We start from the raw sequence: 72,089 nt of genomic DNA, 5'->3' as shown, positions 1-72,089 counted from the left end.
GAAGAGTGGGCCATGGGCCAGGGAAGAAGTGATTAATTTGGGGGGCGGATCTGGATCTGGAGTATCCCATACAATATCTCCCTAAGTTCTCAGTGAATTTCAATGAAGTTTTGTGGAATTCTGGGCCATGAGCCAAAAAAGAATTGATTAAATTTGAGGGCGGGTCTGGAGCCTGTCTCCACAGATCTAGATCCAGATCCTTTTTAATGGCATTGGCAGAGGTATGCACTCTGTGAGTGCTTTCTTGTTTTATTTATTTATTTATATTTTTTATTTTTTTTATTTATTTATTTATTTTTTTTTTTGTGGATTAACTCTGTCTTAGGCTCCGGAGTTTGAATGATGAGTGAATGAGTGTCTGGCCCTTTTTGCTGAGCTTGCAGATTATTAACTGGAACCCATTGGACCACAGGAAACCAGTCACTTCAACTGGTTGCTCCCAGGGATGGTTTGTTGAGGTTCTGTTGAAGGATTTTTCTTGTTATGATAATGTGATGCATGAGGTGAGTGGGTGTGTTGTGGTTTGGGGGGATGCATTGCAGTGTAGGCATAGTGGATTGTTTGTGGATTGTACTTTGTGTTGGTACTGAAACAGGGAAGGGTGATGACTGTACTCCAGGCTGGCTGTACTCTAGCTTTGTTTAGATTTTTGTCCTTTTGCAGCTATTTCACAGATCTCAGTGACAGAAAAAGATGGTTATACTGAGCATGGTCTAGATTTTTGTCCTTTTGCAGCTGTTTCACAGATCTCAGTGACAGAAAAATATAATACTGTGGCATTATATCTTTTCAGTAGCATTTTCATCGTGACAGGCATATTCTTGTGGTATTGTATTCTTACAAGTAAACATTCATGATTCAGAGATGGCAGTTTTAGGCCAGGTTGATGAAAGAATTGTATAGGTGTACTTCTGTCCCTCTCAAAAGGTAGTGTCTCAAGGGGGAATGGCAGGGAAGGATGATGACCACATTGTAGTCTGGCAGTACTCTTGTCTCTTGGGGTAGAGTAGCATCTGAGGGGTGAATGTGTGGTGATGGTTCATGAAGGGTACCGTCTGCCTAGAGATATTGAATGGCTTTTGTGGCTACGTACAATGTGAAGTATATCATCTAAAAAGTAAAGAAAAAAGATGGTTGTTGACCAGTCATTGGTGTGATGGAGTCATGAATTGTACTGTGAAATGGAAATGAAATCGTATGCTTTTCACAACACAGTTGTCTGGATGGAGGTTGTGTTAGGGGGGAAATACTTAACTTTGTACTGAATGCAGGGAATTAGTGTTATATATATATATATATATATATATATATATATATATATATATATATATATATATATAAAATTAAACCTGTGTAAGTAGTTCTCATTTGGTCTTTTAGTGCGTTTTTTGAATGTGAGATATGATTATGGGGCAGTGGTCAAGTGATGGGTTATGTATGAGATTCTAAAGTTCATCCATTATGACTGGACTGGGATTTTCATCCCTTTGCACCTTGCTTTCCATAGCTCAGTGGCAGAATTATGCAGTTCTGTGGCTCTTTTTCTCGTCTATAAGACTAGCACCATATTCTAGTTGTAACCTTTGGTTTCAGCTCAGTATTCGAAATGGAGAAAGAACAATTTCACATTCAAGTGAACGGAGTGTAGGTGGTCAGAATGTCTAGTAAAGAGGTACATAAAATGAGGGTGGGGAGGAGGCAACCACATTAATTCTGTGGAGGTGTTTTTTAGGTATGGTTGTGGTTTAGGATGTTTGCATGTTCAGGTGATGCTGTAGAGAAACCCAGTTTGGTCCTGCATACTTGACTTTTCAGTAAACTTGTTTCAGAGATTCATTCTGCTGTCCATAAGTATGCTCTTTTCATCTTAACTTGGCCCAGATCTATGTCCTTTTGTAGCTTCTTCCATGTACAGTAGCTCAGTGTCGAAAAAGGTAATGCTACACCTCTGCATCCTGTCCCTAACACTTGTTTTAGACTAGCACCAGGTACTACTGTTATCTGCTGTTAAAACTCAACATCCAAGATGGAGAGATGGTAATTTAAGGTCAAGCTGGGGTAAAAGAGTAAAGTGACATGTTTTGAAAACTTCAAGTTTATGAGATGCCTTTGCACTGATAGGGCTTGTGGGTTGAGAAAAGGTCTTGTATGTGTCGAAAGTTATTCCGGGGATATGGGGTTTCTTTTGACTGAATGATGAATAGGGGAGACTAGGGCTTGTTGGAGATTTGTGCCAGGCATGAAAGAGTGATAGTTTATGTATAGGATAAGGCTGTTGGTCTGCTTTGTGTAAACAGTGTTCTAGCATTCGTGGTTACTGTCGGAGGTTTGCTGCTCTTTGTTGAGTTTGTGTTGTGAATTCATTGTTACGTCATTGACATAGGACAGTACCGTTATTAAAGAAGGGGGGAGCAGGTAGCTGAAGGAGGAAAAGGTTTAAAAGTGAAAGTGAGTGGACTCCGCAGCAACTGGGCATTATGATTCACTAGAGTATCACTGGTGTGGAAGTGGAACACCTTCACTCACATCCATCATCCACTCTGAATTTCAGGGTTATTGGGGCACCTCAATATGTATGCCCAGGTTGAAAGAATATTTTACAATTTTGTTTGAGACCTAAAGGCACCTTTTCCACACTGTTACAAATTTTGTATTCCGCTTGTAATGCCACCAAAACGTATCCTTACTCATGTACAGTTAACACTAGTTGTGTTTCTGGGAAGTACTTCTAGGTAAAAATTCCTTGAAATGACGGTTGGGTTCCCACAGGGATGATTTTCTCCTCGGTTATTTAATAATTCTACAGTATTTAGGAATGTGGATAATTGTCAAATAAAAATTACACCAAAAAAAAAAAAAATTTGTACCTAAATTTAAAGCATTTTGTGTGTCATGTATTTTTATGTACCTTTATGTGTATTGGTATGTCAGTTAAGTGTTAGGTTTCATTGTAATGCTTCCTTCTTCCCCCTCCTCCTTCTACCCTATCCTTCCTTGCCGTACCCTGTTGTACCCTGCCCTGCCATCATCTACCCTATCCTTCCATCCCCAACCCCCCCTCCCCCCTGTCATCCTCCACTGGACCCGTCTCTAATGTCCCTTACCCTACCCTACCCTTCCCTGCCATCCTCTGTCCTACCCAGTCATGCCATACCCTACCCTACCCTACCTTACCTTGATCTGCTATCCCCTGCCCTGTTCTTTCCCTTATACTACCTTGACCTGTCCTCCTTTAATGGCCTATCCAGGCTTGCCCTCCCTTCTCCTGATTGCCCTTCCATCGCCAACCATGCTATACCCTGGACCAGCTTCCCTTTAGTGTATTCTGCCATCCCATATCCGATCCACTCCAGCCATCCCTTACTTTTACTTCTCCCAGCTCTTCCTTGCCATCTACCCTGCCCCTTCCCTACACTAACCCTCCTCTCTCTACCCCACACTGCCCTACCCTATCTTGCATCACCCAACCTTAGCGTTTCTCTCCCACTACACTATCCTGCCTCTTTCTACCTACCCTACCTCTTCCTACCCTACCCTGTTATTCAAAATTCAACTCTCCACTCTCAGTCGTGCCTCTCCTACTTTACTCTGCTCTGGTTCTCGCTACCCTGCCCTTCCTCTCTCTATCCTGACCTCCCATTACGTCCTCTACCCTGCCACTCCCTACTCTGCTTCTTATTATCCTGCCCAGTATCTTGGTACACGGCTTTTTGGTACCCTGCCCTCCTGTATGTCACTACCCAACCTTCCCTGCCTCTCCCTACAGTGCTGTGTCACTTTTTATCCTGCTTCTCCTTCCACTACCCTGTCTTTGCCTACTATACCCTGCCTCTCCCTTCACTGCTACTCCGTCCACCGGTTTTTGCCTGCTATAACCTGTGCTGTCTCTCTCTCTCTCTCTCTACACGGCTCCTCAGTTCACCATCTAGGTCTATGATTAGCTCTTGATGCCTCTAAAGCTTCTGTTGCAAGCCTCTGTGCTGAGTCGGGTCAACCCTCTTTTCCGACGTGCTGCCCTTTCTCTTTTATACTTCATCAATCCCCTCACCAAAGGCTTATCATTCCTTTAGCAAAGTTAACTTCCTGTCCATGCCAACAATGCCTTTTTAATTTGTAATCAGTATCTGCTGTCTAATTCATCCTTTATAGATTTTAATGTCTTTCCTCTACGTTCTCATACCCCCCCCCCCTCCCGGGTCTTACCTCCCACTACTATTTGTACCTCTGTTATTCCATACTCCAAATCCTCTGCCACACCCCTTGTCCTTCATTCCTGTTTTCTCGAATATCTATCTTCTCCTTCATCTACCCATGTTTACACTGATGGGTCTAAAACACCAAATGGCACAGGATTGGCTGTACTGTACTTATTTCCCTCTCAGTCTTATTACTCTACTTTACCATCTGTTGCCAGTATACTCGCAACAGAACTCTTTGTGATATATTTTGCCTTACGGTGTATACTTTATTCTTGATCAGTACTTTTTGTCCTTTTTACTGAATCCCTTTGTGCACTTTCCCTTTCATCATCTTTCTCCTGTTTACACCCCCTTATTCGTGAGATTCAGTAATGGCATACTGCTTTATTTATTATTTATTAAAAAAAAAAAAAACATACATTTTTGCTGGGTCCTTAGTCATGTACTGTAGGTATACCAGTACCTGGAAATGAACAGGTTTATTATTTAACCCGTTCTGCAGTCTCCTTGAGGAATTTTCGTTATCGAGCCATGCTGGCCTCCCTATTATCACTTCTTTTATAACTTCAAGATGGCAGCCGTTCTGGTCTGACATTTCAGCTAACAAACTCCGCTCAGTAAAACAGTCCATTTTCGCTTGGCATAATCCGTGTCACCGAATAAGGTGACTGGAAACCGCACTAGCCCATCTACGTATTGGTCATACCTAGCCCACTCCCTCTTACTGTCCAACGAACCTTCTCCTCCTTGCTGTACCTATGATGTTCCCCTTTCTGTTTCACATAACCATTAGACTGTCCAAGTTATGCTACTGCTCATGCCACTGCTTCTCCCTTTCTAGTACGGCTTCATCCACGTCTCTGACTAAGAGATATTCTCGGGGAGTGCCACTACTTTTCTGTTGATCATATCTCATTTCCAAAACAGTCCATATCCTGCACATAATCTAAAATTCCCCATTAGTTTCTAATTATCCTCTGTCATGTCCTCCTCCTTACTATAATCCGGCACTTGTATTTCATTCACTCAGTCACTCTTTTACACAAGCCTGTTTCAGCTCACCCTACTCTGTCTTTGCATATCCTCCTCTTCTCTGCCTCTTATTACCCAGTGTTTCCTCATACTACAATACCCTGCCTTTCTCTAACCTACCTTCCCTCTCTTTACTCTGCCCAGTATCCTCTCACTCTACCCTGCCTCTCCCGACGCCATCCTCTCATCCTACGCTGTCTCTGCTTAACTTGCCTAACTGCTCACTACCCTACTTTACCAGTCCACCTTGCCTTACTCTGCCCTGCATCCTTCTACACTGCCCTTCCTCTCGCTACCCTTCCTTGTCTCTAGCTACTCCTTCCTTCCCCTCTCTACCCTCCTCTTCGTTTCCCTATCAAACCCTACCTCTCCCCACCCTACCTTGTCTCTGCTTACCCAACCCTGTCTTGCCACCTTACCTTGCCCTGCCTCTCCTTCCCATACCTTGTTTCTCCCTACCTCACCTTGTCCTACCATGTCCAGCCTTTCCTTCCCCTGCCACTCCCTACGCTACCCTTCCATTCCTTAAACTAACCTAACATACTCTGCCCTGCCATACCCTACCCTGCTTAGCATCACCTCACCTTCCTGTCATCTCCTCTCCCACCCTGCCCTGCCTCTTGGTACCTTACCATGCCATCCTCCTCATTCTTTCTTGTCATCCCCTACCTTGCTGTGCCTCCTCTCCCTACTTTGCCATGACATGCACTTCCATGCATCTGCCTACTGTTCTCATTCCTTCCTTTCTCTCCCAGCACCTCCTTGCCTCTGTGTGCTTTTGCTTGCATCTTCCTGCCCTTCCCCACCTCACCCCTGTGTTCTGCCTCCATCTGCCCTTGTTTTCATATTCCTGCCCGATCATTGCATTCTCTGCTTTGTCTGTCCCTCTCTGCATCTCCTTGTGCTTCACTTACTCCCAAATCACTTTGCTTCTTTACCATACCCATCCCTCACTCTCTTATCCCTTCCCTTCCTTACTCCTCCTCCCCCGTCCCTAGCCATCTCTCCCCTACCTACCTATCTCTTTTATCCAGCCCCTCCTTAATCCTCTTTCTTCCCCCCACCTCACCTGCCATTCTCCATTCCCCCTTTCTTACCTTGCCTATACTCCCCACCCCTTCATTCCTCTCTCCCATTGCTCCAGCTGCATCCTTGTTGTCTACCTTGCCCCATGCCTCTGCTCGGCATTCCTCCTTTACATCTCTGATTCTCATTCCCCCTGTCCTGCCTCCCCTTCACCATTACCATATCAACCTTCACCACCTCCGTCACTGTTCTACCTGCCTCACCCCTTCTTTACCACCACAGCAACCTGACTCCTACTCCACCACTTCCATACCTACCTCCCCCTCCACCATCACCACCAAACTACCCAGCCTGCTCCCCCCCCCCCACCCCAGCGGCACTAATCACACCACCCTACTTCTCCCCTACTACAGTCACCATGCTATAGATTCTCTGTGAATGCAATAATTTGTATGACCTAAGTTGCATATCAAGATTGATAGGAACTTATAAATGTAGCTCATGAAGATGCTCAAGTTGAAAAATGTGAATAAACAAAATCGGTGAAACAGATAGAACCATATTACAATACCGGTAGCAGTACGTTAACAGTTATTTAGAATGTTTCACAGATTTTGTTTATTCACGCTTTTCAACTTGGGCATCTTTATATGACTGATCGTAAATAAATGTTAATAAAAGTATTTTATAACAGGTTGTATTTATGAGCCTTCCTTAGGACACCCCTGACACACTTAGTTCCAACTTACAGAGTGGAATGCACCAGGCTAGGTCTTGAGAAGCAGGGCAAAAATCCATATTTATAAAGATTTTTAAGGCCCATATTTATAAAGATTCTTAAGAATATTTATAAATATGACAAAGTCATATTTATAAAGTTACCATAATTAGACTTAAGAATGTTTATGAATATGACTTAAGTCATATTTATAAATTCTTAAGAACCTTTATAAATATGGGCCTTAAAAATCTTTGTAAATATGGATTTTTGCCTTATTTCTCAAGACCTAGCCTGGTGCATTCCACCCTGTAAGTTGGAACTAAGTGTGTCAGGGGTGTCCTAAGGAAGGCTCATAAATACAACCCAGTCATACAATACTTTTATTGACATTTATTTACCAGTCATATAAAGATGCCCAAGTTGAAGTGTGAATAAACAAAGTGTGTGAAACATTCTAAAGAAGTTTGTCAACGTACTGGTACTCGTACCGGTATTGTATGATACGGCTGTATTTGTTTCACAGATTTTGTTCATTCACATTTTTCAACTTGAGCATCATGAGTTACATTTTTATAAGTTCCTATCAATCTCGCTATGCAACTTAGGTCATAAAAATTATTGCATTTAGACTATCTACATAAATACATCGTGTAAGAACCTAATGCCAAAATCCAGCACAGAGCCAGATCACCATTTACGTCGGGTAAAAAAGTTGGTTATTAATATAATTTGGGACATTAATATTACCCTGATTTTATTATTAAGGACACCATGATAACCTTTTTAAAGGGTGTAGGTGGGGGAGGAGGTGCACAGGTGGGAGGAGGGGGTACACAGGTGGAGGGGAGGGGTGTATTGGTGGGGGGAAGTGGACACATAGGTTGGTGGGATGGGGCATATAATTGGGGAGGAGGGGGTCTGTAAGTGGAGGGGAGGGAGCATATAGGTGGTGGAGGGGGCATACAAGTGGCGGGAAGGGGGCACATGGCTGGGGGGAGGGGGTACATGGCTGGTGGGATGGGGCATATGGCTGGGTGGAGAGTGTATAGATGGGGGGAGGGGGTGTATAGCTGGGGGGAGGGGGATGTAGGGTGCAGAGCTGGTGGGAGGGGGCATATGGCTGGGGGGAGGGGGTGTATGGCTAGGGGGCTGGGGTGTATGGCAGGGTGAAGGGAGTGTATAGATGGGGGGTGGGGATGTATAGCTCAGGGGAGGGGGTGAAGGGGTGTATAGATGGAGGGGTGTATAGGAGGAGAAGCAGGGGGTGAGGGAGGAGGAGGAGGAAGGCGTTGAAGAAAATGAGGAAGAGGAGGAGGAAGGCGTAGAAGAAAATGAGGAAGAGGAGGAGGAAGGCGTAGAAGAAAATGAGGAAGAGGAGGACGAGAAAGGGCAGGGAGGATGAGGAGACGAAGAACAGGAAGGAGGAGGAGGAGAAGAAGAGCAGGGAGGAGGAAAGGAAGAACAGGGAGGAGGAGAGGTAGAGCAGGGAGGAGAGGTAGAGCAGGGAGGAGGAGAGGTAGAGCAGGGAGGAGGAGAGGAACAGCAGGGAGGAGGAGGAGAGGAACAGCAGGGAGGAGGAGGAGAGGAACAGCAGGGAGGAGGAGGAGAGGGAAAGCATGGAGGAGAAGAGGAGAGGAACAGCAGGGAGGAGGGGGAGAGGAAAAGCAAGGAGGAGAGGAAGAGCACTGAGAAGAAGGGAGGAGGAGGAAAGGAAAAGCATGGAGGAGGAGAGGAAGGGCAGGGAGGAAGAGAGAAAGAGCAGGGAGGAGAAGAGGAAGAGCAGGGAGGAGAAGAGGAAGAGCAGGGAGGAGGAGGAGGAGGAGAGGAAGATTAGGGAGGCAGAGGAGGGTATGAGCGGGGAGGAGGAGAAGGGAGAGCAAAGAGGTTGGACGAAGGACAGAGATATAAATGATGGAGACAAATGAGGCAGGGGGAGGTAGGAATGAGGAAGGGGGAGAGAGGTAGGAATGAGGAAGGGGGAGAGAGGTAAGAATGAGGAAGGGGGAGGGAAGGAGGAATGAGGAAGGGGAAGGGAGGTTGGAATGAGGAAGAAGGGAGGTAGGAATGAGGAAGGAGAAGGAAGGTAGGAATGAGGATGGGGGGGAGGTTGGAATGAGGAAGGGGGAGGGAGGTAGGAATGAGGAAGGAGAAGGGAGGTAGGAATGAGGAAGGGGGAGGGAGGTAGGAATGAGGAAGGAGAAGGGAGGTAGGAATGAGGAAGGAGAAGGGAGGTAGGAAGGAGAAGGGAGGTAGGAAGGAGAAGGGAGGTAGGAATGAGGAAGGGGAAGGGAGGTAGGAATGAGGAAGAAGGGAGGTAGGAATGAGCAAGGAGAAGGGAGGGAGGAATGAGCAAGGAGAAGGGAGGGAGGAAGGAGAAGGGAGGGAGGAATGAGGAAGGAGAAGGGAGGGAAGAATGAGGAAGGAGAAGGGAGGGAGGAAGGAGGAAGGGGGAGGGAGGGAGGAAGGAGAAGGAGGGAGGAAGGAGAAGGAGGGAGGAATGAGGAAGGGGGAGGGAGAGAGGAATGAGGAAGGAGAAGGGAGGGAGGAATGAGGAAGGAGAAGGGAGGGAGGAATGAGGAAGGAGAAGGGAGGGAGGAATGAGGAAGGAGAAGGGAGGGAGGAATGAGGAAGGGGGAGGGAGGGAGGAATGAGGAAGGGGAGAGAGGTAGGAATGAGGAAGGGGGAGGGAGGGAGGAATGAGGAGGGGGAGGGAGGGAGGAATGAGGAGGGGGAGGGAGGGAGGAATGAGGAAGGGGAGGTAGGAATGAGGAAGGGAGAGGGAGGTAGGAATGAGGAAGGGGAGGGAGGTAGGAATGAGGAAGGGGAGGGAGGTAGGAATGAGGAAGGGGAGGGAGGTAGGAATGAGGAAGGGGAGGGAGGTAGGAATGAGGAAGAGGAGGGAGGTATGGATGAGGCAGGGGAGGGAGGTATGGATGAGGCAGGGGAGGGAGGTAGGAATGTGCAGGAGGGATGGAGGTAGGAATGTAGAGGGAGGGAGGGAGGTAGGAATGAGGAGGGGGAAGGAGGTAGGAATGAGGAAGGGGGAGGGAGGCAGGAATGTGCAGGAAGGAGGGAGGTAGAAATGAGGATGAGGCAGGGAAGGGAAGTAGTAATAAGGCAGGGGAAGGAAGTAGGAATGAGGATGGGGAAGGAGGTAGGAATAAGATGGGGGAGGGAGGTAGGAATGAAGCAGGGGAGGGAAGTTGGAATAAGGCAGGGGAAGGAAGTAGGAATAAGGATGGGGAAGGAGGTAGGAATAAGGAAGGGGAGGGAGGTAGGAATGAGGAAGGGGTGGGAGGTAGGAATGAGGCAGGGGAGGGAGGTAGGAATGAGGCAGGGGAGGGAGGTAGGAATGAGGAAGGGGAGGGAGGTAGGAATGAGGAAGGGGAGGGAGGTAGGAATGAGGAAGGGGAGGGAGGTAGGGAGGGAGGTAGGAATGAGGAAGGAGAGGGAGGTAGGAATGAGGAAGGAGAGGGAGGTAGGAATGAGGAGGGGGGAGAGAGGTAGGAATGAGGAGGGGGGAGAAAGGTAGGAATAAGGAGGGGAGGAAGAGGAAAGAGAAATAGGGAGGGAAACAATAGGAATGAAGAGTGAGTATGGAGAGGGCAGGCTGACAGAGGGAAGAGGAAAAAGGAAGGAGGGAGGATGGAGGGGGAAGAGGCAGGGGAAGGGGAAGGGGAGGGGAGAGAGAGGGGAAGGGGAGGGGGGAGGAAGGGGGAGAAAGAATGAAGAAGGACGAGGAAAGAGCAGGAAGAAGGAGACAGGGAAGGAGGAGGATGTAGGAGAATGGGGGTTGGAAAGCTAGGGAGGTAGTACGGTGGAAGGATGAGGAGGTATGACGAGCAAATGGAGGGGGGATGCAGGTTAAACGCAGATAAGGAGGGGTGGTGGGGGCATAAGCGAATAAGTTTATTCACAAAGTACTGTAGTAATTCAGAAAGTATCTCACACATTCTTTATATTTTAAAATAATATATGCTTTATCCAGTAACTTTACACAAAAGAATCTCAAACATTTCTGTCGTTACATTTTTTAAATAAAAATCTTCATTAACTTCACATCAATGATTATGGCTGGTTATTAGTTCATAAATAATTTATTATATATAACATACAAAATCATTCAGAAATATTTGATTTTAAGAAAATGCTCCACATCTGTATAATTCAGAAACTCTTACTTAATGTTCTGAGGGTTTTCTCTGTGAAAATCTGAATACTGGGCTTTGAAAGACACTGCTTACTGTGTCATTATTTATCATGATGTCCTCCACTCATGCAAATGAATATTTAAAAAAACTGATATTTTTAACAAATCTTATTAGCATGATGCACCTAGATAATGTACAGTAAATATATTATGCTATCATGGAAGGTGTGAACCATGAGCTGATTTAGATCAGTGTGGTACCCATACCCTCCCCCACCTACAAACTCACACAGTTATATCCTTTTCCATCACCCTGGTTCCTACCATTCTCCCCAAATGACCACACCACATAAGCACTCTCAACCATATAAACATTTTTTTTTTTTTTTTTTTTTTTAAATGCAAGAAAGGATCCAAATGCAATGAGCCTGCAAAACAGTTCTCTCCAAGAAAAAAACAAAAACTATAAAAAGAGATCCAAATTCAAGATCCGCTCATTTCGAGATGCCTGGACACACTGCGTTTGAAAGACTGGAGATCATAGGAAGTAGGAAATACAGACAGAGGGAAACAATTCCAGAGCTGACCTGTTGCATAAATGAAGGACTGGGAGTAACGGTTAACTCTTGCATTACAGAGTTGGACAGAAAAGGGACGAGAGTTTGCTGCTAGATGGGTGCTACGCACCCGTCGTAGAGGTGGAGGGATGCAAGCAGACAGTTCAAAGGAATAGTGACCATTGAAGTAGCGATAGGAAGAAGATAAAGGTAACAGTGTGGCAAAGAGACAGAGGTTGAAGGGAGCCAGTAAGAAGAGGAGAGTTAATGAGACAAAAAGCCTTTGACTCCAGCCTATTAAGAAGAGTTGTATGTGGGGAGCCTCCCCACATATGAGAGTTGTACTATACACAGGGGCGAATAAAACCTGTGTATAAAGTCAACAACTGTGCAGGGGTAAAGAAGGTACGGAGTCTGCTTAGCACACCTAATCTCTTGGAAGCAGGTTTTACAAGAGATGCAATATGATCCTTCCAAGATAAATCCCGAATGAATGAAACCCCAAGCATGTTCAAGGATGATGCAGGATTGAATTGGATTTTATTAAACATTAGTGGGTACTCATGTGGATGATTTTGTCGGGTTGATAGGTGTAAAAACTGAGCCTCTGATGCATTAAAAACAACAAGATTATTTTTACCCCAGACAGAGAAATTAGCCAAGTCAGACATCAGGTGTGCATAGCCCCATCCCTTGTCTGTTGAAGTAACTGCTGAGAAGGACGTTGTGGGAACCAAATGGAAAGGTGAAGGGTGGAATCATCAGCGTACGAGTGGATAGGGTTAGAAGTACAGCAAGATCATTGATGAATAAAAGGAAGAGAGTTGGTGATAGGATAGAGCCCTGAGGAACACCACTGTTGATAGATTTAGGAGAAGAACGAAGGCCGTCTACAACAGCGGCTATTGAACGACCAGAAAGGAAGCTACAGATGAAGGCACTGGTCTTCTTTAACAAATCACAGTATATCTCATCCTAGGTATTTAACACACTCAGCACGCTTTCCTCGAAGGGTTAATCAAGTTATACAGGGTGGGGGTGAAGCAGGAAAGCAGGGGAGGCATGAGTTAGGAAGGTTTGAAGGGATAAGAGCGGTAGCAGGGAGGAGCTGAGAATAACATGGAATGGAAGTGTCTGGTAGGAAAGGGGTACGACAGGCATGCAGGAAGGAAGAGAGGGAGCAAAGGAATGGAGGCAGGCACCTGAGACGGGAGGGGTAGGGCAAGAAGGAAGGAGGGAGAAAAGCAGCTAGACAGGAAAGGGGTGAGGCAATCAGAAAAGGTGAGGAGGAGGAAGTGGGACCGGCAAGGAGAGAGCGAGTGTGGCAGGAAGGCATGCAGGGACGGGATGGGGTCAGGCAAGGAAGGGAAGATGCTAAGGACAAAAGGTCAAGATGATACTAACAACACCAATAACAACAAAACAATAACAATCATCATTATTACCCCTACCTCCCACCTAACAATGGCAATAAGAGTCTAGAATGTAGGGAAACACAAATCATGAAAGAGGGCACTAATCAACAATATCCCCAGCAAAATGGCCAAGACAATCATTCAGTCACCATTCATGCCCCTGAAATCAATCACCATTCATGCCCCGGGAATCAATCACCATTCATGTCCCTGGTATCCTGACTACAACTACCTAACAGCTGTACATTTCTTTTGTCACAGATGTGCTTTGTATTACCAAGGAGATAGTAAATCCAATGCCTATCGTTAAAAGAAAAACTGGACGGAGGTTCAAACCCTTTTCACATGCTCTCTCATACACAATTCATCTCAAGATCTCTAACCCCAATCAGTTTCCAAGAATCACCTCCTGTAACTTGCTTTATTGTACAAGGAGTGACCACATACATTCACTTTCTTGGCATACCATGTCTCTTCCCATCTTCAATCCATGCCGTGTTTTATATGGGTCATCACAGTCATACAATTTTATATGTAAGTCGAGCATTTAAAATTATTATTAATAACCACTCACTCGATGTAGTTATGCTTTGGGTGTCTGCCCTTTCCTCTCTTCCTTCCTTCCTCTTCTGTCTTTCTTTCCTTTATTCTTTCCTCTTCCTTCTGCCTATGGGTGACTACACTGAATGACAAGCCAAATGGTTTCCTGTACACCAGGAAACCATTTACTATGCTGGGTGGTAACCATATACCCAATTATGATGCCTGGTGGTTTAGTGAGTAATTAAGGCGCTCCAATCAGATTGAGTTCGTGCAGGTCTATATCTAAGGGGTGTTTTGGGTTTACTGCTCACGTAACGCCACTCAGGGATGAGTTAGGTTGGTCACTCTCATCTAAATGTCAGGACCAACTTGCCTAGCCCTAAGCTCCTACGCTCCTCATGGGGCAAAGTAGGATTGGATGATGGAATGAATGATGAAAATTCTTTCAATGTATGAGCAGTATTATCAATATGGCATCAATTAAGATACAACATAGTACAATTCCTGTTCAACAAATATTTAATATGTTCATGGTGGCAGCCCAAAGATTTTTGATAGGATCAGGGCAAGATGAATTGTTTGACAACAGCAAGGTGTCAGTTCCGTTTTGTTTGAAACTGTATGAAAACTGAATGACTATAGCAGCACTTCAAATCACCTCCGAGGAATGTTTGACTTTGCATGGTATTGTATGACATTTTTTGAAACTATGATTTTGTGTGGAACTGTACGACCACAGTGAGACAGTATAAAATGTGGCATCAGTAATTTATACCCTATTCACCACCCTATTCATTCTCCACACAACCATACCACTCAAGAGCACACACCCTTCAATCTTACTGCCTACATACTTCCTTACTTGATACCTTTCACAAATCACACTATTTCTTATCCTATCCATTCTACAAACTCCATACACACACACACACACTCCTCTCTTCCTTCTTTAAGTTCTCATGCCAAACTTTACCTTGATGACAACAAGAACAAGAACAACAACACATAATAATAATAATAATAATAATAATAATAATTATTATTATTATTATAATAATCACCACAATCATCATCATATGGACCTCCTTTCCCACCCTAAGGCAAGGTGAGAAGTAGCAACATCCAGACTGCCCAAGTTTGCTCAATCCAATGGGCCACACTTCCATTCACTCATCATTCAAGCCCCAGGAATCCTGGCTCTATCTGATACGCTAAAAACTTCCACCACGTTCTGTAATTTAACACAGAATTTTTCCCAGTTAATGATGAGTTGAGCAAAGTTTTGAAACACATACAAAAATGTGAACAATGAACGCCATGTCCACTGAAACCATCCGGGTAATAATAATAAAAACTGTAATAATAATAATAATAAAATAATAATCATCAGAATGAAGGGAGGGGGTAGGTGACTTGAAAGGGCACCCAGAGAAGATTTATAAAGGGGGTATTTAAACCTCAGAACACTAAGTAGTTCACAATATCCCTCATTGTCGTACAGTCAACCAAAAACGTATCACACACCTGAGGATCGACGGCTGTGAAAATGCGCGAGTTTTCTATATGCACATGAATCTATTAACATAATAACTCAAAAAATATACCATCCAATATGTGACAAATTATGTGATTCCCAGCTGTAATTACCCAGGACAATATCTGCATTTATAATTACAGGTAACTGTAATAATTACCCAGGACAATACTGTATCTGCATTTTACAATGCTTTGTCCATGTTTCAGAATGCAACATGCGGTAAGATGGCAGATACTTTTTTGGTTGACTGTACTTACTAATGTACAGTATCAACATGTAACAGAAGAGTGCTGATGTCCTTGGTTTGGTAGATTAGGTGTTTACGCCATAACTTCCTTTGACTTTCACGTCTTCTTCTATACTGACTTCAGTCTGCAATTCCAAGCTCGCCACCTGCATCTGATGTTTAGCCTGTTGGGAAGGGCAGGAAGTGGTGGAAACTTACTAGCACAGTTGCTTGAACTTATATGAAAATTATAAAATACCAAACAAGTTTCCATTTCCAGTATCAAAATCACAACATTACCAAATTTTGTTCCACCTACTCTAGATGTACGGTACTCAGGGATTACATGTCTGGCAAAACATACAGCCACATTCAAGGTGGTACAGGAAGCATTGTAGTGCTTTGTAGGCTTTCACAGTATCCCAAATCAATTCATTATGCACCAAACTATAAACAAAAACCAACCTTCAACAAAGAAACCCCTTTAGTCAAACCCGTTTAGTCTGATGACCTAACACACAAACTCCTTTAGTCTGATGACCTAACACACAAACCCCTTACTGATGACAACACACAAACCCCTTTAGTCTGATGACCTAACACACAAACCCCTTTAGTCCGACGACAACACACAAACACCTTACTGATGACAACACAAAAACACCTTTAGTCTGGTGACATAACACACAAACTCCTTTAGTCTGATGACAAGAAACAAATCCCTTTAGTCTGGTGACATAATTTACACTTCAATCTTGCTATTACCAGAGTATTTTATCCAACTTAGGGCAAACCTATAATAGCAAAGATGCTTATGGAGACTGTATCTAACTTCTCCAGCTTTGAAAGTCACCTGTAAGCTGAATAAAACTGTCTGGTAGCAGCCAGAATGAAGTACAAAATACATCACCCAACTGAAAGTTTAAGTCTACAAAATGGTAGCGGCAGTCCAGTGTGCTCCCTTCAAGTTGGAAGAGTCATTCTACTACTCTTCCAGGTGCCAGCTAAGACTAGTACAGTATTTTAAGTGGCATGGAAGACTTTATGGCACCTTTAACTTTGTGAATTTTTCTGAATATTAAACCTTGTATGTCAATTGTATTATTTTAATATTAACATGTTGGAGGTGGGGGATGCCTTCATCTTCATGTGGCGGCACTAGGTAGCTCTAGTGCCTGGTTATATATACATCCCTCAATTCCCTCCTTATTGCCCCAAAAGGGTTAAGGTGGACTGAAGAAAAAGGTAATTTTCATCAGCAGTTCACTGTGGTCATATTCAAATAATCTAAGGGTTGCAACTAAGTTCCTACTACTACAGTGACCCCTAACATTACTCGGGTTCCAGTTGCAATATTCACCATTTCACGGAGAGATAAACCCTACCCTGATTCCTGTTACACGGGAAAGAATCTGGTTTATGCAGGAAAATCCCAGAAATTGGCCCTCCCAAAACATGGTCTGTCAGGTTCCAACAGTCAAAGCCACACACGGTGACGTGTCAACATGACCACCAAGCATGGCTGCCATGCAGGTGCACTCTGAATCCTCTTCCCTCTCCCTCTACAAAGAGAAGGAGAGGCCCCTCAGCCTTGGATACACCCCTCCCCAACACGCAAGCAATGCTCCATCCCCCTGTCATGGGAACTGTTCACCACTAATTTACCACTCTATACATTCTAATTAACCAGTTTTTTGCCCGATGATGTTCCTACAGGTTCTATGTTTACCACAACAAATATTAGGTATGATGGGTGGGGGAAGGAGGGTAAAAATGTTCAAGGCCAAAAGAGGAACTCTGGACAATTTTTGGATTTCACCATAACAATTAGTCTTGTAACATGTTTCTATGGTACCATTTGCGGGATTCAGTTTCTGCAGAAAAATTCAGTGATAAATTAGCCGCATGACTGGGGAAGTCACTGTACTACTGTGTCTGACCACCTCTCTTCCTGCTTCTTACATTCCTTCCCGTAACTTTTTTTTTTTTTACTCTTCTTTCCACTTCATCTGCTTCTACACTGAATGGTAAGCCTACTGTTTTCCTGCAACACAGAGGACTATTTACAATGCTGGGTAGTAATCATATAACCAGATAAATGAGCGATGTGCAGCCTGCTATGATGCCCCTGCTAACTGGGTGATGTGCAGCCTGCTATGATGCCCCTGCTAACTGGGTGATGTGCAGCCTGCTATGATGCCCCTGCTAACTGGGTGATGTGCAGCTTGCTATGATGCCCCTGCTAACTGGGTGATGTGCAGCCTGCTATGATGCCCCTGCTAACTGGGTGATGTGCAGCTTGCTATGATGCCCCTGCTAACTGGGTGATGTGCAGCCTGCTATGATGCCCCTGCTAACTGGGTGATGTGCAGCCTGCTATGATGCCCCTGCTAACTGGGTGATGTGCAGCCTGCTATGATGCCCCTGCTAACTGGGTGATGTGCAGCCTGCTATGATGCCCCTGCTAACTGGATGGAGAGACGCAAATGCGGTGTCCATCTGGAAACTAAACTTCCATACTTTTTCCCACAGCTCACAGTTGCAGGACGCTGTCAACCGCAAGGGAACATCAGTTTATTGTGTGGGACAACCTTGCAAGGGCAGCTGCTTGCCTACAGTTGATGGGTCTGCTCGGCCAGACAGACCAAAGTTCATCAACAACAACAACTACCACTACTATCAACTTTAAATTAAAACCGCACAAGAAGATATTAGGTGTAACATACAGACTAAATCACTAAAGAAGAGATATCATGAAATCTCCAAAGCCACTTAGAATATGACCCTAAGCCTTCACCCCACCAATCCTGCCTCATATCCACTCATAAACCTTTTGTCCTGCATAGTCAAGCTGACGTAGATATGCTATGCCATTCTGTGTTCTGGGTGTGACTGAGATGAGATTTTGTGGGGTTTGCAAGAAGGCCACTGTATCCCACTCGCTGGAGTTTCTTGCATTAAGTAGCTGCAGCTGTCTTTTGTGGATGCAATGACCAGCCAGTCATTAAGGTACACAAGCAGTTCTATCCCTCACTGGCTGTCTGTTGTAGACAATTATTGTCATTTTCGTGAAGATTCTATAAGTAAAGTTGAGGCCAAATAGCATTACAGCGAACTGGTATTTGTCACTCCCTACTGTGGACTCCATGTACTTCTGGAGCCTGGGTGTGGACTGACACATGCTAAGAAGCATCCTTCAGGTCCACTGTTAGCCAATCCTGTGTGTGGTACATGGACATTTAGGTAGTCATGTCAAATTTTGATTAACTGGTGGATTAGCAAGGGGGGTGGGGGCAGGATCAGGCACTTCCTGGTAGTGGAGGACATCCAGGGATCACTCACTGAATGACTTGTGCTTCCAGGTCTTGATGCAATCCTGGAGGAGTGGTGCTGGTGGCTGTGAATTAAGGGATGATTAACAGGGTGGGGTGCTATACCTCCTCCACATCATGCCACATTTTAGCAGTATGAACACCGTCTTGTGTCTGTAATGGTGATGCCATCCCAGAAGCCATTCCAGTTGCTTGTCACTTAGAGGCTAACTTTCCTTCTTTGTAGCTGGGGTAGATTTTGCAACATCTGGCACACCACAAGGACACGGCCACATTTCAACTTAATCCTTCAGCTGTGAAGAGATTCTATTTGGCTGGATATAATAGTTTGCTGGTGGATATAACACTCTGAAATGCAAGGATCACAAAGATGGCTTTTAACCTTTTAGCGCCACAGGGATTCTCTCAGCTGAATAAAATTATCAATGGCTAGCTAAAATACAAGAGCTAAGTCAGGTGTGGCAGATAAAAGGTCAGAAGTAGGCTATTACTGTACACTATATTGCTCAAGATGAAGACAACACTGAAATACTGGTGGACTGTTTTCACATGTGAAGTTGGGTATGATGATGACGATTCTCTCATTTTTGTTTTACATTCACTTTTTTGCCAGCTGTTCTTCACAGTCAGAGTTGTAGAAACTAACGAGCTATAATGATGCCAAGAAATGACTGGCTTAATATAAATGAACCTAAAATTCCATTATTATCCTTGCACCAAACTGTAGATTATCCTTTTCTATACTAGCTTTTCCACTGAAACTTATTACACATGTGTATGAGTTGCTAGCATTCTTCTCCTTTTGCCCTCTTTTTCTCTTCAGTTCTCTTCTTCCTGAGTTATTCACTTTTCCCTCTCCTTTCTTCTTTTCTCCCTCCCTTCAGGTTTATTCTATTCTCTATCCCTCTAAAATACATAGCCAAACAAATTAGGCAGACATATTATTACAGTACCTGCATTCTGACGGCTGAAGGGTTTTTGGGACGTGCTGCGTGTTCCAAGAAGGCATGTGTTGACTTGTACATGTGGGAGGTTCTGATAGTAACAAATCTGGTGACTCTGATAAGGTTTCTGCACACCATAATGGAGCTTGCTTGTTGAAAGTGCAGCAATCCTTACACTGCAATCCTTTGCTTTTAACCTGAAACCGTAAAAGCACTGTTAGTCTGTAGGTAGTAATGACTTCCCTTATTTCTAAGTTTCACTAGCCTCACATTTTCCCTAATCTGTAAACCCCACTACAATTTTCCAATTTCTAAATGTTATTAACCTCATATTTTCCCCTATCTTCAAAGTCCTCTATACTTTTCTAATTCCGAAATGTTATTAGCTATCCTCTTAATAATCCCTGATCTATGCAGTACCCACTTTTGCCTGGGTTTAAGAATATCAAGACAATAGAGGTACTGTATGTGGTGCTTCACCCACCCCTGAAAACTAGCTAATAATAATAATAATAATAAAAAATAATGACCAGCATGATTAAGTGATTTTGGATAGGGGAATCTGGGGGACACTTAACCCGGCCAAAAACCCTGGTCATATAGTTACCACCCAGCACAGTAAATGGTTTCCTGGGTACAGGAAACCATTTGGCTTGTCACTCAGTGTAAAGACCATTAGGCACCCCTGCACTGAGTGAGTGGATGATGGGCGCCCCACCACCAGGATTCTGGGGGCTTCAGTGGTGAGCGAATGGAAGCATGGCCCATTGAACTGGGCAAATTTGGGTTGTCTGGACATTGCTAATCCCCACCCGGGTGGGAAAGGAGGTCTGGATGATGATGGTAAATAATGAGCAACCTGAAACTGGAAAACTATGCAGTACCATAACAATCAATAATAAAGTACTGTAGTACTGTACATTCCCTGAAAATCACATGCAACACACGGCTGAAGAGAAATATGTTACACAAGCATTGTATGGAGGTAAAACAGTAACTGCCAATTCCATTATGCCTCTTTTGAACTATAGGAACATGAGACTATGCAACCAGTCCTGAACATTAAACCCCTAAAGACCGATACCGCACGATCATGCTTTTGAGTAATTTGACACGCCAGCCTATCCCGCACTATCAATAAAGACACACAAAAAACTGGGGGAGGGTAACTCCGCCCCTTTGGAGACGTATATGGGATCAGACCAACGAGAACTAGAGTGTCTGGGGTGGTATGGCATGACTGGCCCCATAAGGTGGAGGAGAAGGAACCCTCCCACCACCACCGTCACTTCACCTTCCTCAGCCCCATTGCATCATCTCCACATTGTCCCCTCCCAACCAACCATACCCCAATATACCCCCTACAGCGGTGTGTGTGCACAGCAACCCTTCTCCCCTCTCCTTCCTCCCCTTCCCTCCATCCTCCCCTCCTCCTGTCCACCCATACACACTCCACTTGCACTTTTTGCCTGACTTGTTTTGTTGCTATGGGCGTATACCACACTGACATTTCATGCCTAGGGAACACTTCACATTGACATTAGTTATGTATATAATTATTTACCGTAAATAATGCATTTTCTGTACATATTCTGTTTTCGCCCATGGGGGATTGGTAACTTTTTTGCATCTTTGATGGACGATTGTGCGATAACTATTTGGTCAATCTGGCTGAAACATACAATTTCAGGTGTGTAAATTCAGTCTCTTGAAATGTGGAAGAAAATTTTTTTCCCTGGTGAAAATCGAAAAATCGACCCTGTTTTGCAGCTGGAGGGACAGATCTGCTGAGTGAATTGCGTACTTTAGGGGTGCAAGAGCAACCTATGTCCCTGGCAGCATTATTAACCCCTTCGTACACGGTGACGTGTTAGGCGTCACTAGGGTCTTTCCTCGTAAGTACGCAGTGACACCTTTAGCATCGCAAAACCATAAAACATTTGCAAAAAAAAAAAAAAAAAAAAAAAAAAGGTCAATTTGCATCATTTTTGGAGGTGTCATAGCTTGCCCAGCTCTCATCAGAAGTAATGAGTTGGCAACTGTGGGTCCCAATACTTGCGAGAGCAGACAGGTTTTTCAGTATCTAATGAGCTGTGAGTGGGGATGGTTGTGCGTGGTTTTGTCCCTTTACATCTCTATTACCCCCGTCCTGACCGTGCTACATATTTCACTATACCAATAGTGCTTATGTATAGTTTTTGGGCATTACTGTGATTAGATTTGGTGTTTGCAATAGGAAATTAGGTGTCTGTGAAGCGTTCCTGGTTGTTATCAGCCATTGGCCCAAGGAAGATTGTGCTGCGTTTTCTAATCAACTACACTGCCTCTACCCTGCACCAAATGTGAGTACTCAACTATAAAAATAATGCCAGTAAATCATGTGAATATAGTGTGCATATCTAGTGTACAAGGAATTGATGAAATATGTGCAGGAGCTTAGAGGGAGGCGGGAAACCGCCCTACAGTCACGACACTGCGTGGGTACACTGTAGTTTTTTGCATTTTTCTCAAAAACTATGAGGCGTAGAACCATTCTGATTTCAAAAGAAAGCCCATGAAATTCTGTATAAGATGATGAATTAAAAACATAACACTGCCAAGAAAAGTTTCTCACTAGAGCTCCCCGAACAAAAACCCTGTTGTCTGTCGGAAATAGGTTTTACTTTTTCGCTTATTACTCAAAAACCGTACCTCGTATCAAAATGCCATTGATCCCATTTGAAAGCTAATAAATTTCTCTTTCCAATGATGTATAACATGTAGAGATAGATCAGTAAACATTCGAGTCATGATGTTGGGAAGTGAAATGAATGTTCCCGAATGTTTATTCACACCGCCCTAAAGTACATATAGTTTTTTTTTCTTATCGTGTAGAACAAACATCGACAAATAGGAATATGTGGGTTTTGTGGCAATTTTTTTTTTTTAATAACAGAACAGAGATAGGAAAAACAAATGAATAAAAAAAAAAAAAAAATCCATGCACCAGATTACTGGTGTCCTCTGTTCGTAAAATATTTGTGACAGATAGAGTTGAACAGTAGCAGGTTGAAGTTTGGAGGGAAACAACTCTGGGGAAGCGAGTTCCAGAGAGATGCAGTTCGGGGAATGAAAGAATTCTAATAGGCAGAAGTTCTACAGTATGGCTGAGTGACATTCCAGTCATGAGAGCTGCCAGTTGCCCATGTAGCACGACGGAAGGCAACAAGAGGTGGCACAATGGATGCAACATCGTCTGAGCATTTGCTATAGAAATATAGTAATCCCTCCACTATCCGATGTAACAGAGCCAAAGGCATGTCCGGAAAGTGGTCCCGTCTGGAAAGTGGGCCCCTGGCTCCTCGACTGGTACATAAGGACCCTAACCCAGCCTAACTTTGAAAGCCACCTAAATAACTCCCTACCAGACTTGCATAGCACCTATTTATACCTATTTAAGACCCTATTCACACCAATAATGGACATAATGCACGAAATAAATGAAAAGGAACCAAAGACTGAGAAATTAGAATTGACTGTACCACAGCCAGGGTACTTACAGCACATCTGTGGCTGCCTTCTCTAAAGGCCCTGGCAGTGGTGAAAACGCTCTTGAAGCATGTACAGTAATCTAGTGTTGTGCTGCACTTACAGTAATTCTTTGCACTGTGAGTTATAATTGTTTAACACTGCACATTGTTAACTGCACCAAGCCAGTTTCAACCGCCAGTTTGCACTCCACAGTTAATCCTTTGCATTCTAAATTCTAATTTCTTAACACTGCACAACACTGTAAATTCCTATGTGGTCTAGTGGCGAGGTATTGCAGTTTATTCACTGGTTATTCACAAAAAATGAGCACGTGTGGCTTCCACTGCGATACGCATCTGCTCACGATTGAAGTTAGGCAGTAACTGTTTGTGCTTTGGTGGTGACGGGGAAACAGAGTTGCCAGATCACAACGGCCACATTACCAAACTCCTCAATTTTCATTGCCAAATTTAACTTTTCATTACCTAATTCGTAAAGCTAGCATTTATTCTTCACTATTATTTACAAGTATAAATAATTGTAATCACTCTCCTTATAATTAACAGCATGTTGATTATTTTCATGCTATGTTGGCTAGCAGATTAATTAGAGAAGGGAAACAATCCACCATCTCCATCCTGTGTATCCTCATACATGTGAAAAATCCGTTTGGTAATGCATTATTCTGATTCATTATGAAACGAATTTTTTATTACCAAACTGGCCCACATTTGATAATGAAAAATACCAAATGGCAACCCTGACAGGGGAGAGGGGTGGAAGGAGGAAGGAAGGAGTGAAGGGTCCGTGGTGTAACAGCTGTTCAGTGCCGTGCGGCAATTTTAAATTACGGATGGGAAAAAAATTCGGATTTTTTTTTTTTTTTTTTTTTTTTTGGCCATTTTTTGGGTTCCGAAGGTCCAGGCCCATAATGTCTGGTAAGTGGGGTGTCCGGAAAGTGGGCGTCCAGAAAGTGGGTATCCAGAAAGTACAGGGATTACTGTATCAGTAAAATAACACAAGGGAGTCAACATTCCTTCTTACTTGTAGGGGAGGTAGTTTATTAGTAACAGCAGAGTTATTAATAATTCTAACAGCTTTGTTCTGAATTTTGTCTAGTTATTTTAATGCAACCTCTCCACATCCATTCCACAAGGGTGAGCAGTATTAAAGCTGAGAGTGCACATGACTCTTATAAAATATAACTAACTGCTCGTCAGTGAAGAAGTAACGGACTCTGTACAATAATCCAAGTTTCTTTGAGACGGTTTTAGCAAGTGGTCTGACATGAGAGGTCCAGCTGAGGGCATTGTTAAGCTAGACACCGAGAATTTCAATACTTTTGGAAACGGGAATATTTGTAGCATTGAAAGTAATATACGATTCTGGCAATACCTGTCTATCAAATTGTATATATATTTAGTTTTACTAGCATTAAATGAGACAAGGTTATTTTGTCCCCATTCACTGATCGTGTTTAAGTCTTGATTTAAAGAGATGGCTGTAGTGAGTTGAGAGTTAGAGATATCAGACTTTGTAAATGGATGTCTGAGTGTGAATGAACATTGAAGTGTTGAGTCATCTGCATATGAATGGATGGCACTGTGCGTGACAGATAAGAGATCATTAATATGAACGAGGAACAGGGTTGGTGCCAGAACTGATCCCTGCGGCACGCCGGTGTTGAGTGGAAAGTGGAATATATATCACCTACTTTTAGTCTTATTTTTCTGTTGCTGAGATATGCGGAAATCAAAGGAACAAAAGTTTAGTCCATTGCAAGGGAGTTTGGACAACAGGGAACGATGCCACACACTGTCGAAAGCTTTAGAAATATCCAGGGCTACTGCGTGAGTTTCTCCATGTAGGTCAACTGACTGATGGATGGTATGAGTCAGCAGACTGAATATGTCAATGGTGGATCTTTCTTGGCAAAAACCATATTGTCTACGGAGGGTGGTGAAAATAAGCCGAGAATATACTTTTTTGGGAGCGCACAATGGGTGGCAGGGAGAAAGGCGATGTGTTGTAGAACACAAAACTTAGTGAAACTAAGGGTTATATAAAAAAAAAAAAAAAAAAAAATTGTAGCTTGTAGGCCACAATACATTTTAATCCATGAGATCTACCACCATGCCAGCTTATAATTACCACAACCAGCTAATACTACAGATATGACAACAGGAATATATATCATACAATATCAAAGTATCCTAAACACCACAACCAGCAAATACTACAAATATGACAACTGGAATATACATCATACAATATCAAAGTATTCTAAACTGCAGACAAACTGCACAAGAAATAGTAACTAACATGATTTAAATCATGATACAGAAACATGTGGTTACTGAGATATAAAATCCAAAATATTTAAAAGGGCATCACTTATTAAAGTACTTCTGTCAATATTTTTTCTTAAGTGGTGACCAAAACTAAGACCTTTTTCCTATGCTTGTGCCTGGGCAGTCTTCTGGTATGTAGGAAAAAAAAAAAAAAAAGGGGGGGGGGAATTCCATTTCACTTACTTCAGAGTATCAAGGTCCAAGACAAGGTTAATAAGAGCAGGAAACCTACTATGCCCCTGGGAGCATTTTACACGAGTCAAACCATTATAGTTACATGCAAACCTTGTTTTATGAATGGGATGAGTTGCAGAAAAATATATTAGATAACAACTGATCGTAAACTGAACATTAAGACATTCGTTCAAGGGAGATAAGTTTCTAGAATAATCAATCACTCGACATAACAGGTTTCCAACTCACCTACACCGGTAATTATTTCATTTAACTGGACCTCACTTGCTGCTTATTCCACCATACTACTGTTCAATTAAAGATAATGACACACCTTAGAGTGACTAAGTTCAAAGGCCATCTTGGAACTGGCTTGCATGCTGGTGACTGCCAAGGCTTCGTAAGTGATCACAGCAACTGTATTTGGAAAAATATTGACTGAACATTAAAAAAAAAAAAAAAAAAAAAAAAAAAAATGCTGCTAAAATCTCTCTATAGGATCGTAGCAGTCGTTAGAAATGAAAATAGCCACATAAATATATATAAATATATATATATATATATATATATATATATATATATATATATATATATATATTTTTAATGAGCTAAAATCTAAGACTATATAAACAAATGATCATTTAATGGTCAATCATAAATAACAAGGTTTGCCTCCACCTCCAAGACTCAAACTGTAGTGCAATAACAGCAACCTGCTCAAACTCTATCAACTGACCAACAAGTGTGGTATGGCTTCAAAAGTGTGCCGGTGTAGCGTTATGATCTGTCCCCCTGTCCGCCCCCTACGGCGCATGCGTGAGGGTTGCCAGAGGCTGCCACAAATATTCCATTTGTCCTCTGATCTCTGTAGGGGTAACATGATCGGAGCCTCTCGCCCTTTGTTTACAAACGGCAAATGGTCATTCCGGCTTCTCTTATCATTCGTCTCAAAGCTTTCTCGGGTAGTTTCCGCCCTTAAATTAAATTAAGTTAGGCGGAAAGCAGTAAAAATTCGAATTTCTAAGGTATGAATAAGTTAGGTTGGATAAACATAGATATAATTAATCATCTGGGGACGAGTTATCTAATCTGTCAGGCGTGAGGATTGCCTTAGCTTTGTATCTTTACAGGAATGAGTTACGCTCGTACCGTCCCGTGTATTAAACCATTTTTATCATACATATCCTTGAAATTATAAATAGTTTTGGCACACACTACCTCATTCTGTTGTGCATTCCTCTGATCAATTGTCCTATTAGGGAAACTGAATTTCCTTGCATCTTTATCACCTCTCTTTTTATGGTGTACAGTATTTTGCAATGTCCTCTTGCTGATGTTTCACACATATGATATATATTCATTTATGTCTATTTTCTGTTCCCCTGATTTGCATTTATATAGCATAATCATGTCTCCTCCTCTCCTGCAGCGTTGGTAAATTCAATCTTTCCAGTCTTTCTCAGTAACTTAAATCCCTTAAGCTTGGTACCTATCTTGAAGTGGCCCGTTGTACTTTTTCAATCTTATCTGTGTTTTTTGAGATGAGGATTCCGGACTACTGTGATGCATACTTCAGAGTTGGTCTGATGAATATCTTCCTCAGCATATCTTCATTTATATATGTGAATTGCTATTCTCATATTAGCAAGCAATGTATACCTGTTTCGTACCTTCTCACTGATGTGATCATCAGGAGATAGTCTGTTACTGATAATTACTCCTGGGTCCTTCCTTTCTGGTATGTGTAGGGTTGATCTTCCTAACTTATAATACCAATCTGGTCTTTTCTCACTTTTACCAAATTTTATTACATGACACTTGTCCACAGTAAATTCCATTTGCCATTTATTGCTCCATTCATGAAGCTTGTTCAATTCCTCTTGCAGCTCTTTGCAAGAATCTGTTAGTAATTTTCTTTTGAATTTTTGCATCATCTGCAAACATATTTAGATAGCTTCCTCTCTGCCTTATATATTCACTTTAATACCCACCCAACCCCTTTTAAGTGCCATAGAGTCAATAAGTGGCTTGTTTTTTTTTGTTTTTTTATGCGAGGAAGAAGGAACCAAAGGCCATGAGCCCGCAGTAACAGTTCCCTCCAAGAGAAAAACAAAATACAATATAGAGCCAAATTCAAGATCCGATCCTTTTCCTTTTTTTTTTTCCAATTATCCAATCCAATCCCTTTAGTTTTGAGAAATCTCACATAAGAGTGTTAGACTAGTCCAGTATAGTTCAAGTTCAGTCAATGTGAAATAAAAATTAGCCTCAAAATTTCATTTATGGAAAAGTACTTTTAACTCCAAACACTATGAAAACAGTATGCACTCCAGTAGGGTATGCTTAGTGAAGTTTCCTGTTCACACTGTTACAGCACTTCAACTGATTCAATGGATAATGATAAAGTAAAAACCCATACCAGTTATGTTACTGAGATCACATCAGATACTAGTTGTTATGGGAAATAAAAAAAAAAAATCCTAAGTTAGGTTATGCAGCACATTGGGTACATTACTACACATCACTGATTGGCATATTTTAATACCAATCGTTTATTTAAATCTGCACACATGTGCAGTAACATAAATCCTGTCGTGTCCAGTAGCACAGGATATATTTAGATACTGTACTATCAGTGGAAATGCATTGAACACAGTAATAAAAAAAAAAAAAAAAGTTAGCACCAAGCCAATGAAAATATGGCACTGAGGTGGAAGGGGGTTGGGTGGTTATTAAAGTGAAAATATAAGGCTGAGAGATAAGACACATGAAGTACAAGAGGAGGTGAATAATAAGCGCCAGTACCAAGCTAAAACAATGACTACATGGCACTATAATGGAAGAGGGTTTGGTGGGTATTAAAGTGAAAATGTAAGGCAGAGAGGTAAGACAGATATAGTACAGGAGCAGAGTGGGAAGAGGGGAAGGATAGAGATTAAAGTGCCCCTTTTGCCACAAGCAGGGATACTGAGGAAGTATTCTGTCCCCCCTCCCCAGAGGGGTACTATCAATGGAAACTAAGCCAGCTCCCAGTCACGGTTATCTCACGAATCCTTTCCCCTCGGGGAGGGGGGGATAGAATACTTCCTCAGTATCCCTGCTTGTCGTAAAAGCCCACTAAAAATCCTTCCCCTTTTCCCCCTCTGCTTCTTGTACTTTATCTGTTCCACCTCTCTGCCATATATTTTCAATACCCACCCAAGTTAGTGCCATATAACTTAGTCATTGAATGGAATGGATTATTAAAAAAGAAAAGAAAAGAAAGGAAAGCGAGCACCAAGCCACTCAATGACTATATGGCACTACAATAGGAGTTGAGTGGGTATTAAAGTGGAAATATAAGGCAGAGAGGTGGGACAGATAACGTACAAGAAGCAGAGGGGGAAAAGGGGAAGGATTTTTAGTGGGGTTTTACGACAAGCAGGGATACTGAGGAAGTATTCTATCCCCCCCTCCCCAGGGGGAAACTTAGTCATTGAGTGGCTTGGTGCTCGCTTTCCTTTTTTTTTTTTTTTTTTTTAATTATTCCATTCCATTTCATTCCATTCCATTCATGAGTCCTTTACTCATCCCTCTTAACCACCTGTGAGGTCTACAAATACCTGTACACTAGTCAAATTTAACACAATGAGAACTACTCAGCTACAGACCAGTATCACTGACCAGTGTTGTAAGATACTAGAAAAGCTGATACGAGAAGTTTGGGTAAAACATCTAGAACATGGTATGATAAAAGAGAGGCAGTTCGGTTTTAGGAAGGGAAAATCATGTGTTACTAATCTTCTAAGCAATTATGACAAAGTTAGAGAAACATTACAGAAAAGAGAAGGATGGGTAGACAGTATCTCTTTAGATTTTAAGAAAGCATTTGACAGAGTACCGCACCAAAGACTTTTATGGAAGCTGTACTATTAAGGAGGTATCCAAGGCAATCTCCACTGTTGGATGCAGGATTTTCTCAGAAAAAGGGAAATGAGAACAATATTAAGGGGAAATTACTCATCATGGAGGGAAGTGACCAGCGGAGTTTTTAGTATATTATGTTTTTAGTATATATAAATGACAGACAGTAATATTGGAAATGGAAGCTATCTAAATATGTTTGCAGATGATGCAAAAATTCAAAAGAAAATTACTAACAGATTCTTGCAAAGAGCTGCAAGAGGAATTGAACAAGCTTCATGAATGGAGCAATAAATGGCAAATGGAATTTACTGTGGACAAGTGTCATGTAATAAAATTTGGTAAAAGTGAGAAAAGACCAGATTGGTATTATAAGTTAGGAAGATCAACCCTACACATACCAGAAAGGGAGGACCCAGGAGTAATTATCAGTAGCAGACTATCTCCTGATGATCACATCAGTGAGAAGGTACGAAACAGGTATACATTGCTTGCTAATATGAGAATAGCATTCACATATATAAATGAAGATATGCTGAGGAAGATAATATCATTCATCAGACCAACACTGGAGTATGCATCAGTAGTCTGGAATCCTCATCTCAAAAAACACAGATAAGATTGAAAAAGTCCAACGTACCACTACAAGATGGGTACCAAGCTTAAGGGATTTAAGTTACTGAGAAAGACTGGAAAGATTGAATTTACCAACGCTGCAGGAGAGGAGGAGGAGACATGATTATGCTATATAAATGCATATCTAGGGAACAGAAAATAGACATAAATGAATATATATCATATGTGTGAAGCATCAGTAAGAGGACATTGCAAAATACAGCATAAGAAGAGAGGTGATAAAGATGTAAGGAAGTTCAGTTTCCCTAATAGGACAATTGATCAGTGGAATGCACAACAGAATGAGGTAGTGTGTGCCAAAACTATTTATAATTTCAAGGATATGTATGATAAAAATGGTTTAATACACGGAACGGGACGAGCGTAACTCATTCCTGTAAAGATACAAAGCTAAGGCAATCCTCACGCCTGACAGATTAGATAACTCGTCCCCAGATGATTAATTATATCTATGTTTATCCAACCTAACTCATTCATACCTTAGAAATTCGAATTTTTACCGCTTTCCGCCTAACCTAATTTAATTTAAGGGCGGAAACTACCCGAGAAAGCTTTGAGACGAATGATAAGAGAAGCCGGAATGACCATTTGCCGTTTGTAAACAAAGGGCGAGAGGCTCCGATCATGTTACCCCTACAGAGATCAAAGGACAAATGGAATATTTGTGGCAGCCTCTGGCAACCCTCACGCATGCGCCGTAGGGGGCGGACAGGGGGACAGATCATAACGCTACACCTGCATACGTGGACAAACAAAAGTAATGTTATTCTCATATAAAGTTCCAATTAACACTACTGTATATCACTTTAATTATTCGTTTTTTTTTAATACTCTCTTCCAGTCAATAATATGAAATTTTTCTTTATCAATAACTCAAGAGCAAAAACATCTCAGAGGCAAAACTTTTTGAGATCTGAAGTGAATATAAGTAAATGATATGTAGCCTACGCAAAATAGTGGCACCACAAGGAGTAAATGTGGGCATAGCGTGGTTTGGTTAATCATTACTATTACAGTACTGATGTGTTCCCCAAGTGTCTTTTTCATTATATTTTATAACCTATATTTTTCTCAAATACTTTACAACGGCAGTATGTGGTGTTCCAGGTAACTATACACTATATTTAATGCAGGGCTGGTTTTCAACCTGGCTTAGGTAAAACAATGGGCACATTACTTTTGTCTTTTCATATAACCTTCAAGTTTGGGTATTTCATTTTGCATGCTGATATGTCTCACACTTCACATTTACTCTGCATGAAATATGGTTACAAAAGAATATTAATTTCTAATAAAATATTACCTGCAAGAGTGGGCTATAGGCACTATAGTATTTTGGTTCAGGCAATGTATGACACCAAGTTCTAACACAAACTGAAGTATTGTGGTGTGATTTGTAATATCCAGTTATTTGACTGGCTGATACACATGTAGGTCAAATTAGTGAGCAAAAGAATATGGCATCCTACTTATTCAAAACTAAACACCATCTTGAGTAATACTCCAGAAATTTCACTGCAGTTAACCCTTTGAGATACCAATGACGCGATTTCGAGTCATCATAAATCCAACCTTTGAGATTCTGATGACTCGAATTCGAGTCATATGAAAATATTTTCTTTTTGCTTGTTTTTCATCTCTTATCTGGCCTTCTCCATCCACTCACTCGATGTAATGCTGCTGTCGGGTGTCTGCCCTTTGCTCTCCTCCATCCTCCTCTCCTTCCATCTTCTTCTGTGTTTCTTTCCTTCATTCTGTCCTTGTCCATCTGCCTTTGGGTAACTCTACACTTCCTCTTCTGTCTTTCTTTCCTTCATTCTTTCCTCTTCCTTCTGCCTGTGGGTGACTCTACACTGAGTGACAAGCCAAATGGTTTCCGGTACACCAGTAAACCATTTACTACGCTGGGTGGTAAGCATATAACCAAATTTTGGCGCCTGGTGGTTTAGTGGGTAAATATTGTGCTCTAATCGGATTGAGCTGGCGATGGTTTATATCCAAGGGATGGTTGGGGTTGATTGCTCATGTAATGCCACTCAGGGATGAGTGAGGCTGGATCACTCTCATCTTAAATGTCGCGACCAACTGCCTAGACCAGGGCTCCTACGCTTCTCATGGGGCAATGTAGAATTGGATGATAGATGGATGGATGGATCTGGCCTTCTTCCACATACACTATTCTGTTTATCCTTTTCCAACTACTGTATTTGTTTTTACAGTGGCGAGTACATAAGATAGATATGCATCATATATAGCTTTTTACCATGAATAATATCAGTATTACCAGCATGGATAATTGCCTGCTGACAGCGAGAGCTTTCGCTTTTCTCTGTGAAAACTAACATAAATTGCCATACCCTGTATATCAATAAAAAGGGAATTTACTGTAGACTGACATGGTCTTATCAAATTTAAGGTAACTAATAATTTTTTTTAAATATTTGTCTATGGAAGGGTGTGCAATTTTGCCTTCTCAGCTAACTTCTACTCGTCCTATTGGCCTTTTAGATATAGTATTTACTTTTTTCAACCATACTACGATAAAGAGCAACTATTCACCTTTAAACCGGTACCATATTCATTAATCTACCATAAAAAGTTTGCGTACAGTGGCCGATTAAGTACAATATTGCTGCACGACATTGCTTTCCATGTGCACCAGGCTAATCTGGCACAGACACAATCAGCGGAGGGCTGAAAATCTCAAAGGGTTAATATTCAAGATGATGTCCAGCATCCACTCACACAATGTAGAAATACCTTTGGGCGAATATGCAATGAATGATAAGCTGAATGGTTTCTTGCAGCCCAGAGGCAGCTGTACAGTCGTGTCCCCTTACGGTCACCATAAGGGCGCCACTGCTATGGTCCCCTGTAAGAGGGTTGGCATTTTGCTATGCACTAACATTTCTCCCACCATCGTACGGTGACCGCAAGCTATGGGCGGGGGAGAACTTGCTGTCTTCGAGGGAATTTTTCCCCATTCAGCTGATGACCTCTTTGGCCAATCACAATGCAGGATGCTTCTCTGCATAGATGCTTCTGCCAATTATTGTGCTTGGAGACTCTGCATCTCAGCTGACAAGAACTCAAAAACAAAATAGGACTGGCTGTCTCACACTCGGATGAATATAAAAAATATTTGTCATTTTGGAAATACAGAGTGAGCAGAAAACATTACTCATATTATTATTATACAACACTTACTTGCACTGCTACTACCGAATGCTATGCAACAGTACTGTACCCAGCCGATCAGGGTGGTGCTCCTGAGGGGATGGGAATGCTGGTAATAGTTAGAGCTAGAGCTCCTGTTTAACCAGCCATCAGAATATCCTGAATGCCCCCCTTTGCTGACCTTTTCAGTGTGACACTAACATGAGAGTATGCCAGCATACTCTCCCAAACACTTTTCTATAACTATCTCATGCATTACTTTACATGCACTTTACATATCACACAATGTACCCCACTACATCATGGGCTGACGCCAGCAGGGGCATACAGCCAGAAAACTTTGCCCCTGCTACCTAATGGCGGACCTACTGAGGGGAGGTGTGACGTGGGCTCTGCCAGCATAGTTATTGGAACCAGGACGGATGGGGCTCAGATATATGCTAAAGAGTACACAGCATTGCAGTTTTCAGACTGCCACTATCACCCAGAAGAGAGGGGCCAAAAACCCAGGAGTAGCATCCAAGGAGACTGCCCTAACAGCGGGTGCATAATGACAGGGCAGTTACAGTGCCAGTGTGCAACTGGAACGTGTCCCAGTAGCTGTCCTGGTAGGGCACCCCAAGGCCACTGCCATAGACTATGGTCACGGCTGGGGGGCTATGGGTCCCAGGTCCCATGTCTGGACTTGGGACTGTGCAGATGGGTGGAGCCTGTAGTATGTCTCTCCCCTTCACTTAATTTTACTGAATGACAATACAGTAAACGAGAAAAAGCACAAGCCTGAGGAAACAAATCACTCAAGGGGATCAGAGTGGCATCTTGGAATGTGGGTAATTTAAAGAGTAGAGCTGTGGAAGTAGCTGAGGCCATTAGTGTAGGAGGCGATGTTGGCTGTGTACAAGTTAGTGTAGGGGTTGATCACTCAGAATGACTGCCAGGAGGGACTGCTGACATAAGCTATTTTGGAAGGGAAGTGCAGATGGATATGGTGGTGTGGGTGTGCAGGCTATAGAAAAATGGGTGAAATGTCATGGTTAATGAAAGAATTAGCTATAGTAGTGAAAATTTTGTTCAGCTGGCTGACAGTTTCATTCATATTGGTGTATGCTCCATAGGCTGGCTTGGATGATATAGAAAATGATGGATTCTGAGACGACTTGATACCATATGTGTAGTAAGTGGTTTGGGGGATGAAGAGATTGTTGTTTTGGGAGGGACTTACATGGTTAAGTGGGTGAAGCAGCTCAAGGATATGAAGGGGTACATGGGAGATGGACAAATGGTATGAGGAATGTGGAAGGAAAAAGGATGTTCAAGTTTGGGGAGGCAACGAACATGACTGTGCGCAACATGCATTTTAGGAACAAAGGGATTATGTTCACTACATACAAATCTGGAGAAACAGTAGCCAGCTAGACTATTTCCTGGTTAGGAGAGCTGATAGGACGCTGGTGAGGAATGTTAATGTTATAGGGAGTGAAGAGTGAGTGCATCAACACAAATTACTGATAAGTGACATGGTACTTAAGGGGTGGGTGATGAAGAAGAGGACCTATGCACCTAGGAGGAAAATATGGAAATATGTGTCTCTTTTACTGCATGACCTAAATGGTGTTGCACCCAACACAAACATAAATTAGTCTGACCTAACAACCTAAGCTAACCTTAACCTAACCCATTCCAAAATAAAGTAACAACTTAAATAACCCAATTTTAAAGTAACTCAATCTAATCTAAACTTATTCTTAAACTAACCTAACCCAACACTAACCCATCCTTAAATTAGTCTAAGTTAAACTAGAATACGCGCCTCCGCCGCCGGGCCTCTCACCCCGCTGCAGAGCCGCAGCCCTACCCCTACTCCAAGAGGACACCACGGCGGGCCATGTCAGTGTGAAACTGACCCAGAGTGAGAAGGGCACCGGGGTGCCCCTACCCTGAGTCCCTCTTCCCCCAGCCTGCAGTTGGCTTCGTTTTTGCGAGGCTTTTAGACAGGTATCGACCGGTTTAGACCGGTCTTATTGTTGTTCTGGCGAGACAATTAGATTGGTACAGACAGGTCCAAAGAAGTCCTGCCCCACAAGCTAGCCTAGGCGAGACCGGCCTGTGCCTAAACGTATGCGCGTCACAACAGCCGAGAAGGAGGCAAGGAGCGTCCGTGGCAGGGTGTAAACATCGATGGTCAACAATGGCGGACTTGATAATAAGGTTTGTTTTAAATTACATTTTTAACGCTAGCAAAGCTCGTTATCATCCAAGAAGGGAACCAAATAAATCTTACCATGGAGTAGAGGCTTTGTATTACTACAGACCGCACGAAATGAGATTATTAAAGCATTAATGACCGAGATAAAAATCGAGGGGAAGCATAAAATTTGTATAATCAGCGCCATTCCCCAACATTTGTTTACATTCTGCTATGTCACGCCCAGTCACTCATGCAGCCAATAGCAGGCGCAGACAGGATTGGACCAACATAGCCCGTTCTCGCGATCATTTATGAATCCAGATCGGTCTAAATCGGTCCAAAGTGGCTCACGAAAATGCGGCTTCTGAGTTCCTCTTCCTCTCAACCTACCCATATACCCCAGTTTGCTTCCCCCTGTAGCACTGTGGTAAGAGTCACCGTACGTACCAGGGAGGGAGCGGCCACCGTACGCCCCTCAGCTACAGCCACATCTGGAGACAGCCTCGGCGCACTAGCTATTGAGCACACACCGACTGGCAAAGGCAGGGGGAGTAGAACTGCGACAACGGCCACCATACGTGTTGGGGAGGGAATGGCCACCATACGTCCCTCATCCACCTCCTCCTCCTCCTCCTGCGGGAGTAGCACTGTAGTAACGGCCACCGTACGTACTGGGGAGGGAGCGGCCATCGTACTCCCCTCGGCTAGCTTACTTCCCGTTGGGCAGACAGAACTGCGACAATGGCCACCGTACGTGTCGGGAAGGGAATGGCCACCATACGTCCCTCATCTGCCTCTTCCTCCTTCGAGAGCAGCACCGCGGTAACGGCCACCGTACGTCCTTCTGCTGCTACCCTGAGAGACTGTGGAACCGCCACAACGGCCACCATACGTGTGGGGGAAGGAGCGGCCACCGTACGCCCTTCGTCTGCAGTCTCTTGGGTTCTCCCAGAGGGGAAGGTCCCTTGCGCGGCCAGGTCACTACCTCTCGGCTGCAAGAGACGCCCTTTACTCTCTCCCTCCAGGTGTGGTTCCCCGGAGGTGCTGCCGTTCCAGGAGTGGTGGCGAGGTCCTGTTCCTGCCCTGCAGCCAGCCCCTGGACGACACCAGCCCCTGACGGATGCCCGACAGAAAAGGTCCTGCAGTCTGTTCCTGACGGCGCGCCGCTCTGTAGGCGACCGCAGCACCCTGCCTACCAGGGTCAGCCAGCAGACCCCAAAGCAGGACCGCTCGGGCCCCACTCCCCGTTGGCCCTCCGCCCGGAGTAACAGGTGGCAGGCCCGCCTCCTGAAGTTGTTTGGCCCCAGACCTGAGGGCCACCTATCGGGTCGAGGCCCCCAAACGGAAGGGCCTCCCTGCACCTCTGCTACGAAACGGGCCCGGGCAGTGACGCCCCAGAGAGCTGTGCATTGTCTCCTGCAGGAGAGCTCTCCCAAGGGCCCCCCTCCCACGCCCGGGCACCACCTCCACTAACCCCAGGAACAAGTGGCCTAGCGACGATGTCCCTCACCTCTCAAGTTGTGTCAGAAACTAAGTGAATGCGACAGAAGTGAAAGTGACAGTAAAATGGTAACAATATAAAGTGACAATCAGTGCATATAAACACAAGGGCAAAAAACCGAGGGTCAGTGAACACGAATAGCAAGGCAAGTGTGATACACCAAAGTACTGTGTCCGTACCCAGGCCCTACGGAACCAGGAAAACAGGTCAGTGGCGTCCCGAGATAAACTAAGACGAGCCAGTAAAGACAGAACCAGCAAATAGTGTCGACGTGGCTAAGTGACATCCCCGTGACCGGCGACTCAGGTACAGTCATTGCGCCCATGTAATGTGTATAGTAATACCGACCATTCTGACCCTTCACTCCATTCACGTATAGTGTATCCTGTCGAGTATATTAAGTGACAATTGTGCCTTAACTCCAACACCTACACTGTGCCCTAATGACTTGTAATATCTGTGTGTTGATTTAGTTGTACTTTGCCCTCGACATCATTACTGTGGTTGTGTACACTTTATATCTGTAATAACAGCTCTGTCACCCTGTCCATTCTGTATCCAGTGTATCTTTGTTCTTGTATTGTAAGGAGTTCGAATTAAGACAACTGATGTGTTAAGGTATACTGCCGAGTTTTTATGCCCTGTACCTTTGAGGCTTTACTTCCGGTCTAGAAAGAGGACCCCGCTCAGTCGCGGGCTAAAAACGGACGAGAGGTCGGACTAAAAACACCGAGCATAACATAAACTAAGCTAACCTTACCATAACCCAACCAAAAAATAAACAACCAAATTCAACTAAAACTAACTCAATCTAACCTAAACTGAACCTAACCTAACCATAATAAACTAACCTAACATATCTTAAAACTATTTATTTAAAAAGGCTACATCAATACAGTTTTCTTCACCAAAAGCCCCTGACCATTTATCACCACTGGGCAAACTTTGAAATCCCCTGCAATGTTATCTCCACTTATAAGGCTAAGGTGGCTTATTTCCAGTACAAAATCAAGGTCTTTTGTGAAAGCTAAGGGTTCGAAGATTCCTATCAATTAATCACGAAAAAGACAAATATGAAAACCACGTTGAGTACACCGCTTCCCGTCCGATCAGCGAAGTTAAGCAACGTTGGGTCTGGTTAGTACTTGGATGGGTGACCGCCTGGGAACACCAGATGCTGTTGGCATCCCTACGTGTCAGGTTGGGTTGGTGGAGGATTAGTGCCCCTCCCTGTAAAACAATTAACTCTAAGCCCTTGGCCACCCCGGTTGGGATAGGCTACGTGGCGTCTGGCAATGAATGAATGAAACATTATACTCAAGGACGGTGGTTGGCTTACTTTATCCTAAACAGGTGTTAATATACAAGAGTAGTGTTTGCTTTAGTTTATCTAATTATGTCATACTCACATAAGGCTAGAAACTGCTATGATGAGACCACACACTACCGCTCACGCGCCCTCCCGTCCTCCATGTTGACTCTTCTCATTGGACGCTACACCTCTAAAAAGGCTCTACTGCAGCTCGCCCTCATATTTCTGTTATAATAATAAAATACATTACGCACATATAATTTATAAAAACTGTGCCATTTTATCATATTATATGCTATTCTCAAGTTCCACAAAAATAAGTCAACTATATTTATCCAACACTGTTATAGTTGAGGATATTTCGCCACACCAAACTTTAGTGACTTTTGAGGCAATGAGGTATTACTTTTTTTTTTACTAAATATAATCTACTTTAATATTAGCCCCCACTGCTGAAACAAGGCGAAGGAATGTTATTTTACAAGCTGTCGTCGGCAATCAAAATTTTAAACGGCCCTGCCACCATGCCACTGTAACTTCATTATTGTTTATTCATTTTTGCAAATGACCCCAGTATGTGCACAGAGAAACATATAACATAAATCTGCACCATGGATGTTATCAAATAATGAAAACATGTTGAATAAATGGATAATTAGCGAATCGACTTTACTTGGTTAATTCCCATAGGGAGCAAATAGTTTCATACTTACAGCAGAGGGATTATGTGATCTGAAAATACTGAGGCTCAGTCATTTTACAAATAACCCTTGGAGTTGTAGGTGTACTCGCAGCTTCTCTTGCGATACACTTGTTTTCAAAGAGCTAAAGATCCGTAGTTAATAATCAAAATGTCTTCCCAAATTTTCGTAAAGCTTAACCACATCAAAATGGTGGTAGCGTGCAAAACAAAATCTTGTGAACAAGATGAACCCAAACAACGGGAGATGATTGTATCGAAATGGGAGCGTAAGAATACCCAACAAAAATTCCCTAACAGCCGGAAAACCAAGTCCGGCTACCGATAACTGATTCGTCTTCCTCAGCTACTTGAATTGTAATGATGTTTTAATAAACTGTCGCCCGCTTCCACCACCCATCACACCAGTAAAATAATAACTATTAATGCACTGCCGCTCGTACTTCGGCACTCAAAATTTACGAATCTTATTTTGCTGACTAATACCACATTCCACACCAAAATAGTACCACCAACTATCCCGTAGCTATAAATAAAACCTAGATGCCGCATCGTCCATTCTTCAGTACAGCGACGATGTGTCTGCGAGGCCGCAATGTTGGAACGGTCGTGATACTGGCGCTTGTTTTAGAGTGAATTCAGACTATGAAAATGAATGTTGTGGTTGTTGTTGTTGTTGTTGTTGTTGTTGTGATGGTGGTGGTTGTTGTGGTGGTGGTGCTTGTTGCTGCGGTGAGGTGGTAGTGGTTGTAGTTGTAGTCGTGGTGTTTGTGGTGGTGGTGCTTGTTTTTGTTGCTGTTGTGGTGGTGGTGCTTGCTGTTGCTGTTGTGGTGGTGGTGCTTGCTGTTGCTGTTGTGGTGGTGGTGCTTGCTGTTGCTGTTGTGGTGGGGTTGTGGTAGTTGTGGTGGTTATTGTTGTGGTGGTTGTGATTGTTGTTGTAGGGTGGTGGTTGTGATTGTTGTGGTGGTGGTGGTGGTGGTTGTAGCTGTGGTGGTGGTGGTTGTAGCTGTGGTGGTGGTGGTTGTAGCTGTGGTGGTGGTGGTTGTAGCTGTGGTGGTCGATGTGGCTGTGGTTGTTGTTGTTGTGGTGGTGGTGGTGGTTGTGATTGTTGTTGTGGTGGTGGTGGTGGTTGTGATTGTTGTTGTGGTGGTGGTTGTAGCTGTGGTGGTCGATGTGGTTGTTGTGGTGGTGGTGGTTGTGGTTGTTGTTGCTGTGGTGGTGGATGTTGTTGTTGTGGTGGTAGTGGCAGTGGTTGTTGTTGTGGTGGTGGTAGTGGCAGTGGTTGTTGTTATTGTGATGGTGGTGGTGGTTGTTGTTCTTGTGGATGTAGTTGTTATTGTTGTGGTGGTTGTTATCCTGGTGGAAGTAGTTGTTGTGGTGGAGGTGGTTGTGGTTCCTGTTTCATTTGAAACGTGAACTCGGTGGATTGTAGGTTTAAGTTTCCCTTCTCCTTCAGCCCACCATCCTCCTTTCAGGGGATAGAGAAGTAGCTGAGGGACGCTTGCATACCCAGACATTTGACCCGCTCATGCTAACAGTACCACCATAGATATTTCGACGATTTTTACGCCCAAAAGCAGCACAAAGTTGCGGCATTTCTGGGTAAATAGTGGTCAACTTTCCTCACTGTCAGGAACAAAACATCTTCTGCCTTGGCCGTTTCAAGATAGCAGCTGCGTAGACTCATCGAAAGTAGTGTCATGCGGCATCCAGGCTTATTTATATCAACACAACTATCCTACCTTCGTCAACGGAACACTGCTTTGCCATGGCAGTGAAGCGTGTGCAGGCCAGTGATACAGTGGAGCTATATTAGTCAGGTGCAACCATACTAGGCAGGTCCACTGTTAGGTATCAGATGAAAAATGTTCCCCTCCCAATGCTCCTTACTCTGGTCACTAATTTACATATAGGACCTACAGTATAGTTCATTCACTCTGGGCGGAAATTTTGGTCCTTTTACAGCTTATTGTAGCTCAGTGGCAGAACACAATGGCATGGATCTGCATTTTTCCGTAGCATCCCATCATGACCAGCGTTATATTCGAGTCAATCTCTCGCTCTACCTCAATATTCAAGATGGACAGACTTGAAATAGTGGTGGCTTTAGGGATGGGCAAATCGATCAACTGCCCAGGGTCCCCAGATTTGGCTATTATCAATATTAATTAAAGATACTTTAATACGTGCTTAATTTTTGTTCTTTCACTTAACATAATGGTTAAGTAAAAATATTTTACAGACCCTGGACTGTTCTGCAGAAAAGCTACCGGTATTTTAATGTCATTCTCGATGCAAACTATGCTGATATTACAATGCTATGATTAACATGAAAGTCAATGACAAGTGTAAGAGGCAAAATAAATCGCTTAGTAAGAGATGCTACGAATATGGGCCTCTTGCGTGGAAGGGACACTGCCGACCTGAGTAAAACCGTCTGGTGGCATCAGGAATAACATGGTTAAAATTTTTCCTCGACTAAGCCTTACTGGAGAGCTTTACCCTTTAATCCAGTGACGTCATGATTGATTTATCCCCAGTCAAGCTGGGTTGTTTTCACCTGACATAACTGTGCCACTGCTATAACATGAAATTCGATACCGGTAAGTCTTCGTTATGAGCTTGGAATAAGTCCCATTGGTTCCTAGACAAATCAACCCTTCAGTCTGAGAGCACTTGGCCACCAACTGCATACAACTCAACTGCATACCAAGGCCTTGCTGAATACAGCTCATTTCGTCACCAACCCGTTTCGTAATCCCGATCTCACCCATTTCGTCACCACGTTCTGCCAGTTTCGTCATGCACAGATCCTCCCTGCTTTGTCTTATTCTCTTGAAATATGGACTATACCTTGAGGGAAATCACACACACACACACACACACACACACACACACACACACACACACACACACACACGTGCACGCAAAACAAGCAGCACAATATGTCGTACCGAAGGGGTGGAACTACCTCCGAGCAGTGGTTCTCTAAAGATGACGGCAGATAACGTCGTACTTTACTAAGCAACAACGAATTTTAAAAGAACCGTATTAATGTTCATAATACTCGTCAGTCATATAATTACAACACAAGTACTGAATTGGTGTTAACATGATAAATATAAATATACTTACCTCCTCGTCCCCTCGTCTGCAAGCGCGTCCTACCGCCCTCTGGTCTAGCTGGTAACTGAGAGGACCGTTGCCGGATTCAGGGATTCAAATGATTCGAAGAGGGTGAATTTGGCTGTGAAGATTTCGAATGGCTCCATACGTAGGCCCTTTCACTGATCCTTTGGTTGAAATTAGGTTCTGTAAGCTAACGAAAATAATACTAAAGATAATCCGTTGCAGTTTAAGCTGCGATATAATACGAAATTCCGTATTCTAGGCCAGAAAATTAATCTTTTTATAGTATTTATAACATTTTTGGCGGTCTAGGCTTCTCCCGAACATGGTACAATTGTCTAAACAAGTAAAGTAGGTATTTCGGAGTTAAAGGTTCGAATATACAGCTGTGGGGCTTTTCGAATGGCGGAGAGAGAGAGAGAGAGAGAGAAAGTAGAATCTTCCCATGGCTCGCGCTCACCAGTAATCATAGTTTTGCGTGAAAAATTATCATGACCTTTATTTCTGTAATTTATTAGGTTGGACAAGAAAAGGGAATTGCAGAAACTTCCCATGTGTCTAGTTCTTCCTTCTAGAAGGCAGTAATTGAGAGCACACACACACACACACACACACACACACACACACACCGCTCGCTGGCTCAGTGGTAACGTTCTCGCTTGCCATCTGGTAGACGGGAGTTCGCGCCTCGCTCAGGTTGCGAAGTTTCACTGACGAAGTGGGTGGTTTCTGTCCCCCTTGAGCAAGGGGATGGGTGTGTGCGTGTGTGAAAGTCACAGCCTTGCCCATAGATCGGATTATATGAGCTCTCAGCTCCTTTCCGGGAGGGTAAAAGCTGACGATCACGACCATCAAGTGTTCCTGACCAACCCGGTGAATTACACCCACACACCCACACACACACACACACAGATGGAGACTGTATCATACCAATTTCCGAAGCTTCCCATGTATCTTGTTCTGTCTGTAACCGAAAACGTGAGATTTAAAAGGCGGAAAGTATGTAGCCTAAGTCCGTATCATAACAATCTTCTAAAGTGTTTTCGCTACAAACGTACACAACATTCATTATCATACAACAAAAATCTAATGAATAAATAAGAAGCTGAATCATACCCTACTTGATCACCTTCTTCCACTAACCCCTTCAATACGGTGGCGTCTTTAGTTCTTTCTCCTCCAGACGATTTTATCAATCCTTTGGCAGAAATTTTAGCGATGGAACTGATGAAAGCCATATGTGACCTAGCTAGTTCGGGAAAAATATGCGCTGTCAAAATGTCTGGTGGCAGCAAGAATAAGCTGGAAAGGAACACGCCATCATAGTGAGATTGCAATAATGACTTAGGGACCTTTCACGCAATTACTCCTCTAAACTTTCATCACACTACCCAGGTACTTGGATGCACTCTCATTCTCCATTTCCTCACCATCAAGTGTCAGTGTGTATACTGCAACTTAATTTCTTTCACTCAAAGACCACAACTTCACACTTATCTACGTTCACTTTTAGATTTACATACACTCCCAAACTCATTCGCCAAGTCTTGCAGTTCACACTCATCTAAAAGCCAGACACCTCTTGCTGCACCATTTTTGCCATATTAAAACGACCCAGTAATTTTTACTAACTTCTTAATATTACGGCAGTTTTAGGAAGCTTTAAGCCCCGACCCCCTCTCCAACTAAAGTTCTTCCTCCCTTACTATAAAAAAAAAAAAAAAAAAATGCACATTACACAATGCAACCAGGGGACTTGAAGTCTCAGTAAGGCCGAGAATATAAACTAAGGTCTTGTTCTGGTCCTACCCCACTTTTTGCGTAACACTCACCACACATACACATTCATTCTTTACCTGCCTTCCTTTTCCCCCCTTTTCTATACGTCATTCATTCATTCATTCATTCACACAATAAACGCCTTATATGTTAAACTTCACCATGATCCACCCGTCTAGCCAGACGCCTTAAGCCCTGCAATCCGACAGCGTATTTCTTATTTTAGTCTTGCTATCACCACACGATTTTATTCACTTCAGGGTAGATTTTTCGAACATGGGGGATTACATATACTGTAGGCTTCATTAACCACTTCAGAGCAAGTCGTTTCACATAAAATTGAATAACATCGTCCGGTGGTTGCAAGAATGAATATAAAACACGTCATTGTAGTGACGTGGTTAATGATAGTGTAGTTCATCTTTGAGGGGGTCTTTACGTAGTTCTGTATTTGTCTTAACTTCATTGCGATTACACTGAAAAGCCTATAGATGCTTACATAGTTACTTCTAAAATATCTGTAAGCGGCAGATTCCCAGTTCTCATTCACCGCCGACCTCGAAGACATCATTGTACTGAAGGGTTTATGGAAATCTTGAAAAACTTCCATATTTATGGCGATATTAGTTGTACTGTATATATAAAAACTCAGGGTGTAAACTGCTCTTCTGCACTCCACCATCCTCCTTTCGGGCATAGGAAAGGGAATTGAAAGTTGTGTAATCAGGGAGAGGAGCTACCCAGTGATATCGATTATGTGTCCCTTTCCAGCATTAAACCATAATGTAAACGAATACATCTGTATGCTTTGAAATAAGAGCCATTCTGTAAGCACCGCGTCCTTAGCGATATATTTTGCATATTGCATATCTTGAATCTTATTTATATTTATTTGTTCACTATTGTCATAGTTTACATCAATAACATACTAGAGGATGCGGTGTTTTGTGAGGAATAAATCGCTAGAGAAGAGGGGGTAGAAGATAATCTCCAAATCCATTTAGAAACACCACTATCCTTCGTACTGTTGGTGGAGTTTGACGTATGATTTTTTTTTTTACTTCGACATTAATTATACCTTATTATCTGCTTCCATCCAAAGGAAATTAACAAAGGATAGTGAAGTACGAATTTTGTTCTGAGATGCCCAGTAAAAGAAGAAAAAACAGCTTAAGTCAAGTTCATCATCATCATTATCCTATAACTTCCCATCCATCACATATTTACTCTCAGCTTAGGCATTCCTCACTCTTCATTCACTCCTTCCTTTCACCTTTACCCCTCTCTCCCTCTCTTTCTTTCGCCTTCACCTCTCCTTCCCTCTCATCTTCATCCATCCCTCTCTCCCTCCTTCCCTCTCATCTTCATCCATCCTTCTATCCCTCCTTCCTTCCCTCCCTTCTTTCCTTTTACCTTAACCCATCCCTCCCTACTCCAAGAATTCACCCCCTCTTTCATCACTCTTCCTGTCCACCTTCACCCATCTCTCTCTCTCTCTCTCTCTCTCTCTCTCTCTCTCTCTCTCTCTCTCTCTCATCCAAGATATAGACTGTCCTCACCCATCCCTACCTCCCTCTCATTCACTGCTCTACGCACCTGTGTAACCACCTCCCCCATGCGCACGGTAGCTAACAAGGAAAGTCCGTGTCAAGTATTCTCCCATTTAATGTCACGCCATCTTTTATTTACAAATCAGGTCCTTATCTGGGCTCTAGATGGGAACAGAAATCCGATCTGCTCAAAAGAATGACAGACAAAAGCAGAATGTTCCCGTGTCATCTCTTCCTCCTTGAAACAGATTTTAGCTGTGAAAGGAAAATATCGTAAGGCGTAAGCAGTAGTTTTTTTGTTTTATCTGAATAAAATGGACTACTCCCACAGCTTCAATACCAAGTTGCCGTTGCGTGAAATTCAGTGAGCCTTTGTAACTACATGAAATTCGATAAGCCTTAGTTAAAAGGTAGGTGTAATGCTAGGTGTTTTAGGGTCGGCTTCCCGTCCCTCTAACGGGTTCTCTTTCTAGACCGGAGCTTAAACAAATAGGAGAGAGGCAGGACACAAAAACTCAACTCAAGGCAACAACCTTACATGTGTATTACTAAATTCTACAGCGGAACAGGTAGATGTCACGAATACAGATGTACTGGACAATTATAATTCTTGGGCCTAGATATGGGTCGTTAGTATCGCGCAGGATACTACTCAGGTCAAGGCCGGGTAAGGTGAATTGCACTTAGGGCAGAGGGGTTATGCACTATTATTGCAGGAAGTCCAAGTTTTATATATTGGTGGAACTGGTGGTACTATCTCACTGTGGGTAATTATTACTTTAACACTTGGGCCTGCGTATGATCTTAGTGTGGTGCGGCGTTATTATTTGGTAGCGTATTCACTGTGATAGATCCGTATTTCACTGCCGTGCCGTGTTCACTGTTTCACTGTATCCTTACTTATTCCACCACTCTTTTATATAGTCACTGATGCTTTTCTCACTGACTTCCTTTGTACTGTTAATTCACTGTTCTGCCTTTACTTCTCTATGTCACGGACACTGTGCCTTCACTGTCACTCCTTTCGGGTCTGGACGTCGTGGCGGTCAGGTGTACAAGGGCGGCGGAGGTGACTCAGTCTCACTACTGACGGGGCTGGGTTCCGCCAGGGGCCTCTGTGTTCAGGAGCCACGGCATCACGCGTAGGGGCGTCCTCTCTCGTTCGGGGCTGCTGGTGGCGAAGGGTCCCGCGCTTTCGAGGCTTGGGGCGGGAGTCTGGCCCTCGGGGCTGGGGCTGAATAGCTGCCTGAACTTCTCGGTCAGGTGCCTGATGGTGTAAGGAGATCCCGCCCGGAGGTCCTGGGGACGGTCTGAAGGTCCTAAGGGCTGCGGTCCCTGGTGTCCGGAGACGCCGTCAGGAGGGGGTTGCGGCTTCGGCCTACGTCAGGGTCCGTCAGGCGAGTCCTCTCAGGATCCGGCTGCAGGGAGAAGAGCCCGGTGGTAGTCACGGGGCCTCTCCAGTACTCCTCCAGGCTGGGGGCTCCCACTGGGTCGTAGGTTGGTGAACAGGGATCAGCACCTGACGGAGGAGCAGCTACCGGCCGTCTCCTGCCGTAGGGCCTGGCTACTGGCCATGGCCTTCTGGGGGCGTGGCTACCGGCCGTCGCTAAGGCCCGGCTACTGGCCGTGGCCTGGGGAAGGGAGTGGTTACAGACCAACTCAGGGGCACCTTCAGAGAGGCTACAGGCCATCTCCTGGCTCCCTCTGGAGCGGCTGCAGGCCGTCTCCTGTAGGAGGATCGAGTGGCTTCAGGCCGTCTCGTTAGGGCCACCTTCAGAGCGGCTACTGGCCATCTCCTGACGAAGGTAGGAGTGGCTACAGGCCATCTCCTGTTTGCCTCTGGAGCGGCTGCAGGCCGTCTCCTGTTTGCCTCCAGAGTGGTTGCAGGCCGTCTCCTGTAGGAGAGTTGAGTGGCTACAGGCTGTCTCAGAGGCACCTTCAGAGTGGCTTCTGGCCGTCTTCTGACGAAGGCAGGAGCGGCTACAGGCTGTCTCCTGTTTGTCTCCAGAGCGGCTGCAGGCCGTCTCCTGTAGGAGAGTTGAGTGGCTACCGGGTGTCTCATGGCTGCTGACTGGAGCTGGAGTAACAGCTCCACCCCGTGGGTGTTGGTGGTCGGCTCGCCCGGAAGGTAGTCTCGTATTCCTGCTATGGTGGCGGCGGGCGAGCTCCGGGTCATAGGGGGGCACGGCCCGGGCGGACTTATGTCCTTGTCGCCCGGAGTCCAGGCGCGCTGTATATGCTCCTCGGTGGGCTCCTTCTGGGGGTGTTAGGTTGCCCTCCGTGACAGTATACTGGATTTTAGTAGTAATAGTCTCCCTGGTTAACTAGTCAAATATACCCTTCAATCTCACTAAACTTGGTCATTTACTAAACTTTAGGTAACTTCATCAGGTTAGAGTAGTACACGCACTATATGCATATTATCTGCAGGAAGAATAAGAGTAGAAAAGCGGAGAATTTCCCATCCCTGTATTTCTTTCTGTAAAAAGAAGTCTAACTTGTAAATCTACCTACTTACCTGACTATCTGTGTCTAAAACCAGACGCCTTAATCCTGGAAGGTGCGATCACAGACGAGTTGCCTCTCATATCATTTCAGACTGCCTTTCTAGTCATCCCTCACTCCTCCCTCCAATAGGCTGTCTCTCCATCTCATCCCAGGTCTCACATGTCCGCCATCAGACTGCCCACCAAATAACTCCCCCCCCCCCCGCCCTTCCTTCTTAGATTTAGATTACCTCTCCACCCATTCTCTCCATCTCATCCTAGGTCTCACCTCTTCCTCGTAATTTATGCACGGTGTTCCCTAACAATTTAATTTAGCTTAGTATAGCGTTATCGAACTGGGAGTGTTAGATTATAGCTTTTATCAATCATTTCACTACCAGCTAGGGTTCTAAACCGAATACAGTCATCTGAAGAATTTGTTACAAAAAAAAGAAAGAAAAAAAGTCACTGGGCAGCAAGGGTAATTCACCCGAAGGTACTGTCGTTTTCTCTTAAAAACAGAACATCTGATTTTTTTTTTTTTTTTAAATGCGTTACAGCTTCATTGCTCCATCAGGAGTGCATAAGGGAAGATCCTAGGCTACTAAGGCGATTGATTAACAGCTTCAGTGATGTCGCTCGCCCACAGTGGCATTATGTGAGCAATAAACTGCAACCGTTTCTTGGGATGAAATCTTTTATGGGCGTCTTAACCCACTAGACTACTAGGCATAAGCTCCTAGACTATTTTAGGTTTAGGGAGAACGTATCATGATTTACATTGAATATTATCTATTTAATTTTATGCACTTAGTATATAAACGATCAAAAGAAATGTAACGGTAAACTGTCCGTCATTTATAGAAGTGGATGAGAGGAGTAAATATTTAATAATTTTGTACAATAACCACGGCATACACAACTAAGGGTTTGTTTTGTCTTTGGGGTTTTAAAGCAAGGTCAAGTGAATGATAAAACCAGTTAAATTATTATGAATAATATTTGTCTCAATACGATGCATCGTGTGCTTAACTATGGCCTACCAATGAGAATAATAGTATTTTTAGTCCAAAGGTACTGAAGGGTTAAATGAGTCATAAGTAACTCTTTTACATGAACCGGATATTATTAACACGGAGCGTAGACTCTTGTTATGCGTGCCAGGGTAGCTCCTCTTCGTTAATCTCCCCTAAAATATACCACCGGTAAGTATGACACCCGCTTTTCATGGTTTAGAATGACACTGAATGTGCCAACCTTAATATTTCCTTATATCTTGGTCTTACAGAGTTGTAATTATGACTGACAGATGGTGTGAAGTCGCACACGTCAATATCTTGTGTAGAAAATTATTCTTGTTTACAATTTTCGTGTAGTACATTGGATTTTTATGTCATCATGAATTATTACATGTAACGGTACTGTACATGAATCTGAGTATTGCAGGCAGTCCTCACGATCGGAAAGTTAAAGAAATATAGCAAGTTATTTTGGGTGATGATAAGTACTCCAGTGTGCCTGGTTTCATACTCCTACTTGAGTGTTCTGGATAGTCACACTGTACAAGGTATAGGTACGTCATGACAGTTAGTTTATTATGATTTTGTTGAAAATGTTGGCAAATGGTGGTATATTCAATGAATGTAACCCTACACCGGTGCAGTACAGTACATGTGGAATTTAATTGCAAATGGTTACTCTCTCAAAAGAGTCAACTAACTAGTGTTGTCATTTTTCCCGTGAACAATGTTTGTCACAATTTTCTGAATCTGTTATAATTTTTAGGGGGGAGAGGGTAAAACAATACCTTCTTCCACACATGGAATCTTCAGTTGTTCATTAGTCATACTTTACCAATCTGGGGATGTTTCTTGAATGGTAATTTTATCAGCAGTGCATGTTTCATGTGTTAATTTCCAGTAAGACTATAGAGAAATCAGTACCAGCAAGGTAACGATTCCACCTGTGTTGGGCACCATATCTAACATAAAAAAACCCATCTGCAACAGGATATATAAGCATTACCCTAACTTTATAAAACCAGACTAGTCCATCATAATCTGAACCTAACCAAAACAAATTGGTATTATTTTACAAGTTGCCAATATGCAGTTCAGAGATATTACCACTATAAATGCATAGTGTATTACCTAAGAATGCTGTGAACCCCCATAACCCCATTTGGAAATCGATATTTACAGAGATAATGAATTTAATTAAAATTTCCCCCCAAAAACATACCTTTGATCTTCACTTGGCCAGTCTGTAAAAAAAAGTGTGCTTTCGTACGCGCGTTTCTCTTTCCATTGACTCCGCATGCGTCTGCTTGGTCTGTTTCACCCACTCAATAGGCATACTTTATGTCACGTGATGGTTTTCTACCAGTCAGTTTGAAACGCGGTCTTTCATTACTTCTTGTTGGAAAATTAAAATCCTTCTCGCTGTGACTTCCGAGGAAGTAAGACGTGGTCTGTCCCCTGGGTGTAATATTGATTACGTGTTATTAAGCATTTCCACTTGGAACCTGAGAAAACCATTGAGTTATTGGGAACACACACTGTATTATTTCTGGTAGTTTTTGATGAGATTTGAGTGATTTTGACCTTCATTTTTGTCAGAAATGAATCACTTTGCCTCTTTTCCAATCATGAACTTTGACTGGATGAGGAAGTGAAATGAAGCATGTTCGACAGAAAACGAAGGCAAAAATAACGCAAATGGCCTCAAAAACCACCAGAAAAATATACTACACAACCTGGACCATCGTTTCTCAAAGGTAAGCTTTCTGCTGCAGCACGTTGGGTTAGGTTAGGTCTGTTTGGTTTGGTTAACCGGTTGTGCAGTATATATATTTTTCTGGTGTTTTTTTTATGTGATTTCAGTGACATTTCAGTTCATTTTGTGGGTTAGGTTAGATTAGGTCCTTCATTAGGTTAGGTTAGGTCTGTTTGGTTAGGTTAAATGGTTGTGCAATATATTTTTCTGGTGGTTTGTTTATGCGATTTGAGTGATTTTTGCCTTCGTTTTTTGTTGAAAATTCTTCATTTCACCTCCTTATCCAGTCAAAGTTCATGATTGGAAAAGAGGCAGAATGAAGCATTTCCGACAGAAACAAAGGTCAAAATCACTCAAATCTCATCAAAAACTACCAGAAAAATATACTGCACAACATGGGGGGTGTATTGGCAACTTGTAAAAATTTACCAACAAAACTGGTAGGCTACTGATATTTACCCATTTATCATGAAAATCTACTTGAAAATTGATTCTTACCTCTGTTGCAGCACTGCAAGGGACAGCCTGTGTGAGACTGAATGTAATTATTTATACCAGTACCATAATTTTGGCATTGTTGATATTAGAGCTTCATACTGGTGTTTCGCAAACCGCATCATCAGTATCGTACATTGCTGTTGGTATGTGGACTGGTTCTTCTGCTTCTCCTGAGTTGGTATAGTGTATCAAATCACCTGCTGATCTTAAAAGCACATCAGTAATGTATATTTAGCAGGAAAAATATAAAATCCCACTATGTTTTGGCATGGCAGTGACAGTTGGCCACTTTGTCAAGTCCACATGCTGCTGTTCTCAACTTTTTTCACATTTTGCGTGGGTGAATGCTAGTCACTATGATATCGCCTATGACTTCTCAGCATATTACAATACGTGTCATGTACCAGTTCAGTGTATCGATAATACCGCATTATCAGTCCAGTCAGACAATGGAAACCCATAGTTAATATGCACTTCTGGTGTACCGTAATTACCATACAAGAATTCCCTCAGAAAATAATGAAATATTACTACTAAACAAATGGACGATTGAATAATCAATAGGTAGCAGAAAGTAAATACTTGTGTCACTTCTTTTTTTTTTTTTAGTATACTGTGTGTGTGTGTGTGTGTGTGTACATGCATGTGCATGCATGACAGGAATAGGAATGACTCTTCTGGATATTTCTTTGGCCCAGACCTTGGTATCCTTTGGTTCTAACCTAGGCATCCTTTGCTTCTAACCTTGAAATCCTTTTGGTCATAAGGGGTATTAATGGGAACATGCCAAGCATAATGGGAAGTAACATTCCAAAACAGAGATCCTTAGCAGTGGACCTTCTCGCTTTATTTCATAATAACTCAATTGTAAAGATGTGGAGTGCTTTCACACTAAGTTGGTTATTAGCTAATACATATTTTTTTGCTTCCTTCAACCTCTGTCTCTTCACCGCACTGCAGCATCTTTATCTCTTATCTGTCGCTACTTCAATAGTCACTGCTCCTCTGAACTGTCTGCTTGTCTCTCTCCACCACTACGATGGGCACGTAGCACCCGTCTAGCAACAAATCAGGGGAGGCAGTGGCTCAGTCGGTAGAGAGGTGGCCTGCAGTCCTACTGGATCCAGCTTCAAGTCCCTGCTGGGACAGGGAACAGTTTAAGGATTTGGATTTCATAAAATCAGACTTTTCTGGTCTAACAGAAGACCTGCTGGTATGTTGTAAAAATACCCCAGCTAATAACAATGCACCATTGCTGTATGAGACAGCCCTAGCATGTATTCAATATGGATGGTGGTTGTTAGTTCCGAAGTGGTGACATGTAGAGGTGTATGGTATGAAGGAGGACTGCTGAGCCTTGGGAGCAGGCTGTGAAGCTTATCCCCAGAGTTGCACATTAAAAAAAAAAAAAAACTTTTCTGTCCAGCTCTCTAATGCAAGAGTTAACCGCTACTCCCAGTCCTTCACGTATGCAACAGGTCAACTTGGGAACTGTCTCCTTCTGTCTGTTTTTCTTACCACCTATGATCTCCAGTCTTTCAAATGCAGTGTGTCCAGGCATCTCAAAATGAATGGATCTTGAATTTTGCTCGAATGGAATGAAGAGGTGAGACAGGCTGTGGCACAAAAGAAGAAAGCATACAATGAATGGACGAGAAATAAAGGCATGGAAGAAGTTGAGAGGTGGAAGAGAGAGTTATATGTAGAAAGGAAGAGAGAGGTGAAAAGATTAGTAAGAGAGAGTAAGATGAGAGTGGATGAGGAATTTGGAAGGAATTTGAGTGTAAAGTGGAGGGACTGTAAGAAAATGTTCTGCAAAGAAGTGAAGAGAGTAAGACAGGGTGGCAGTGAAGTTAGTAGGGGAGTGAAAGATAAAAATGGTAGATTACTAGTGGAGAAGGGAGAAAAAGTGAGCAGATGGAGAGAACACTTTAAGGAATTGTTGAACATAGAGAATGGCAGTAATGCGAGTATAATTGGTTGGGGAATGGCTGGGACGAGGAGGGAGGCGAGAAGACAGGAAGAAAACAGTAGGATAGAAGTTGTGGAAGCAATGAAGAAAGTCAAATTGGGGAAAGCCCCAGGAATTGATGGAGTGTGTGGTGAGATGCTAAAGCATGGGGGAGAGAAAGTAGTATAATGGATGTGGAAGGTGTTCAGATTGGCCTGGGAGGAAGGTAGAGTCCCGGAGGATTGGAAGTCGGGTATAATTATTCCCTTGTACAAAGGAATAGGGGAAAAAGAAGTGTGTGGTAATCACAGGGGCATTTGTTTTCTTAGTGTAATAGGAAATGTGTATGGTAGGATACTTATTGACAGAGTTAGGGAAATAACAGAGGAATTAGTTGGAGAAGAACAGGGAGGCTTTAGGAAGGGAAGAGGTTGTGTAGATCAGATATTCATTCTTAGATCTTTAGTGGAAAAGTTTCTAGAAAAGGGAAAGAAGTTGTATGCAGCCTTCATGGATTTGGAGAAAGCATATGACAGGGTGGATAGACAAGGATTGTGGAAAGTATTAAGAATATGTGGAGTAGATGGGAAGTTGTTGAATGCTGTGAAGAGAATGTATGATGATGCTAAGGCTGCACTGCATGTTGGTGGTGAACTGAGTGAATTTTTCTCTTTCAAGGTTGGGTTGAAACAGGGGTGTGTCATGTCTCCATGGTTGTTCAATCTGTACATGGATGGGGTAATAAAAGAGATACAAGGTAGGGCAGTGGATGTTGGAGTGGTCCTAGTGAGAGAGGGTAGTGTTTGAAAACTCCCTGTACTGTTGTTTGCAGATGATACTGTGTTGTTAAGTGAAGACGAAGGGGAGCTGCAAGGCATGGTGGATGACTTTGGAAGAGTATGTAAGAAATGGAATCAAAAGGTGAATGTAGGAAAGAGTAAAGTGATGGTCTTTGAGAGAGGTGAAGTCAGTAAATGTACAGTGAGGTTGGATGGTGAGGAGATGAAAAATGTGAGTATGTTTAAGTACTTGGGGAGTGTGATGAGTAAGGATGGAAGTTTAGAGGGTGAAGTGCTTGAAAGGTTACAACAAGGAAGAAAGGTTGCTGGTTCCTTGAAAACAGTGATAAGAAACAGGGAAGTGAAAAAATTAGTACTTGACAGTACTGTGATACCAACTCTAACGTATGGAAGTGAAGCTTGGACGTTGTTGGAAGGACACAAGTCAAGAGTGAGAGCAGTGGAAATGAGTTATTTAAGAGGAGCCTTTGATGTCGCATGGAGAGACAGGCTGACAAATGAGGAAATAAAGGAGCATTGTGGTGTGGATGTGGATGTGATAGGAAGCTTTAGGAGGAACACACTGAGGTGGTTTGGCCACATGGAGAGGATGGAGGGTGAGAGACTGAAGAGGAGAGTGTGAGTGAGGTGGAGGGGGGGAGAGGGAGGAGGAGGCCGAGGATGAGATGGAGGGATGGAGTGGAGAGGTATATGAGAGAGGGGGGTTTGAGTTGGGAGCAGGGCAGTGAAATGGTGGGGGACAGGGTGACGTGGAGGCAAGTTGTTTGTGGCCACCCCGTACGGGATTAAGGCATCTGGCAATAGATAGATAGATAGGATCTTGAATTTGGCCTTCTGTTATCTTGTTTTTGTTTTATTTTTTGAGGGAGCAATTTCCAGGCCCCTGGCCTTTGATTCCTTTTTTCCTTGCATAAAAAAAAAAAAAAAAAAAAAAAAAAAAAAAAACGTAATCCCTCGATTATCCAGATATCCATTATCCAAATGATCCATGACCCAGATGCAATTATGTGGCTGTATTAAACCATTTTAAGTGCATTTTTCCATTTTATCTGGACAAATTTTTTGTGTCCGGGTGGAAATTATGGTTGCACGAACATTTTCGCCCGTCCGGGCGGGAATAGCCCGGTGGCGCCATGCTGTTTGGCATGGTAGTTTACCCAGAGCACAGACAATACCTACATTTCATAATGTCAACCATTAGACAAGACCGGGCCGACAGCAGTGGCGGTGGACTCATCACCCTGGTACACAAATCGCTCAACTTTTCAGATACCAGTTCACACACAAAGTCACTTCTCCCCCACATGACACCACAACAGAAATCTATCTGTCTATTGCCAGATGCCTCAATCCTGTACAGGGTGGCCACAAACAAATCACCTTCTTGTCACCCTGTCCCCCGCCATTTCACTCCCCTGCTCCCAACTCACACCCCCCCCCTCTCATACTGTATACCTCTCCACCCCATCCCTCCATCTCATCCTCTGCCTCCACCTCCCTCTCCCCCCCTCCACCTCACTCACATACACTCTCCTCATCAGTCTCTCACCCTCCATCCTCTTCACATGGCCAAACCACCTCAGTGTGTTCCTCCTAACGCTTCCACATCCACACCACAACGCTCCTTTATATCCTCATTTGTCAGCCTGTCTCTCCATGTGACTCCACAGGCTCCTCATAAATAACTCATTTCCACTGCTCTCATTCTTGACTTCTGTCTTTCCAACAATGTCCAAGCTTCACTTCCATACGTTAGAGTTGGTATCACAATACTCTCATGTAGTAACTTTTTCACTTCCATGCTCACTTCCCTGTTTCTTATCACTGATTTTAAGGAACCAGCAACTTTTCTTCCTTGTTGTACAACAGGAATACAATCAATTAAAATATGCACTGGTAACAAATCACACATAACAATTGCCAGTACATACATTCCTCCCCAATCATCCCCCACAGTACCACACAATTACTCTCCACAAATACACCACATCACTAACATACCCAACATCATCCTGGGTGGTGATTTCAACGCCAGGACGTCTGCCTGGCGTGTCATCAACCCTGACACAGATAGAAGGCTGGTACAACAATCCCAAGAGATAATCTTTTCATACTCACTAATCTCCATCAACATACACCAAGCCCTCTTCTTTTCATCATCCCCAGACATCATCTTTTGCTCCCCAAACCTCTCCCCCACAACATCCTGGAGAGTAGTCAAAACTCTTGGCTCTGACTACCTCCCTGTCATTATTACTACCAAAACCAGAATCACCCCAGCTGGCCACAGACACACATACACTAATTATAAGAGAGCCAACTAGGAGGCCTCACAGCTGAAACAACACTTTGAAACATTAAACAGTACATACATCACAAACATGAACACCGCTGTGCACACTTTCAGTACCATACAGTTATTCAAAACACAGACAAAAGACATCCCTAGAGGCAACAGAAAGAGAGACAACCCCAACTTCACACCAGAAATTCAAGGCCTCTTCAGTCATCGGGACACACTACGACACTCCTCAACACCTTGTACACAAGACACTGTACAACAAATACAAGAACTCAACACTCAGATAAACAATAAAATATCAGAACAGCAAAATAACTGGAATAATCATTTCCAAGCACTTGATCACAAAACAAACACCAGCAAACTCCACAAAACACTAAACAGCATCACACCCTCCAACAGCAACACTACACAGCCACATTCAGCTGTCACAACAACAGACACCATATCTTCAAACAAACAACAAGCAAACACTCTCATCAATCACTTTTCACATGTCAGCCATCTAAACCCCCATCACGACGACCGACGTGTCATCCGACATAAGAGACACAGACCCAGACTTCGCACCATTCACTTACACCAGTTGAAGCACATCATTAGCAACCTTAAGCACTCATCTGCCTGTGGACCAGACAGCATAAGCAACATACACCTTAAACACCTTGGACCACAAGGCATGCAAGCATTCACCAACATATCCTTTCACTGATCCACCTGGTGAACAAGCCTTCATCTTTTCTATCTTTAATGACCTAGAGCAGCTTGTACAGCATGCTACCCGTATCCCTGACTGCCTTGGAGAGAGCTCCAACATACTTGACCTCTTCCTTACAACTAATCCTTCTGCTAATGCTGTTAATCATTCCTCTCTGTTGGGCTCCTCTGATCACAACCTTATTACCTTAACCTGTCCTATTGCTCCGGTACGGCCTGCAGACCCTCCAAAGAAACCGTCTGTGGCACTTTGGAGCTGCGGATTGGGAGGCCCTCAGGCAGTACTTCTTTGATTTTTCCTGGAATGATTATTGCTTCCCTGGCTGCGAGCTATCTGAGTGTGCCTTGTGCATTACGGAGGTTATTCTCTTGGGCATGGAGGCATACATTCCTTTTTCATATCCTATGGCCAATGCAAGAAAACCATGGTTTAATCACGCTTGTTCTAGTGCTGTCTGGAACAAGGAGAGGGCCTGTAAAAGGTACCAGAGCTAACCCACCCCTGAATCACATCTTTTTTATGTTTCTGCCCGGAATCGTGCTAAGTCTGTTCTTCACTCTGCTAAAAATTTTCATCCGTACCAAATGCTCTCAACTCTCTAACTCGAATTCTTCCTGCTCCTTCTGGCATCTTGCCAAAAACCTTTCTAACAACTTTACCTCATCATCCTTCCCTCCTCTTATCTACTCTGATGGCTCTGTAGCTATTTCTTCTACTGATAAAGCAGATCTCTTCGCTCAGGCTTTCTCCTCCAATTCCACCTTAGATGATTCCGATGCTGTTCCTCCATCACTTCCTCTCTCTGACTTCCTCATGGCTGACATTAAAATTTCTTCAGCTGATGTATTTTCTGCCATCATTGGCCTCAATACTAACAAGGCATATGGGCCTGATGGAGTCCCTCCTGTTGTCCTCAAGAACTGTGCATCTGTGCTTACACCCTGCCTAGGTAAACTCTTTCACCTTTGTCCTTTAACTTGTACCTTTTCTTCTTGCTGGAAGTTTGCTCTCATTCAGCCAGTCTCAAAGAAGGGTGACCATTCCCAACCCACTAACTATCGCCCAGTTGCTTTAACATCCGGTGTCTCAAAACTTTTTGAGTCTATTCTTAACAAAATTTTTTTAAAGCATCACAACCTTCTTTCTGATCGTCAGTTTGGGTTCCGTCAGTGACGTTCCACTGGTGATCTTCTCGCCTACCTTTATGATTCCTGGTCATCCTCCTTTTGGGACTTTGGCAAAAGCTTTGCCATTGCACTTGACATCACAAAGGCTGGCATAAATTTTTAACTTCCAAACTGCCCTCTTACGGTTTCTATCCTTCTATTTGTGCCTTCATCTACAACTTCCTTTCTGGTCGTTCTATAGTTGCTGTTGTAGACGGCCATCGTTCTTCTCCTGGATCTATCAACAGTGGTGTTCCTCAAGGCTCTGTCCTATCACCAACTCTCTTCCTTTTATTCATCAGTGATCTTCTAAGCTGTACATCTAACCCTATCCACTCGTACACTGATGATTTCACCCTTCACTTTTCCATTCGGTTCCCGCATCATACATCCCAGCAGTTACTTCAGCAGACAAGGGATGAGGCTATGGCACACCTGATGTCTGACTTGGTTCATATCACTGACTGGGGTAAAAATAATCTTGTTGTTTTTAATGCGTCAAAGACTCAGTTTGTACATCTATCAACCCGACAGAATCTTCCACAAGAGTACCCACTAATGTTTAATAATATCCAGCTCAAGCATGCATCATCCTTGAACATGCTTGGGATTAATCTTGGAAAGATCATATTACTTCTCTTGTAAACTCAGCTTCCAAGAGATTAGATGTGCTAAGCCAACTCTGTACCTTCTTTACCCCTGCACCATTGTTGACTTTACGGACGGGTTTTATTCGCCCTTGTGTAGAGTACAACTCTCATGTGTGGGGAGACTCCCCACTTACAGCTCTTCTCAAAAGGGTGGAGTCAAAGGCCTTTTGTCTCATTAACTCTCCTTCTCTTACTGGCTCCCTTCAACCTTTGTCTCTTCACTGCACTGTTGCCTCTTTATCTCTTTTCTATTGCTACATCCATGGTCACTGCTCCTCTGAACTGTCTGCTTGCATCCCTCCACCTCTACGACGGGTGCATAGCACTCGTCTAGCAACAAACTCTCATCCCTTTTCTGTCCAACTCACTAATGCAAGAGTTAACCATTACTTTTAGTCCTTCATTTATGCAATGGGTCAGCCCTGGAACTGTCTCCCTCTGTCTGTATTTCTTACTTTTGTGATCTCCAGTCTTTCAAACGCAGTGTGTCCAGGCATCTCGAAATGAACAGATTTTGAATTTGGCTCACTTTTTTTTTTTTTTTTTTTTTTTTTTAAGTATTTGTGTGCGAGTTCCTGGACTTTAGTTCCTTCTTATTCGCATTAAAAAAATAAAAAATAAAAAATAAGACTACAGCTACTTACACAACTTAATACCCAACATCTGGAAGCATGGCATTATCGTCACTATCCCCAAACCCAACAAAGACCTCATGTTGCCTTCCTTACACTGCCCTATCGCATTCATCTTCACCCCCTCCAAAGTCACTGAATGACTGGTATTACAACTAGTTACACCTCACACTTCCCTAGCCCCATCACAACATGGTTTTAGGCCACTACACTCCACACACACTCTTCATGCAGACCTTACTCTCTTACAGACCTTACACAGAGAGTTTTTGATGGCATGAATTCAGCTGGAAGAGGAGCATAAGACAGTATGGATCAGTTGGGTCAAGGATTGTGTGGGTAAAGTTGAAAGTTGGAATACAAATGTGGACGATTGTGTGTGTGTATGCGCCAACGCAAGATCGTGCTAGAAGAGTGAGAGAAGAGTTCTGGACAAATGTAAAAGTGTGCATGGAAAAGTTTGGAAGGAATGAGAGAGTGTTTTTGATTGGTGATATGAATGGTAAAGTTGGGAATGTGAAGGTGGATGGAATAGTTGGTGAGTGGGGTGTGCCTGCTGAGACAGATGAGAATGGGAGTGCGTTAGTGGACATTTGTGCTGGGAGGGGGTTGGTGATAGCCAATACCCTCTTTAGGCATAAAATGATCCACAGGTATACATGGCGAGTGATGAGAAGGGTGGGTGGTGAACTGAATGAAAGGAAGGCAATGATTGATTATGTGTGTGTGGATGAAAGGATGCGAAGATGTGTAATAGATGCAAGAGTTTATAGAGGCTGGGGGAGTGGACTTTCTGACCACTACTTGGTGGTGGCCAGAATTAGAATTCAAGTAAGATGGAGGAATAGAAGAAGGGAAAGATGAGAGGAAGGAGTAGTTGCAAGGAGAGTGGAAAGGTTACAAGAGGATGAGAAAAAGGCAGAGTATAAGAGAGAAGTGGAGGAACGATTGGGCAAATATGAATTGGAGCAGATGGGAGACGTGGAAGGTGTGTGTAGGATATTTACAGAAGAAATATGTGCAGCATGTGATGTGGTGTGTGGAAGGAAGAGAAGACGGAAGGGGGTGCAAGGAACAGTGTGGTGGACTGAAGAGGTGAAACAGTCTGTGGCACAAAAGATGAAAGCATACAATGAATGGATGAGAAATAGGGGCGTGGAGGAAGTTGAGAGGCGGAAGAGAGAGTTATATGTAGAAAGAAAGAGAGAGGTGAAAAGATTAGTAAGAGAGAGTAAGAAGAGAGTGGATGAGGAATTTGGAAGGAATTTGAGTGTAAAGTGGAGGGACTGTAAGAAAATGTTCTGGAAAGAGGTGAAAAGAGTAAGACAGGGTGGAAGTTAAGTTAGCAGGGAAGTGGTAGATTACTTGTGGAGAAGGGAGAAACAGTGAGCAGATGGAGAGACCACTTTAAGGAATTGTTGAAAATAGAGGATGGAAGTAATGCAAGTATAAGTGGCTGGGGAATGGCTGGGAGAAGGAGGGAGGTGAGAAGACAGGAAGAAATCAGTTGGATAGAAGTTGTGGAAGCAATGAAGAAAGTTAAATCGGGGAAAGCCCCAGGAATTGATGGAGTGTGTGGTGAAATGCTGAAGCATGGAGGAGAGAGAGTAGTAGAATGGATGTGGAAGATGTGCAGATTGGCCTGGGAGGAAGGTAGAGTCCCGGAGGATTGGAAGTCAGGTATAATTATTCCCTTGTACAAAGGAAAAGGGGAAAAAGAAGTGTGTGGTAATCATAGGGGCATTTGTCTTCTTAGTATAATAGGAAAAGTGTATGGTAGGATACTTATTGACAGAGTTAGAGAAAGAACAGAGAAATTAGTTGGAGAAGAACAGGGAGGCTTTAGGAAGGGAAGAGGTTGTGTAGATCAGATATTCATTCTTAGATCTTTAGTGGAAAAGTTTCTAGAGAAGGGAAAGAAGTTGTATGCGGCTTTCATGGATTTGGAGAAAGCATATGACAGGGTGGATAGACAAGGATTGTGGAAAGTGTTAAGAATATATGGAGTAGATGGGAAGGTGTTGAATGCTGTGAAGAGTATGTACGATGGTGCGAAGGCTGCAGTGCGTGTGGATGGTGAACTAAGTGAATTTTTCTCTTTGAAAGTTGGGTTGAAACAGGGATGTGTCATGTCTCCATGGTTGTTCAATCTGTACATGGATGGGGTAATAAAAGAGGTACAAGGTAGGGTAGTGGATGTTGGAGTGGCCCTGGTGAGAGAGGATAGTGTTTGGAAACTCCCTGTACTGTTGTTTGCAGATGATACTGTGTTGTTGAGTGAAGACTAAGGGGAGCTGCAAGGCTTGGTGGATGAGTTTGGGAGAGTGTGTAAGAAACAGAATCTAAAGGTGAATGTAGGGAAGAGTAAAGTGATGGTCTTTGAGAGAGGTGAAGTCAGTGAATGTACAGCGAGGTTGGATGGTGAGGAATTGGAAAATGTGAATATGTTTAAGTACTTGGGTAGTGTGATGAGTAAGGATGGAGGTTTGGAGGGTGAAGTGCTTGAAAGAGTACAGCAGGGAAGAAAGGTTGCTGGTTCTTTGAAAGCAGTGATAAGAAACAGGGAAGTTAGCATGGCAGTGAAAAAGTTACTACATGACAGTATTGTGATACCAACTCTAACGTACAGAAGTGAAGCTTGGACGCTGTTGGAAGGACACAAGTCAAGAGTGAGAGCAGTGGAAATGAGTTATTTAAGAGGAGCCTGTGGAGTCACATGGAGAGACAGGCTGACGAATGAGGATATAAAGGAGCGTTGTGGTGTGGATGTGGATGTGATAGGAAGCGTTATGAGGAACACACTGAGGTGGTTTGGCCATGTGGAGAGGGTGGAGGGTGAAAGAATGACGAAGAGACTGTATGTGAGTGAGGTGGAGGGGGGGAGAGGGAGAGGGAGGCCGAGGATGAGATGGAGGGATGGGATGGAGAGGTATATGAGAGAGGGGGGTGTGAGTTGGGAGCAGGGCAGTGAAATGGCGGGGGACAGGGCGATTTGTTTGTGGCCACCCCAAACGGGATTGAGGTGTCTGGCAATAGATAGATAGATAGATAGAATTCAGCTAGGCCACCACACAGAACACTCCTAGTCACACTAGACATTAGCAAAGCTTTTGATGCCATCCCCCACCACAACCTCACAAACAAAATATTCAACACAAACATGCACCATAACACAAAAAGATGGCTGACAAACTACTTAGCAGGCAGATGTGCACATGTAACATTTACTAGTTAATCTTCGAGGATCAGAAACTTCACAAATGGCGTCCCCCAAGGATGTGTTTTGTCCCCTACTCCCTTTAACCTATACATGCACGACATATCCACACCACACACACCACAGATACACATAGCTTCCAATGCAGACGACATAATACTTGCATGTACACACCAAAATGCAAACACAGCCGCACACATCCTCCAACCTTACCTTAACACACTACATGAATGATTCACCACAAACAGGCTCAAAGTAGCCCTAGCCAAATCTACAGTGACCCTTCTCACAAACTGGACAGCAGAACATAGTCATATTCCACACCCCACAATAAACAACACACACACACACACGCACGCGCGCGTGCACACACACACACACACACACACACACACACACACACACACACACACACACACACACAGGCTCAAAGTAGTAGGACCTGGCAGAGAGTACAATTCAGAGTATAAGATCATTACTACATAAAATGGAAGAGAAATCGGAAAGAATTATACTAACTGGGGACTTCAATACAAATATAAATTGGAATACTCTAGATATAAATAGCCAAGAAAGCTGTTGGGACCAAAAGCTCCTGGATCTCGTGCAAGAGTTTTTCTTAACGCAACATGTGAGGGAAACCACCAGAAAAAGAGGATTTGATGTACCTTCAGTGCTAGATCTAATATTTACTAGGCAAGAAAATGATATTGACAGTTTAATAAATCACCCTCCACTCGGCAAAAGCGATCATGCAGTACTAAATTATAACTTCAGGATAGCATATGACATAGTAAACGGCAATGACAGTTACAAAAAGAGCCTAAACTATAAAAAGGGAAATTATCACGACCTAAAGTAGTATTTCTTAGAAGTTGATTGGGAAAATGAGCTTAGAGGACAAGATTTAAATGCTGTATATAAATTTTTTTTTGAATTTTATGAAATAGGAGTCCAGAAGTACATCCCACAGCACAAAGAAGCAGATAAGAAAATACAGAAATGGTTCAATACAGAATGTAAAAAATCAAAAGAAAGAAGAGATTTGTTGTGGAATAGATACAGAAGACACAATAGTGAAAGGGCGTATAATAATTACAAACAGGCGAGAAACGACCATACAAGAATAAGGAGGGAAGCCCAAAAACAGTTTGAGGAGGATATGATAAATAAAAGTAGTGATCAACCAAAGCTGTTTTACAGCTATATCAGAAGCAAAACCAAAGTAAAAGATATAATACAATCCATTACAGATGAGGGAATCACTTATACACAAGAGAAAGATATTTGTGAAGCACTAAATAAGAATTTCCAATTAATTTTTACGGAAGAAAAAAATTTTGAGAGGGACTATGTGGAACACGCATGTCCACACATACTACCAGATATACAAATAGCAGAAAAAGTAATACAGGAGGAGTTAAGTAGATTAGACAGAGGAAAAGCAAGTGGTCCTGATGAAATTTCATGTTGTGTATTACGAGAATGTGCAAAGGAGTTAAGTAAACCATTATTTTTAATTTTCAAGAAATCCTTGAGTCAAGGTAAACTACCTGATATTTGGAAAAAAACAAATATTGTCCCCATATTCAAGAAAGGAAATAGACATAATCCACTCAACTACCGACCAGTATCACTGACCAGTGTTGTAAGCAAGGTATTAGAAAAACTTATAAGAAAAGCTTGGGTAAATCATCTAGAAGAACACAGTATGATAACAGAAAGACAGTTTGGTTTCAGAGAAGGAAAATCATGTGTTACTAATCTGTTGAGCTACTATGACAGAGTAACAAACACAATACAGGAAAGGGAAGGATGGGTGGACAGTATCTATTTAGATTTCAAGAAAGCTTTTGACACAGTACCACACCAGACTTTTATGAAAACTGTACCATCAAGGAGGAATTCGAGGCAAACTGTTTTGTTGGATGCAAGACTTTCTCATAAAAAGAGAAATGAGGACAGTACTAAGAGGAAACTACTCATCATGGAAAGAAGTGACTAGTGGAGTACCACAGGGTTCAGTGCTGGCACCAATCATGTTTTTAGTGTATATAAATGATATAAACAGTAACACTGGAAATGAGAGCTATCTGAATATGTTTGCAGATGATGCAAAAATACAAAGGAGAATTACTAACACAGACTCTTGTAAAGAGCTACAAGAAGAATTAAATAAACTTCATGAATGGAGTAGTACATGGCAAATGGAATTCAATGTGGACAAGTGTCATGTAATCAAGTTTGGTAAAAGTGGAAAAAGACCTGATTGGGATTATAAATTAGGAAATAAAACCGTATACACATCAGAAAGAGAGAAAGACCTAGATGTGATTATCAATAACAGACTATCTCCGGCTGACCACATCAGCGAGAAGGTACGGAACATGTATACACTGCTTGCAAATATGAGAATAGCATTCACATTCATAAATGAAGACATGCTAAGAAGGATAATAACATCATTCATTAGACCAACCCTGGAATATGCATCAGTAGTCTGGAGTCCTTATCTCAAAAAGCATATAGACAAGATTGAAAAAGTTCAAAGGGCCGCTACAAGATGGATACCAAGCTTAAGGGACCTAAGCTACGAAGAAAGACTAAATAAACTGAATCTGCCAACACTACAGGAGAGTAGGAAAAGAGGTGACATGATAATGCTATATAAGTGCATATCAGGAAAGGAGAAAATAGACATAAATGATTACTTAACATATGGAGAAGCATCAGCAAGAGGACACTGCAAAAAACTGCATAAGAAGAGAGGTGATAAAGACGTAAGGAAATTCAGTTTCCCAAACAGAGCAATTGATCAATGGAATGCACTACCGAATGAAATAGTGTGTGCCAAAAGAATTCACAAATTTAAGGATATGTACGATAAATATGGTTTAAGACACGGGACAGTACGAGCTTGACTCATTCCTGTAAAGATACAATTAGGTAAGAACAATTAGGTAAGAACACACACACACACACACACACACACACACACACACACACACACACACACACATCCTTGGTGTAACATACATCAGTGTCATTAAAACAACACATCACAAACATTAAAGATAAATTAACACCAAGACTCAGTTCCTTGAGGCCACTTCCCATACAACATTTGGACACCATCACAGTATACAAACAATATATATGTTCAGTGATGAATTATGCAAGCCTTGCTTGGGCTGATAACCTCACTAAAAGACACTACAACACTACAGACTATACAGAACAAGACCCTAAGAATAAGCACAGGCTGCACAGCTGCTACACCCATATACCACTTACATCAAGAAACCAAGATCTTCAAAGTCAAGGATCATCTGGACAGGAGAGGCACCCAAATTCTTGCCACAGCCTCCACAAACTCACAACATCCACTATATACAGTACATAACAGCACATCCACGCACACCAAGGAACTTCAAAAACAACACCCAGCACACGATATCATACACAAATACTGTCATCTCTCCCCCCCTCAAACCAGTTTCCAGAAGCATATCCATACTCAAATCACTCGCCGCCCCATTCAGTCACTTAAAGACAACACATAGCTGCATGAACGGCCTCGCGATATCCATCCTTCTGAATCCTATCTCCCTCGTGAGGACGGGGTCCACCTGCCCAGGCTGAGATGTGGGCATCATCTAGCCTTCATAAGTTATCAGAAGAGGAACACAGCACTCCATACTATTAAGCATATTATGGAAGACTGCATTGCACATAGTCACCTACGCCAACAAAACATACACTTCTTGAGAGCTCTGTGGGACAGCCTGGTCTCGGCCTTGGCCTTCCATAGGGACTCAGGGTTGTTTGGCCGGACTGCCTAGGGAACAACTGCTGCTACTACCCAGCATCTGCTAGAGACCCCCTTGGTTGTTCCCAGTTCCCACCTGGCGACCGTGTAGTGAACAGCTCCACACAGACAGTTTTAATGGTGGTGCATGTAGACTATTGTGGTTGTTCCTTACCTGCGTCAGACTCATCAGGGTGTGCCACTAGACCATATCGGATGTAGAGTGCAGTGCAACAGCTTCACCAACCACAGTGCAACAGTCAGTCAAGGAGCTAGCGGGTTAGTCAGCACAACAACCTGCAAGGACTCATAAGTGTTGACGTTGATTTTATTTTAGCTTAATATACTGTACCATGGTTTTATTCTGTTTTACCATGATGTTATTCTATTTTACCATTATGTTTTGTGTGCCCACTGCATTTTTCATGTGTAGCCTATTTTTTCATTTTTTATTTTTTCATGTCCCTGCAGGGTACCTGGGTATGGCCCTGTAGTGGTGATTGCGTGACTGACATTGATGGGTCAGCTTGACCATGGTAATTGATTGGCTGTGGTTTATAGGTCTGCTTGACCAGATAATAATGTTAAATAAAAGGAACAAATGTTGTACAATGTAGCCTACTGTAGTGGCCTTTTACGATCACTTTCAAAGTTAGGTCCTCTAGGAAGGGGGGCCAGGGGAGAAGTCCATTATTTGGACAGATCTACTTTCTGGGCATGGCTTTGGCTTTGTTACATCAGATAATCAAGGTATTACTGTAGTGATTTTGCAAATGCCACCAAAATGTCCATATAATTTACCAGTACATTGTTTGTACTGCCCAGGTCTTGCATTCCTGGGCCAAAATTTACATTTATGATTGGGTTGCCATTTTAGCAATTTTATACATGTCAAAATATTTTCATTTTGTATCTTTTAAAAATGAATTTGTGTACTACATTAATTTAAGTTTTATGTCTCTTTGATTTTCTAAAGTTGTTAGTGGTTAGTGACTTTCTAATACCAGTTGAGAGCAAGTTAAACTTCTGTGAATCTGTGTTTGTCAGCAGTAATGTAGGCCTACATCCGTAGTTGCTGCATTTTGTTAAGCTAACCAGTGGAACCTTTGTTCCTCTGTTTTTGTTTTCACAGTCGATTTTTGTTGACGATGTTGATAAGCACACAGACAGACGTGAGAATCATTAGAATGGCTACCATTGAAGTGAGCTCCATATATCCCTAATGAAGTGTACTGGTATCATGTTGGGATTTTTTTTTTTTTTCTTTTTTTTAAATTAATTGAGATGGAAACGGGTGATTGTGGATCAGCCTGTAGGATTGTGTGTGGTGGATAGGGAGATTACTTAATAATTTTTAATCCCATAAATTCAGGAATGTCTTTTGTGTGTGTGTGTGTGTGTTGCAATCTGCAGGCAACACTATTCACCTTAATAGAAATTTTTCGCAGGTGTTGAAGGGGTTGGATGTAGGCTTGATTCACTTCACTACTAGGGTACTCTCCTCAGCTGAACAGAATCACATGGAGATGGCAAGAATAAAACACAGAAGTTTATTGTAATGAATGGCTTACAGATAGCACATTACTTTGAGAAGTGGGCCCCTCGGAGAGAGAATACTGAATAAACCAAAAAGTGAGTTCTGAGATGATTGAGGTTGACTAATGCACTCTTATTTTTAACGCATTCCAGGAAACAGCCATGATGTGTTATTATGATGTATTGGTATATGGTTTTGAAATTTGTACAGCTGAGAAATTTAGTTTTAGTAAGAATATGTAGAATTACTTTGTGTGTAATTTGCCAGCCACTATTTAGTACTATTACATCTCGGTGCACAAACTTTTTAGCCTGTTTTGCCAGAACACAGTTAGGGCAAAAAATTTCAAAGTGGTTAAAAAGTTTCCATGGCAAAATGTAGTGAAACTGTTTGTTAGAAGTTTAGAAAGTCAGAGTGATGCATATGATAAATGGGTATTGGTGCATTTGAAGCATGGCGAGTAGCTGACCCATGATTGGTATGGGAACTGTTTCAGAATTAGGACTGTTCAACTCAGTTTCATAAAGCTTTTCATTGATTGTAGATGGTGCTTGGGTTACGGTTATAAGAATACTCTGTTTATGAAGTAGTAGGATACACTTTGGTACAAAGTGTGATTGTGGACAATATGGTAACCATTGCCCAGCATAAACTAAAGTAGTCAACCAAACCTAACCTCACTTTACCCATCTAAGAAGATTAGGCTAAGATTAAGAATGGTAGCAAGGGTTAGTGTGTATCCAGATTATTGGTATTTATCCTGAAAGTAAAAATGTACAAGGGAATGTGAAAATCTGAAGAAATAAGAATTGTCAAATGAAAAACTGAATATATGCACTAGTACGCTGGGAAACGTTAAACACGGAAAGCACAGTGCAAAGTGCCCTTATTGTATTAATCTGGTCATAAAGGAAAAGGTTTTAGCTTTGTCAGAATTGGTGTACTGTATTAACTGTACAGTGCTTATCATGTAGAAGCAGTTTTTATTTTGATTACCCAACCATGTTTTCTTTGATTGTGCAATGTTTTGAATATACAGTAACTGCAATTACTGTACGTACAAACCAAGGACTGATACAGAGTGCTAATGTGTATGTTTCCTTTTGTTCAGGTATGGATCAAAACAGAGATGCTATCCGACTAAACTCAGTGCGAAGGATAGACCCTCATGTCGCACAGATCCAGGACAGTGCCAACCGTACTGCACTGTATACCTACGAACAAGGTGGGGAATCCTGGGCAAAGACGGAAGTGGAGGGAACCCTAATGGTTTACTCGCGTGTAGCTCCTCCACACCACATGATCACCATTATCAACAGACTCAATAAATCCAACTTTGTCGAGCAACTCTCACCAGCCTGTGATATCCAGGTAAAGCCACCATACCTTCTCTTCAGGAATGCCAAGGGAGTTATCTATGGAATATGGTTTTCTGAGGCTGATGATGTCCAACGAATTGCTGGAGCCATCCAGGAGCACTTAAAGGCTGAGCCACCTGCTGCCCCTCAGCCAGCTCCAAATATAATGGCTGACCCTGCAGTTGCAGAAGCAGGAGCTCCTGGAGGGGACATTATGAGTATGCTGTCACGTGCTCATGGGGAATATGAGAGCAAGAGGCAGGAACCACGCAGTATTGTCAACACTGCCACTAGTGTCAGTAATGACCTTGTTAAGCCAGCACCACTCAGAGTTCAGGCTGGACAAGAACAGAATACTGTCGCAGATTTCTTTGCCAAAGTATCAGGAGCCCAAGCAGGTGGAGGTATGGCCTTGGCTGGTACAAGTTTGCATTCCCCCTCTGGCTCAGGGGCACCAGCAACCACACCCAGTTCCTCCTCAGGGACAAATCCTGTCTTGCAAAAATTATTTCAAGGTGCAGCAGCTGTTGGGGGGCAGGCCATGGTCCAGTTGCCAACTGGTGCCCAGGTCCAGGGTCCTCAGTCAGTTGGGGTCACTAATCCCATACCCATCCCTGGGTCAGGTCCTTCCAGTCACCCTTCATCACTCTCATCTAGTGTCCCTCCAGCAGCACCCATCTCACTCCAGGAACTTGAAGGTCGCATCAAAGACAACCTAAAATTATCAAATCAGACAAAAGAAGACGAGAACTCTCCTTTGTGCATACAGCAGAAACAACCACATGTGTATCCACAGCCAATGATACACTCAGAACCTTCACTTCTGTCCCCACAAGTATTTACTACCACTAGCCGAGCCAGTGAACCGGTTCTGACTGGTACCCCACCAGTAGAGGTCTTGGGCCCTGGCAACCTACCTGGGCTCTTGGCTTCAACAGCAGGGGTGGGAATGGGAGTTGGAATGGGGATGGGGCCAGGTGTTGATGTTAGGCCATTAAATGGATCACAGGAATCTCTTCCTGATGGCATGATCCCAGGAGGTCCACACCAAGTTACCCCTCTTACTCAGGAACAGTTAGTTCAGGCCTTCACACTGTTGCTTAAGAAGGATGACTTTGTGCGACAACTACATGAGGCATATGTCCAGGCACTAAACCTCTCACTCAAAGGCTGTTTGTAGGTAGGGAAACTTTGTTTTATGGGCTATTATTTTGTTGTCCAAGTTAATGCTTTTTGCAGTTCTCGTGTATTATTGCATTCTTGGCAGTTAAGTACGTACAGTTGAGTGATGAATCATCATGAAGTGGAATAAGAGACTGAAGAAAAGATATATTTTTAGCAAAGGTTTTACAAAGTATATAATGAACTGTATGTAGCCACATTTATTAGCTTTTTCATATGCAGTGAGTATATACATATATATCAATGTGTTGATGTTGTTGGTGTCAGCAGCAACAGGTCAGGGTTGTCACAGAACTGCTGTAGCCTCAGTTTTAACAAGTTTCTTGAATCTATTCTGTCTTGTTAATTGCTCTTTTGCACAAACTTGGTCAGATAAAGATAGGTAGACTGTTTTTGAGTGTTGTGCTTCAATTCTCTCTAAGGAAAATCGGCTTCCAAGTACAGCCTGTACTGTATTTTCTTTGTGTGAATGATTGCTCTCGGTGACAGGCAGGAAATCATTATAGCATTAGTTCTTTCTTGTCACTGGTAATTTATACTCCATCAAAGTTGTAGACCAAAACCCAAAACATAAAAAAGAGAATGCAGCTCAAATCTCAGACTGTGCTCAACTGATTACATCTCTGCTCAGATAGGTGTGATATAGTTTGTGTAGGTACCTCAGATGAGTAAGAAATCACTGTCAGTTGGTGCATCAAACAAGTTGATCTACAGGTAGTTGCATTTAGGAGGTAGGCCATGAATCAGTGCAAGATGTCGAGACGATTTTTTTTTTTTTTTTTTTTTATACTACTGAAATGGTGCAAGATGTTTGGTTGCTGGCTGTGGCTTAGTATATGTAAATAGTTTTGGAAGTGGTATGGCAAAAAAAGAAAAGTAAATTAGTAAAAGAAAGAAAAAGGAAAAGGCATCTAGTACTGTATCTTGACTTCCAAACCAGATTCAACTTTCCTGAATGTGTAAGAAAATTATAACATGCATACAGTACATATATAAGTAGTTACTCTTGTAACAAACATACATGTATATCCAGATAGCTCATTGACAGTTGAGATTGCTAGTTCTAAGCATCATACAGTAGATATCATATATATGGCTAAATATGGCTGTCAGATATAATTTTTTCCAAGCATGCCCTTGAAAATTTTAGTATGGCTTTTTATATTGCCAGTATCTTAATGCAATATTGAGGGTGGTTGTGTAATATTTAGTTAAGTAAGGTTTGTTATCATACATAATATAGGAATGCGTCATATATTGTAGGTATCATAACTCTGTGAGGAAAAATATTGTTTTGGTAATTGGGCGTAAGGTTATTTTGATACTGATCAGAGTATTGCCCTACATTAGATAGCCAGATTATGGGTGTCTACTGTACAGTGCTGCAGAAAGTGTGGCGTTATATTTTACTGCATTG

At 42.8% G+C, this 72,089-nt stretch overlaps 1 protein-coding gene and 1 pseudogene across 1 annotated transcript; both read left to right on the top strand.

Annotated features, from left to right (window-relative positions):
* The first annotated feature begins 38,189 nt into the window (after window positions 1–38,189).
* LOC145416843 (5S ribosomal RNA) lies at window positions 38,190–38,308 on the top strand (annotated as a pseudogene).
* A 10,913-nt stretch (window positions 38,309–49,221) lies between these two features.
* DCP1 (decapping mRNA 1) lies at window positions 49,222–71,580 on the top strand. The gene is made up of 2 exons (XM_080285721.1): window positions 49,222–49,283; window positions 69,244–71,580. The coding sequence occupies exon 2, from the start codon at window positions 69,246–69,248 to the stop codon at window positions 70,668–70,670; it is 1,425 nt and encodes a 474-aa protein (XP_080141847.1). The 5' UTR covers window positions 49,222–49,283; window positions 69,244–69,245; the 3' UTR covers window positions 70,671–71,580.
* Window positions 71,581–72,089: the final 509 nt, after the last annotated feature.

The sequence above is a fragment of the Coenobita brevimanus genome, chromosome 107 (genome assembly GCF_032717465.1).
Source record: "Coenobita brevimanus isolate Jiangsu-jjx chromosome 107, ASM3271746v2, whole genome shotgun sequence".
In the NCBI taxonomy this organism is placed as follows: Eukaryota; Metazoa; Arthropoda; class Malacostraca; order Decapoda; family Coenobitidae; genus Coenobita; species Coenobita brevimanus.
This window is presented reverse-complemented; position numbering and strand designations above follow the sequence as displayed.

What these genes read in the sequence shown, in the direction of transcription:
- DCP1 (XM_080285721.1), top strand. Translation starts at nt 69,246, where the DNA reads ATGGATCAAAACAGAGATGCTATCCGACTAAACTCAGTGCGAAGGATA.